Genomic DNA, 72,089 nt, shown 5'->3' on the forward strand with positions numbered 1-72,089 from the left:
CAAAAAGACCACTCGACAACTTGATGACCAAAAGAGCATCTTTATCTGGGACGGCAAATGATATTTACAATACAGAGGCTTCCAGGTACCTCGTGCGGCATGGGTGGAGGAACGATATACAATGCATACTGGGAGTAAAAGAGCGGAAGTAAAGACCCGGACAAACCCGGATCCCGCCTCTTGCTACCAACAGCTTCCTGATTAGTATTAACTTACTTTTAATAATACTCACATTACAACAATCAGGCTTGACTTCCAAACTTTTGATTGATCTTTCAGCTTCGATCTTTGGTATCGACCCCAGGACTTCGTGATGACATTGAATAAAGACCCTGGATGAAGGCTCCGAACACTAGGCCTCAAACGGCAAACTCCCCAATGACTGGAACCCAGAACACCAGGCCTCAAATGCCAAACTGTCCAATAACTAGTACCCAAAACATTAGGCATTGAACATCAAATTCTGTGATGTCCGTGTTCTCAAACACTAGGCCTTGAATTTCTGTCTCACAGATTTACATACGTTAGCGGTCACCAGCCCCTTGGGACTCCTGCCTGCACAGAACACAATCCCAGAAACTGCCGACTCACGGACTTGCTATAACTTTCACAGTATATAAAACTTAAATAGACTATTCTCAGATATCGCCAGCAAAGATATTTTTTCTTCTTGTCCCTTGATTAATTTTTTATCGAGGTAGTTCTGATCAGTGTTAATGAAAGTAATGTGATCTCCCCAAAAGAGTCGGTCATGATGCTCTCAAGAATATTAATGAAATGTCAGTCAAATTTCAGCCTAGGGTACAGTGCAAAGACATAAAATGATTGTAAATTACAAAAATAAATAGTGCATTAAAAAGAAATAATGAGATAGTGTTCATGTGTTCATGGCACATTCATAAATCTGCTGGCAGAGAGGAAATGCTGATCCTGAATCAATGAGTGTGGGTTTTCAGTCTCCTGTACTCCCTCCTGAAGGTAGTTACAAGAAAAGGCCATATCCTGGATGTTATGTTTTGTAAATTCAAAACATTAATGTAACTCAAAGAAAGACAAAGGCATCCAAAATGTATGTCTTAGTATGTGGTTACTTTAAGCGAGGTGCGCACATACCACATGGAAGTGTCACGTATTTTTACATTTAACCAGTCATGAATAATTTAAACAAATAAAGAATGTTTAGTCACAAACATATTTACAGTATTATTGAAATATTAAATACGCAACACCGAGGGTCCTTAGAAATAGAAGCTGCCTTCTTGGTATGCTGCCATTTGAAAATGTTCCTGATGATGGGAATGGTTGTGCTCTAGTTGGGTCTGTCTAAGTTACAACCCTTTGCAGCTTCCTGTAATCCAGTGCATTGGAACCTTCATACCAGGCTGTGATGCAACCAGCTAGAATCCTCTCCATCATACATCTATCTACAAGGACAACTCTAACCACAACCTCAGTGTAACAACACTATCACCACTTTGATCACTTTGCATTAAATAACTTCTTTTTGTTCAAAACGTATCCTTTCTTGTAATAAGTGTGTCCTTGTGGATGCTGCTCATCTCTCTGCCTGTGATGCTACTGTGAGTAAGTTTTTCAATGCACTTATGTCTACACACACTTGTGAATATGACATCAAACTTCATTTGTCTTTCATCTGCCTACCAGCAGATAGGCAGTCTGAAGCCTGAAGCCTGTCACGTTGATGCCCTTCTCCATGTCTTCTGGAGCTGAAATAGTGAGGAGCATTTCCCTCTGATTTGCGTCTGCTGTTTCATGATGTACAATTTCTCCTGGCCATGATTGTACATTTATTATTGGCAGATGGGTTGCAAGCAAAAGATTAAATATATGATGTTTAATAATTTATTGCAGAGAAACTGCAGAGAGTTGTGGACACAACTCTGCACTTCACAGAAACTAGCTTCCCTCCATTCTCTTTTCCCCCTTCCATTGGGCAGAAGATGCAACAGCCTGAAAGCATGTACCGTCAGGCTCAAAGACAGCTCCAGTCTCCCTGTTACAAGACTATTGAAGGGGTCGTTTAGTCCAATAGGAGGCACTCTTGACCTCACAATCTACCTCATTATGACCTTCCACCTCCATTCACTAACCCACCCCACTATTAGTACTTCATCAATTCCTGATGGAGTCACTTTATGTGCTGACGTTACTGAACTTGGTGTCACTTTATCTGCATGTAATCAATCAATGTATATAGAGTAAGCTATCTTATGTATTTATATTTATTGTGTTTTTTATTATTGTGCTTTTAATATTATTGGGTATTTTTTGTGCTGCATTGGATCCAGAGTATAAATTATATTGATCTCCTTTACACTTGTGTACTGGAACTAACATTAAGTAATCTTGAACCTTGAACCGCTGCCTCAGTAACGCATACAGCAAACTCAATGACCCCTCCCAAACCGGATATTCTCTCTTTTCCCCGTCTCATTGGGTAGAAGGTAAGAAACTCTGAAAGCACAAACCACCAGCCTCAAGGACAGCTTCTGTCCTGCTGCTGTTGAGCCGTTCAGTCATGCGATACTCACAACACAACCTAACCTGTTATGACCTTGCACCTTACTGTCTACCTACACAGCTCTTTCTATGTAGCTGCAGCATTTTACTCTGCATTCTGTTATTGTTTTACCTTGCACTACCTCAAGGCACCATTGTAATGAATTGATCTGTATGGATAGTATGCGGGACAAGTTTTGCCACTGTACTTCGGTACGTGACAATAATATACCAATTTACCAGTTTTATTTATTTTTATTTAGAACAGACCCTGCTGGTCAAATGAGCCATGCTGCCCAGCAGCCCATCCACTTAACTCAACATCAATTGAAGTTCAAATTTCAAAATACATTTATTATCAACGCATGTATACATTATACAACCTTGAGGTTTGTCTTCTTACAGGCAGCCACAAAACAAGGAAACCCAAATGAAACCATATAAGACCAAAAAATACCAAATGTGCAGAGAGAGAAAAGAATGAATTGTGCAAACAATAAATCAAATCAAGTTTAACTGTCATTCGAACCATATGTGGATACAACTAAATGAGACAGTGATTTTTGGGGCCAAGATGCAAAAACATAAATGCACATTCAAAATAATGAGAAAGATAAAAACAAGAACATAGTCATGTAAGAAAATATGTTTTTAGTCCAAGAGCCTGAGCAACAAGTCCTGCAAATTGATGGTTCCTGGCAGGCTAGCCTGTAATTCCACCGATCCAACATTGGAGGGGCAGCATTGAGGGGAGAGGCTACCCCCAATCAAGATTGGATGCCATACTATAATGCAAGCCTAAGGATTGAGGCCTAGTTCTTACTACAACCAAGGCAACACTGCTGCCTCACCACCTGTCTCATCACCAAACAAGGGAAGTAGGCCTACAGCAATCAATGTCCAACAGGGTCTTGTGGAAAGAAACATCAATGACATTCACTCACTGTTTCATTACACACCGCCTTCGTGCCAACTCAAAGGCACCAACTCTGGTCCCTCTGAGTAGCAGGCAGCAGTATGTTCATCACCCAGGTCAGCTCTTCTGAACCCAATCCAGCTTCTCCTGTGACCTGAGAGCTCAACACAAATCTCCTGGCCTGACTTGAATCCCCAGGCCTGACGGCCTGACTCAAATTCCCCAGCCCAACAGCCTGACTTGAATCCCTTGGCTGGATGGCCCACCTCAACTTCCCTGGCCCAATGGTCTGACTCAGATTTCCCAGCCCAGTGGACCAACTTGACTCTTTCGGTCCAGTGGGCCAACTTGCCTTCTCTGAACCACCACCTACGCCAAACAATGAGCAGCTCACTGATGCAATGGATCTGCTGTACACATAGTTATTGGGTTTAGGTGCAGTCTTATTATATATAAAAGCACATTTAACAAAGAAAAAAGCACCTTTGGTTAGCCCCTGAGAGGCCACTGCATGTATACACACTGTGATCTTACCAAAACAAATCAAAAGTAAGCAAATAGCATTTAGAACGAACGTTTGACCTCAAATGCAAAGCCTAGAGCAGCCAGAGCAGGCCACAGTCTCAGCTTCAGTGCAGCACAGAGCATACGTCTCCATAAACATCATGGAGCTGCAAGCAGAAACCTCCCAACCCTCGCCTCTGGTCCCAGCACTATGCTTTTTCAATCCATCTGGCCCGACGTTGAAATCATCCGAACATCGGGTCATTCCATGCACCAGAACCCTGCCACCACATTTCTCCCTAAATCTGACCTTTCCAAATTGGCCTGGTGCTTACATTGATCAAACCTTGTTCTCGGTTTAGGCGGACTGGCCTCAAATCTACCTCTCCTCTGCTCTGCTCAGCTTGACTTTACCTTGAATATACCTTGACCTCACTTTTACTTTGCTTCGACCGTGCCTCAGCCTTGCCTTTTCCTTTGCCTCACACAGGAAAATTTATAATGACCAAGTAACCTACTAATCTGTACATCTTTGGACTGTGGGAGGATACTGGAGCACCTGAAGGAAATCCTCGGTCATGTACAAACTCCTGGATTTGAACTCTGAACTCCAATACTCTGAGCTGTAATAGCATCTCACTAATTGCTATGATACCATGGTGCCCTAGTGCCCCTTGCTCATCCCTTACCAAAGTGTAAGGGGCGTGAGAGTCATTGGAAGATAATGTACTAAGTATTCTGAATCACATTTCATACTCAATTTTAGCTGTCAGATTTGCTTATCTTTTGAAATAAAAGGACAGAAAGGTTAAGAAAACCTATTTGTGATTTCATTATAACAGAGCATCAGTGATGTTTGTGTTACAATATTTTCTTTGTAGGTTCAGGGCAACATTCAGTACCCTAGTTAAAGGTTGGTGACACTAACAAACACAAAGGGTTATTTTTACAAACTTGTGGCAATATGCCTACAACATTCCAGAGCAGGTTATGATTCCTCTGAGAACCCTTGAGGGTTCAATATTTTCCCGCTAACCACGATTCAGTGCACTTTACAATTTCCTGCGTGTCTCTCTGAAATAAAAGGTGTAAATATCGTAGTGCTGTTAAGTTTGAAAGCATAAGACAACATCATTTCAGTGGAGATAGATGACAGCTATATAAGTAAGGTTAACAGAGTCTTTGCAGTGGTGCAAGACTGCATATTCCAATTTCAAAGTTAGCTGATGTTAAAACTAAAACAAGTAATGCCAGACTGAGAGGCTCCTGATATGGTCTGATGGAAGTAGTTAAAAAGAAAACAGAATAAACCACAAACTGGCTAAAGCATATTTCTTGCCTTTTCTCCTCATCTGCCTATCACCTCCCCTTGGTGTCCCCTTCCCTTTCTCCCATGATCCACTTTCCTCTCCTATCCAATTCCCTTTACATTTTCCATCTATCACCTCCCAGCTTCTTACTTCATCCCCCTCACACAGACATCTGGCTTCAACTATCACAAACAAGAGAAAATCTGCAGATGCTGGAAATCCAAGCAACAGACACAAAACGCTGGAGGAACACAGCAGGCCGGGCAGCATCTATACAAAAAAGTACAGTCGTGATTTTGGCCCAAAACGTCAACTGTACTTTTTTCTATAGATGCTGCCTGGCCTGTTGAGTTCCTCCAGCATTTTGTGTTTGTGGCTTCACCTATCACCTGCCCGCATCCTTCGTTCCCTCCCCTGCTTCTTACTCTGGCATCTTTTCCAGTCCTGATGAATGGTTTCAGCCCTAAACGTTGACATAATTTCCATAAATATTCCCTGACCTGCTGAATTCCTTCAGCAGTTTGTATGTTAAGCATATAATGCCATAGAAGAGTACTCAAAAATGAATTAAAGCAAAGCAATATTACATTTTAATTTCATTTTGGTCTTCTATCTTTTTACAATCAATAACAAGAAATAATTTGAAATTTCGGCTCTATTCGTTGGGGATAATTAGCTTAATGAAAGTTATATCAAATATACGTATCCTTGTCATGCAATAAACTAAAGTTGACCATTTGGACATACCAGTGGTGAAAATAAACATTCCTGGTAGGGAGACCAATAAATAAACACAAATATTCTTTATTTTCATTGGTGAATCTCTCTGCATATCTTACTTTCAGAAAGGATATGAAGACATAATAGACTGTAGAACAATTCCCTTGTATGTAAAGATAGATTTTTTACCTCACAATCTTTATGGCCTTGCACTTTATTGTTTACCTGCACTGCACTTTCTTTGTAATTGTAACACTTTATTCTGCACACTTGCTCTAGTTTTAACGTACTACCTTTAAATACATCCTTCTACATTGTAACTACATGCTGGTAGTTATGCACTTAATGCACATGTTATTCATATTTATACATTAAATTCCAGCTTTATTGTATAGAATAGTTGAATGTTCTTGTTGCAAATTGTACCAATAGACCAAAACAAATCCCTAATACATGTAAATGTATATGGCAAGAAAAGTTGATCCTTGATTATTGATCCTCAGTGGACTGCTGTGATGAATTCATTAGTATGAAGACAGTTTTTTAAAAAATGTACTTTCGTACATAGGGTGCTACAGTAGTGCATCGGTTAGCATGACACTATTATATTGGAATTTGGAATTCAATTCCAATGTCGTCTGTAGGGAGTTTAAAAATTCTTTCCTGTAAATGCATCAGCTTCCTTCAGAAGCTCCAGTTTCCTCCCACATTCCAAAGATGTAGGTTAATCAGACATTAATCATTCTCCTGTGATTCGGCTAGGGTTCAATAGGTGGGTTGCTAGGCAGCTCAGTTCACTGGGCTGGAAGAGCCTGTTCCAAGCTGGATCTATAAATAAATAAATACAAAAATAAATACCAACATGACAAAAAAAATCGATGCACTAACTTAGAGCTACAAAAAATGTTGCTGGAGAAATTCAAAGTTCAAAGTAAATTTTTTTTATCATAGTACAGATACAGTATGTCATCATATATAATACTGAGATTAATTTTCTTGCAGACATTCACAGTAAATACAAGAAATAGAACAGAATTAATGAAAGACTGCACCCAACAGGATGGACTAACAACCAATGTTCAAAAGACAACAAACTATGCAAATACTAAAAGAAAAAAAAGTAATTAAATGGACAGATAGATAAATTGATATATAGATAGACAAGTAAATAAATAAATAAGCAATACATATAGAAAATATGAGATGAAGAGTCCTGCAAAGTGAGTCCATAGGTCGTAGGAGCATTTCAATAATGGGACAAGTGAAGTTATACCCTCTGCTTCAAGAGCCTTGTGGTTCAGGGGTAATAACTGTTCCTAAGCCTGCTTGTATCATTCCTGAAGGTTCCTGTACCTTCTCACTGATGACAGCAGTGAGAAGAGAACTTAGCCTAGATGGTCCTTGATGATGGATGATACTTCTCTGTAGGGGGTAAGACATTCTACACTTTACCCTCTGCCCCTTCCCCACTAGGCTCAGCCTGTCCATCATCATTCACCCTTTCTCAGTCCACCAATCACCTCAGACCCCTGATCCACCACTTCCCTTGACCTCTCTACACTGGCCATCTTTTCTCTTCCCTCTTAGACATGACATGACAACAAATACTGCTCGACCCAATGAGTTCTTTCAGAAGGTTGTTCCTTGCTTCAGAAAAAAATATGCAAATATATATTCACCAATATGAAAAGAATGGAATTCCATAATCCTTTTCCCATTTTTAATTACCTGTGCAGTAATCCATTTAGGTCCCTTAATGTTGTTGTAGCTGGGGTGGGAGTGTCATGGGGATAAGCTCCCATTATATATTAAATGCTACCAATGGCAGGAATCTCAAATCGCCTCTGACAACTCAGTCCAGCTCTTGGCCGTCACATGTGGCTTAGCCTCTAAGCCCAGCAAAACTGTTTCTACCGAGAAGAAGGGGTAAAAGTGCTTTAGTAGCCCCTTAGAACCAGTTGTTCAGGGTAGGTCAGATACATCAGCCATGGTTGGCAGCTCATCCAGGAGAGGAAAATTCTGATCTCAAGCCTCTGTTGCCTTGTAATTATATTCACACATTGGGAAGACTTCAGGGGTAAAGTCTGGATCTGGAGTTCCTATGCTGAATTCAACGCTGACTGGCAACTCACGTGACACCACTGATGCAAAACTGTTTCAGTCTCTGCTGCTACAGCTGCGTGAAGAGTGGAAGCTTGCTGAATGGGCAACAGTTTGCTTTCTATATCGTACTGTCCTGACTTGTATATTGGCTTATATATGACCTTCAATAGAAACATTGAAACATAAAAAACCTACAACACAATGCAGGCCCTTTGGCCCACAAAGTTGTGCCGAACATGTCCCTACCCTAGAAATTACTAGACTTTCCCATAGCCCTCTATTTTTCTAAGCTCCATGTACCTATCCAAAAGTCTCTTAAAAGCCCTATCGTATCCACCTCCACCACCATTGCCGGCAGCCCATTCCACGCGCTCACCACTCTCTGAGTAAAAAACTTATCTCTGACATCTCCTCTGTACCTACTCCCCAGCACCTTAAACCTGTGCCCTCTTGTGGCAACCATTTCAGCACTGGGAAAATGCCTCTGACTATCCACATGATCAATGCCTTTCATCATCTTATACACCTCTATCAGGTCACCTCTCATCCTCTGTCGCTCCAAGGAGAAAAGGCCGAGTTCACTCAACCTGTTTTCATAAGGCATGTTCCCCAATCCAGGCAACATCCTTGTAAATCTCCTCTGCACCCTTTCTATGGATTTCACATCCTTCCTGTAGTGAGGCGACCAGAACTGAGCACAGTTCTCCAAGTGGGGTCTGACTAGGGTCCTATATAGCTGCCACATTACCTCTTGGCTCTTGAACGCAATCCCACAATTGATGAAGGCCAATACACCGTATGCCTTCTTAACCACAGAGTCAACCTGTGCAGCTACCTTGAGCATCCTATGGATTCGGACTCCAAGATCCTTCTGATCCTCCACACTGCCAAGAGTCTTACCATTAACACTATATTCTGTCATCATATTTGACCTACCAAAATGAACCACCTCACACTTATCTGGGTTGAACTCCATCTCCCTCTTCTCAGCCCAGTTTTGCATCCTATCAATGTCCCGCTGTAACCTCTGACAGCCCTCCACACTATCCACAACAACCCCACCCTTTGTGTCATCAGCAAACTTACTAACCCATCCCTCCACTTCCTCATCCAGGTCATTTATAAAAATCACGAAGAGCAAGGGTCCCAGAACAGAATAGCTAGGACAACACATCCGTGGTCAACCACAACAAATGGAGGTCATAAAATAACCATTTATAAGATAAACTGTTCCATTCTAATCTTGTTCCCTCCCTCCATCCCAGCGACTCACTTTGATTAGAAAATAACATTGATCACTGTATTCAATTTTTGGAATTTACTTTGCTACAATTTAAGAGAAAATAGGATGTTATAACCATGTCTTCTGATCTGTGATCCCAATTAACATGGTCTGATATTAAATTCATTTGTTTAAAGAGGTGGCAGAACAATTTTGTCTATGAAGTGTTCATTGTAACAGTGAAGAATTGACCTGGACCACAGCATCTTGTCCGTGATGAGATTACATTTAGTGAAGAATTGAATCTGCTTTTTCAATACCCCTTTGTTATCTGGGAAGGCTGAAGGATTGTACTATCAAAGCACTTATGTTGGATGAAAACTCCATTTAATAAGCTACTAAAAATATTTCACTGTACTCTCATGAAGAGGAGATCACAGATGGCCAATCCAATTTAGGAACCTGCAAATAGTCATTGTCTTGAATACAGTCTCATTGTTTATAATATTTATTGAAAAATATGTTTTCACTTACTACACTCTTAAGGATAAGAGAGGAACAAGAGGAAGTTCTAATTCTGCATATAAAGATAAAGGGCACACTTTCATTTTGAAAAAAGAATTCATTCAGTAGGGGGGCTTCTATTTAAACCATCCTCAATGACTGAAGTCATTTGCTAACATGTTTCTCCCAGAGAAGAAATTGGATTGAGAAAATTAGGTCTGTACTGGACCTCAAGAGAGAATTTGTAGAATGTCTAAGGGATGGCTTTTTAGAACAACTTGCTGTTCAGCCCACTAGGGGATCGGCTGTGCTGGATTGGGTGTTGTGCAATGATCCAGAGGTGATAAGAGAGCTTAAGGTTAAGTAACCCTGAGGGAACAGTGATTACAATATGATCAAGTTCACTTTGAAATTTGAGAGGGAGAAACTAAATGCTAATGTGCTGGTATTTCAGTGGAATAAAGGAAATTACAATGGCATGAGAGGGGAGCTAGCCACAGTTAACTGGAAAGGGACACTAGCAGGAAGGACAGCAGAGCAGCAATGGCTGGAGTTTCTGCAAAAAAATTGCGGGAAGTGCAAGACTGATATATTCCAAATAAGAATAAATTTTTGAATGGAAGAAGTTCACTACCATGGCTGACAAGTGTAGTCAGAGTCAAAGTAAAAGCAAAAGAAGGAGCATACAAGAAAGCCAAAGTGAGAAGATAGAGGATTGGGAAGCTTTGAAAAACTTTCAGAAGGAAACTAACAAGGTCATTAGGAAGGAAAAGATGAATTATAAAAGGAAGCTGGCGACTAATACCAAAAGCTTTTTTAAGTATATAAAGGGTAAAAGAGAGTCGAGGGTAGATATAGGACCAATAGAAAATGACGTTGGAGACATTGTAATGAGAGACACAGAGATGGCAGAGGAACTGAATGCGTATTTTACATCAGTCTTCACAGTGGAAGATATCTGCAGTATACTGGACATTTCAAGAGCGTCAGGGAAGTGAAATATGTGCAGTGAAAGTTACAACTGAGAAGGTGATCAGGAAGCTTAATGGTCTGAGGGTGGATAAATCTCCTGGACCTGATGCTAAGCACCCTTGGGTTCTGAAGGAAGTAGCTGGAGAGAATGTGGAGGCATTACCAACAATCTTTCAAGAATCAATAGATTCTGGCATTGTACCGGATGACTGGGAAATTGCAAATGTTACTCCACTATTTAAGAAGAGTGGGAGGCATCAGAAAAGAAACTATAGACCTATTAGCCTGACATCAGTGGTTGGGAAGCTGTTGGACTCGATGGTTAGGGATGAGATTGCAGAGTACCTGGAAGCACATGACAAAATAGGCCAAAGCCAGCATGGTTTCCAGAAAGGAAAATCCTGCCTGACTAACCTACTGCAATCTTTTGAGGAAGTTACAAGCAGGGTAGATAAGGGAGATGCAGTGGATGTGGTGTACTTGGATTTTCAGAAGACCTTTGACAAGGTACACATGAAGCTGCTTAGCAAGATAAGAGCCCGTGGAATTACAGGGAAGTTACTAGCATGGGTGGAGCATTGGCTGGTCGGCAGAAAACAGAGAGTGGGAATAAAGGGATCCTATTCTGGCTGGCTGCCAGTTACCAGTGGAGTTCCACAGGGATCAGTGTTGGGACCACTGCTTTTTACGATGTATGTCAATGATTTGGACTATGGTATTAATGGTTTTATGGCTAAATTTGCTGATGATACAAAGATAGGAGCAGGAGCGGGTAGTGTTGAGGAAACAGAGAGCCTGCAGAGAGACTTAGATAATTTAGGGGAATAGGCAAAGAAGTGGCAAATGAAATACAATGTTGGAAAGTGTATGGTCATGCACTTTGGTGGAAGAAATAAACGTGCAGACTATTATTTAGATGGGGAGAGAATTCAAAATGCAGAGATGCAAAGAGACTTGGGAGTCCTTGTGCAGGATACTCTAAAGGTTAACCTCCAGGTTGAGTTGGTGGTGAAGAAGGCAAATGTAATGTTGGTATCATTTCTAGAGGTATAGATTATAAAGGCAGAGATGTGATGTTGAGGTTCTATAAGGCACTTGTGAGACCACACTTGGAGTATTGTGCACAGTTTTTGCCTCCTTATTTTAGAAAGGATATACTGACATTGGGTAGGGTTCAGAGGAGATTCACGAGAATGATTCCAGGAATGAAAGGGTTACCGTATGAGGAATGCTTTGGGCTGTATTCCCTGGAGTCCAGGAGAATGGGGGGGTGGGGGGGAGGGTGGATCTCCAAACATTCCAAATGTTAAAAGACCTGAACAGATTAAATATGACGAAGTTATTTCCTGTGGTAGGGGAGTGTTAGGACAAGAGGGCATGACTTCAGGGTTGTAGGATGTCCTTTTAGAACAGAGATGCAGAGAAATTACTTTAGTCAGAGGGTGGTAAATCTGTGGAATTTGTTGCCACAAGCAGCTGTGGAGGCCAAGCCATTGGGTGTATTTAAGGCAGAGATAGGTTATTGATTATCCAGGGCATCTAAGGGTATGGAGAGAAGGTAGGGGAGTGTGAATGACTGGAAGAATTATATCAGCCCATGATTCAATTGCAAACTGACTTGATGGGCCAAATAGCCTACTTCTGCTCCTATATCTTATGTTCTCATGGTCTTATATACTCTTCTCATAGCTACCTTCAAGGAGGAGGCACAGGAGCCTGAAGACACACACTCAATGTTTTATGAATGCTTCTTCCCCTCTGTTGTCAGATTTTTGAACAAGTAATGAACTCAGAAACATGAGCTCACCAATTTTGGATTACTTCTTTTAGGACAATATAACTCTTGTCAAAAATAGTCCTCTGTTCAACCTCCTCTACTTCACTGTGTGCCCAAAAATGCAACAAGGGTAGGAAGTTGGGAGAACTTAGTGCTTTGATGTGCTAATAATTCTTAGAGAAAGGATGCCCTATGTTCACTGTGTGGGAAGATCATAAATATGCTCATAAAGATTTCAGTACTTTATGTGAAATCATAAAGGTGCTATTTCTTCATGCATTGCATCAGTTTTAATGGGGTCACCAGAAAAGGGAGCAGGCAAAATTTTAAATGCATGCAATTGAATTGATGATTGACATGCAATGTTGACAATTCTTTTCCTTCCATAGACATTGCTCAATTCATTCTGATCAGATTTCAAAGTAAATTTATTATCAAAGTATATATATGTCACCATATATTACTCTGATATTCATTTCCTTGTGGGGTTCCACAGTAAGTACAAAGAAACATAATAGAACCAATGTAAGACCACACCCAACCAAACAAACACCAATGTGCAAAAGTCAATAATGTACACAAAACAAAAGTATGAAAAAGAAAAAAATACTAATAAATAAACAATAAACCTAAAGAACATGAGATGAAGGGTCTTTGTAAATGATCCATAGGTCATGGGAACTTTAGTGATTTAGTGAATAATATTGAGTGTAGTTATCCCCTTTGGTTCAAGAACCCCTTGGTTGAGCGGTAATAACTGTTCTTGAACCTGGTGGTGTTAGTCGTTAGGCTCCTGTATCTTCTCCTGATGGTAGCAGTGAGAAGAGAGTATGGCCTGGATGGTGTGGGTCCTTGATGATCGATGCTGCTTTCCTGCAACAAAGCTCCATGTAGATTTGCTCAGTGGTGAGGAGTACTTTACCCATGATGGACTGGGCTGTACCCATTACTTTTTGTAGGCTTTTCCATTCAAGGTCATTGGTGTTCCCCTATCAGGCTGTGATGCAACCAGTTAATCTACCCTCCATTGCACATCTATAGAAGTTTGTCAAAGTTTTAGATGACATACTGAATCTTTGCACACTTCTAAGAAAGGAGAGGTGCCTTGTTTTGTAATGGCATTACATGTGGTGCCCAGAACAGATTCCCTGAAATTATAACACCAAATAATTTAAAGTTTCATCCAGCCAGTTTTTTGTATCACCACAGCTGTGCTGATCCTCAAATCAAGCATCCTCTCTGAATCATTTCTCTGCATGTGCCACATAATTTCCAGGATCATTTTCCACACAGCAAATTCTCTTTGTTTTTCTATCTTCTATTATTAGCTTCAGTAGCTTGCAAACCAATCTCCCTTCAAGACCATTATTAGTGCTCTTCATGGAGATATAAACCCATGCAAGACAGAAGCAGCCTCTTCAACCCTTCATCAAATCCACGGTGACTATCCAATACCCAACTCTGCTATTCCCATTTCCGAGTGTTTGGTTCCTAGTCTTCTCAATCTTCACAATTCATTGCCTTGTCTAGATGTTTCTTAGATGGTGAGAGAATAGCTGCCTCCATCACCTTCTCGTTTAGTGTGCTCCAGGTTCTAATTACCTTCTGGGTGACAAAGGTTCTTCCCACTTCATCTCAGAGCTACACCTTCTGGATTTACTTCACTCTGTTACGGAGCAGATTCACAGTCTCTACCTTGTCTATGTCGCTCATAAATTTTTCATAAATCAAGTGCCCCAATCAGTCTTGTTGGATTCTAATATTTTTGATCCAAGATTTTTTCGGAAGTCAAGAAAGAGGCACACAGCTTGTTCTTCATAATCGTTTTATTAAGTGCTAATAGAACAAATAGAATCAGAAATGCAGATTTGCAGAAGCCCAGTATCTAATAACAAAGAACAGAATAGGAGTAAAAAGAAAGGAAAAGAAATAAAAAAGCAAGCTTACATGTTCAGCTTGTCTTATACCCATAGATAGCAGTCATTCCAATAAAATATATAGGCCAAGAGTTAACCAATTAGACAGCCTGCATTCAAATAAGAGGATATCAAGAGAAGCTTCTAGAATCATACAAAGAACTGTAACCATTTGGGGACACACTGAACAATTGCAGATACATACTGTGACTACTAGGAAATATACTTAACAGTTACATGTATATAGATAGTTATACAGTATAAAATACAAGCAGGGATACAAGTTAAGCTGCAAAGAAAATAACAATTATACAATCTAATCTAATAGCCTATTCTATTTCAAGGAGAATGGAACAGCCTAGTCTCTCCTCATAACTGAAATTCAATTTCCTTTCATAATATGTAAAATAACGAGGATCAGAGGACACAGCCTCAGAATAGACAGAGGTCCATTTAGAACAGAGAAGAGGAGGAATTTCTTTAGCCAGAGGGTGGTGAATCTGTGGAATTGATTGCCACAGATGGCTGTAAAGGCCAAGTCATCGGGTATATTTAAAAGGGAGGTTGATCATTTCTTGATTAGTCAGGATGTCAAAGGATACAGGGAGAAGGCAGGAGAATTGGGTTGAGAGGAATAATAAATTAGCCATGATGGAATGGCGGAGCAGACTGCAATGGCCAATGGCCTAATTCTGCTTCTATGTCTGATGGTCTTATTCAGTGCTATATGTTACATGGTGCTGCTCCCTTGACAAAATTACTTTTCTCTTTGTAGCTAACAATCTCTTTAATTTATATCTAACTGACATATTTAAAGCAGGTGTAGCTGGCTTGAATATACATCTAAATCAAATCAAGAATCAGTGTTATTAAGGATGAAGGATCAACCTTATTCATCATATATGTTTACATGTACTAAAGATTTGCTATAGTGTATTGGCAAGGCATACAAAAATTATAAGAATAAAGAATCATATAAAAATAAGCTAGAGATTAGAGTATGGACTATGGAATGAAATTCAAGATTCAAGATTGTTTAATGTCATTCTCAGTACAGAAGTGTAAAAAGCAAAATTGTTGTTACTCTAGATGCAATGTAGCACAAAAAAATCACATTATGATAAAGAACAATATAATAATAAAAACACAATAATGGTCAGTACATAAGATAGCTTTTATCTTTACATAGATTTACATAGATCTCCATAAAGTGATGCTAGGCACAGCAGTGTCTGTAGATAAGGTGACTTTGACAGTGAATGATAAAGTAGTGGTGGTTGGTGGTGTGGAGGAGTAGGTTAGTGGTTGGAGGTGTTAATCATTCTTACTGCTTGGGGAAAGCAACTGTTTTTTAGTCTTATGGTCCTAGCATGGATGTTGTGTAGCCTCTTCTCTGATGGGAGTGGGACAAACAGTCCATGAGCAATGTGGGTGGGATCTTTCATGATGCTACTGACCCTTTTCTGGGACCACTGTGATTATATTTCCTTGACTGCATGTGGCTGGTACTGGTGAAGCGTAGGGCAGTTTGCATAAATACATAATATAAATTGCTTGGTAGCTGCTACTCATGCAAAAAATTGTTATCATAGTTGAGTCCTGGATAAGCATTTACTATTGGGACTTTATGGGGATTAGCTGTGTTTGCAAACAACACCAAGAAATCCAAGCAATAAAACACAATCTGTTTTAAAGATGTTCCCAAATATACTTTAATAATGGGAGACCAACACATCATCGTCAAGAGCCTACAGGCTAATCAACACTTCCAATTATTAACCCACCCCTCCACCACATACATATCATCTAGTGTCACTTTATATATACACAATTAGTCATGTATATAGCAGTTACTTGTATATCGTGTTTTTTAGAATTGATTTTCTTTTTTTTCTTTTTCCGTTTTTGTGTTCTTTATGCTTATTGTATTTTTTAATACTGCATTGGATCTGGAGTAACTACCATTTTGTTCTTTTTTACAGGTAATATTTTGCTGCACCTCTTGCATCCTTACCTTTCAAAGTTCAAACTAAATTTATTATCAAAGTATTTATAAGTCACCATATACTACTCTGAGATTCATTTTCTTGTGGGCATTATCAGTAAACACATAGAAACACAATAGAATCAATGAAAATTCTGCACACAAGACAATCAACCAATCAATGGACAAAAAAAACAAACTGTAAATATTGCCTCCTTACTCACCTGACTCCCATCCTACCACAGACATTCCCTTTTGGTCTTTCCTCTTCCCAAACTCAGCTCTTCTTTATCGTCTCAAAACAGTCTTGCAAACCTAGTTGCCCGAAAACCCTGAAACACACACAAAATGCTGGTGGAACGCAGCAGGCCAGGCAACAACTATAGGGAGAAGCACTGTCGCTGTTTCAGGCTGAGACCCTTCGTCAGGACTAACTGAAAGGGAAGATAGTAAGACCCTGACTCTTTTGTCCCTTTATAGATTCTCCCTGACTTGCTCAGTGCTTCTAAGAACTTCTGCATATTTTGAAGAAATACAGCACGGTGCCAGTACCGTAGTGCTCAAATACACCAATTAACTTACTAATGTGTACGTCTTTGGACTAAGGGAGGAAACTGAAACCCATGCAATCATTGGGAGAGCAATAATACAGAGAGCGGAAGAACTGACCCTGGATCGCTGGTGCTGCAGTGACTTCATGTTAAGCTACCATGCTGTGCCCTGAAGATTTTATCATCAAAATAGAGTACTAAAGTCTTTTTAAATCCAATTACAGTTCCAAACTCAAATAATGTTGGTAATCCAGCACTTCAGAGTCTAAAGTAATTTTATTATTGAAGTATGTATATGTCACCATATACTACCCTGAAATTCTTTGGTTCTATTTCTTTCAACCTACTGTGAATGCCCACAGGAAAATGAATTCCCTGCACACAAACAAAGCTGGACAAGCAACCAATGTGTAAAAGGAGAAAATCTGTGCAAATACAATAAGATAATAAATAATACTGAGAATGATTTGTGGTGTCCTTGAAAGTGAGTCTGTAAGTTGTGTTCAGTAATTGGTTCAGTGTTGAGGTGAGTGAAGTTTCCATGCTGGTTCAGGTGTAAGGTAGAATGATTAAATACAATAAACATTTTAACGCTTTTTTTCATCTTTTCCTCTGGTATACTCTCCAGACCCTCTAGATGGATCCAGAGGTTTAAAAATTTCCGCTCACCTTGCTGGCAGAAATGTAAAAATAACTGTCTTTAAAGTATCAGCTTCTCCTTAAAAAAATGTTTTAAGCCAACCCTAAGGTTGGTAAATTAGATATGGCAAAAACTATGATCACCTTTAGATCAACATTTATGGTTTCAAAGAGGCTTTGTCAGGGGTGCAGATTTGTTTTGAAACAGGCATTCAATTCAAGGTAATATTGATGATAGTTGGTCTTTAGCTCAGCAATAAACATGATGTTGCACATTAGAATACCAAAGGAAAACCATGTTGGTACTCTACATTCACTCGCTGTTTTCCACAACTCTCTTGTCCATTCGTCCTTCCCCACTAATCTCCTACATGGCACAAGTGAAACAAGCCACTTCACCTCCTTCTTCACCTCCATTCAGGGCCCCAAATAGTCCTTCCAGGTGAGGCTGCATTGGTGATATCCAACATAGAATGGGACTGCTTTGTAAAGTACCTGCAATAAGCAGGTTTTCCCAGTGGCCAGCCATTTTAATTCCAATCCTCATTCCCATTCTGACATGTTAGTTCATGGCCCCCTCTACTGCCATGAGGAAGCCACTTTCAAGTTTGAAGAGCAACACCTCATATCCCATCTCCAACCTGATGGCATGAACAGTGAAATCTCCACCTTCCAGTGATTTCTTCCCTCCCCTTCTCTGTTTTCCATTCCACATTCAGGCTCTCCATTTAACACTTCTCTTCACTTGCCTATCATCTCCCCTTGATGCCCTCTGTGGTAACTTCTACTTTACAAAAAGACCATTCGACAACTTGATGACCAAAAGAGCATCTTTATCTGGGATGGCAAATGATATTTACAATACAGAGGCTTCCAGGTGCCTCGTGCGGCATGGGTGGAGGAACAATATACAATGCACACTGGGAGTAAAAAGAGCGGAAGTAAAGACCCCACATCCTGCCTCTTGCTACCAGCAAATTCCCGATTTGTATTAGCTTACTTTTAATAATACTCACATTACAACACTTCTCCCCCTTTAAAATCCAACATTCCCCAAATATAGAAGAACTGGGAAATAAAAACAGTGCTGTCATTAGCAACAGGTTACCAATACAAAAACACCTAAAAAAATGGCAAATTCAACATTCAATCTAACAACAAAAGAAACTATCCAATCAAAGATTCAGTCTGTCAGGATGTTTGCGAGGGCGCTACGATCTACGCACTACCCCCGGTGACCCAGCAGGCATCGCTGGTGAGGATGTTTTGGGTGGATCGAGTGTTGGGGACACGAGAGGGGTCTGTGTGTCCATGTGAGAATGTCCATCCTCTTCAGGGGACTCTGCCCCCTCTGCCAGTGTCTCTCCATCTAGCAAAGTCACTGGTGGACATGCTTTCCTGGTTTGCATTAAGTGGTCATTGCTACTTAACTGTTTTGGACTACTGAGCTTCTTTGAAATTGGTGGCAAGCTATTCTCAGCATTATTGGGATAAACGGCATCTGCAGGTTTGCCACCCGGCTTGGAACGCACTGAAGAAGGAACTTTGGTTTTGACCGTGGCTCAGAATAGACCCAATTGCAAATTTTTCATAGAGTTCCTTGTTATAACTTGGGACTATCTGGAGTTCAACAGCAGGAAATCGCAATGCGTTTTGGAAAACCTGTTGTGCTTGATCAAAGGTCCTGTCTGTTAAATCACAGTCATTGATTTTGATGATACATTCATTCTCCTGGAGCAGGTTCTCTTTTCTTGAATGGCTGTTCTCTTCAATACCACGAATACACAGGCCAAGGAATCTTCCACTCAGCGTAGAGTTAAAAGAACATCTGTATTGGGGACGTCAAATGATATTTACAATACAGAGGCTTCCAGGCACCTCGTGCGGCCTGGGTGGAGGAACGATATACAATGCATACTGGAAGTAAAAAGAGCGGAAGTAAAGATCCCACCAACCCTGGATCCCGCCTCTTGCTACCAACAGCTTCCTGATTAGTATTAACTTACTTTTAATAATACTCACATTACACCACCCTCTTCCTTCCATTTCTCCCATAGTCCACTCCCCCCTCCTATCAGATTCCTTCTTCAGCACTTTAACTTTTCCACCTGTCACCTGCCAGATACTTACTTTATCCCTCTTCCCAACATACTTCTCTTTACCTATTACCTTCTGCTCTCCCTCCATCTTCCTATTCTGGCTTCTTCCATCTTCTTTTCAGTGCTAAAGAAGGGTCTTTGCTGAAATATTGGCTGTTTATTCTTCTTCATAGATGCTGCCTGAACCGTTGAGTTCCTCCAGCATTTTGTATATATTGCTCTGGATTTTCACCATCTGCAGAATCTCTTCTGTTTACGGATAGTATAGTATTGCTTACAGAAAATTAATATTTGCACCAAACCCATTTGTAGAAACAAATGCTTTAATTTGGGATTCATTTCCCCGTGATTAAATTGGCTATGAATACACTTCACAAGAAGTCATCCAAACTTTGGAACTTTGCTATTGCCAATGCTGCTTTCTGAAGGTGTTATATTTCAGCTAAAGCAGTGGAACACACTGCCTAATTACACAGCTTTCAGAAATGGCAGTGTACTCTAATGCAGAGAATCTCACTTAAAACACAGCCAAAGGGATGGTACAATTTCTAGAGATCAGATAAGATGTTAGTAGTTAATGCAACTATCAGAACATAAGCGAGTCAACTGAGTCAGTTCAGATTTCATTCTTTTTATGTAATTCCTATATGATAGTCAAATTGAAATAAAATAAAAATACTATACTACTGAGGGTTTCAGACCTCAGCCTGACTTCTGCATCCCTAATCCTTTGTATTTTCTGAGGTATTTTCAGGAGGTGATATTTCAAGAACTTGTCATCTATCACCATTCTAAGTCCAAAGAAAATTGACTACCAAAGTACATACTGTATATGTCACCATATACCACTTTGAGATTCATTTTCTGCAGTCATTATCAGTAAATCAAAGAAAAAGAATAGAATCAATGAAAAACAATACACATGCCATGCATCCATGACATACCCTCTTCTCATTGTGGAGAAGGCACAGGAGCCTGAAGACACACAGTTAGCGATTCAGGAACAGCGTTTTCTCCTCCACCAATAGATTTCTGAACTGTCCATGAACCCATGAACAATAACACATTATTATCTTATTGTATTATTTATTTATGTATTTCAGTAATTTACAGTGATTTTATATCTTGGCACTGTACGGATGTCAGAATGCATCAAAACTCATGTGATATACTGTAAGTCAGGGATGAAAAAATAAGTTAGGCTGTTTGATGTAACTATTTTTTATTCTTTCTAATTCTCTTCTAATATTTATATAGCTGTGCACATGTAAAGCTACTGTGACACTGTAATTTCCTTTGGGATCAATAAAGTATCTATATATTTGTCTAGAAACTTGATTCCGATTCTGAATTCAAGCTTCTAATAATAACCAAGTGATGAAACTTTAGGTAAAATTGTCATTTCAAACATTGAATGTTGAACAGTACAGCACAGAAATAGGCACTTTGGCCCACAATGTTGTGTCGAATCAATTAAATTAGAAATCATATGGTTAACTAAACTGATCTCTCCTGCCTGCATAGTCCCCATATCTTTCCATTTCACTTACTTTCAAGTGCCTTTTTAAATGTCTCTTAAAAAATCCCAAATGTTTCTGCCTCTAGCACCAACCCAGACCCTCGCTTTTCTCAGTGAAAAAAAACTTGTTCATCACATCTCTTTTCAACTTATCCTCCTCTCACCTTATTTAGAATTTGTGAAATAATAGCATTTTCAACTTGAAATAATATCTAAATGCACTAGGTAAAATTGGATAACAAGAAAGTGAATTAATCTGGGTGTACTTGATGTGAAAATATCTAATGTTCAATAACATCAGCAAGAGAATAAGGAAAAAAAACTAATTAAAGATTCTTTTTAAACCAAGGATGTCACCAACCATGGAATAACTGAGCTAGAAATAATGAAAGCAGGTTTGCAAGAGCTTAGAAATTCTGCAAAGAAGCAAATACATATGCCAGGAATACAGCCAATTGAATCATCGATGAAGTTAAACAAACATGTACCTCAAATATGTCCTATAAACTTTTAATTAAAGAGAAATGCCAAGAAAGCGTTTACAGCAATTGTAAAGAACAGTGATGAGAAGCGATGACTGCATCACAGAGAGTCAATTTTAATGTGCTCCTGTAATGGTGTACATCACAATTTTTTCACCACTGTTCATCTGCAGAGAGCATTTTATACAAAAACAGAATTGCTGGAAGAGAAATCAGTCAACATTTTGGCTTCCTTATATTGTCTTAATAAAGTTTATAATTTGAACTAGTAAATTATGACATCAACAAGAGACACTGAAGATGGATAGGAAGGATATTTTACAGGAGCTCTGCACTTCAACCACAATTAATTCCCCTTTGCAACACATACAAAATGCTGGCGGACCTGAACAAATCAGGCAGCATCTATGGCGGGGAATAAACAGTCGATGCTTTGGGCTAAGACCCTTCATCAGGACTGGAAAATGAGAGTTAACAAGCCAGAATAAGAAGGTGGGGAAGGAGTACAGGCTGGCAGGTAATGGTTGAGACCAAATGAGGGGGAAGGTGGGTAAGTGGGGGAGGGAGGAGGTTGAAATAAGAAGCCAGGAGGGGATATGTGGAAGAGGTAAAGGGCTAAAGAAGAAGAAATCTGATGCAAGGAGAGATGACCATACGAGAAAAGGGAGGAAGAGGGGCACCAAGGAGAAGTGATGGGCTCCCCTCTTGCCCCATCTCTTCTCTTCACCTGCCCATCACTTCCCTGTGATGCCCCTCCTTCTTCCTGCTCCCCCTTCCTTTCCAGTCCTGATGAAGGCCACTGTCTATTCCCTTCCAGTATTTTGTGTGTGTTGCTCTGAATTTTGAGCATCTGCACAATCTCTTGTGTTCATTAATTCCCCTCGCATTGTTTTCTAAATGTGTACAAAGTTATGAGATGCAAAGGTGGAGTGGACAAACAGTGTCTTTTCCCCCAGGGCATCAATGGCCAGTCCCAGAGAATATCCATTTAAGGGGACTGGAGGAAAGTTCAGTAGAATGATGGGTACCTGGAATGCACTGCCAGGGATGGTATGAGAGACTGATACAATATGGACTCATAGATAGGCACATGGATGAAAGAAAAATAGAGCATTATGGGCTGTGTAGGAGGGAAGGGTTGGGGTGAATGTAGCATCCAGGGAGGAGTAGCACTTCTAAGGAAAGGGCTTGTCCATAAGACATAGGAGCAGAATTAGGCCATTCGGCCTATCGGGTCTGCTCTGCCATTTAATCTTGGCTGATCCTTTTTTATCCCTCCTCAGCCCCTTCCCGTAACCTTTCATGCCAAGTTCAATCAAGAACCTGTCAAGCTCTGCCTTAAATATACCTTACAACCTGGCCTTCACAGCTGTCTGTGGTAATAAATTCCACAAATTCACCACCCTCTGGCTAAAGAAGTTTCTCCACATCTCTGTTTTAAATGGATGACCCTCTATCCTGAGGCTGTGCCCTCTTGTCTTAGACTCCCCCACCATGGGAAATCCTTTCCACAACTACTCTGTCCAGGCCTTTCAACGTTGTCGTGTCTACCTGGGGAAGCTCTCTCGTCTTTGGGCCCCACTGAACACTCAGCTCCCACCTGTGGCTCCAAGTAGCTGTTTGGCATGTGACAGTAACTATACTGCGGTACACCGGTTCAACAGGCGGACTAAACTAGGTGAGGGTAGCCAGTGGGCCTTGTACCCAGGTGAGATATGGACATGCCTGTGCCAGCATGTGAAGATGGCTCCAGCAGATTGGCCTGATGAGATGAACAGAAAGATCCAATGTCCAGGACAATGGTTCTTCAATGCCCTCCTGCTGAATTCAAATTCAGAATAAAGAATTATAGTTACAGAAAAAGTGAAGGGCAGGCAAACAACATGGTACAAGATCTTATTGAAGTAGATTGTGATGTCAAGAAGTCCATTCAATAGTCTTAAAACAGCGGGGTAGAAGCAGTCCCTGAGCCTGGTGGTACTTGTGTTCAGCTCAAGATGCAGACTACAAGAGTTAGGATGTCATAGCTGGAATTGCTTTATTATTGTCACCGATACTGAGATAACAGTGCTTCGTGTACTGTTCACAGAGATCGTATCATTATGTAGTGCACTGAGACAGAACAAGGTAAAAGAATAACAGAATGCAGAATAAAGCACAGCATCACAGCTTCATGAGCATGTGTTTGGCCTGATGTTGGGAACCTCCTGTGTGAAGTTCTCTCCATGGGTTTTCTAGGCTACTCTGATTTCCACCTACATCCCAAGGATGTCCTATTGGAATTGGAAATGGAACTGGTTTATGATTGGCACCTGTACTGATATGCAGTGAAAAGTTTATCTTGCACACCATCCCTACCAATCAAATCATTACACAGTGTACTGAGGTAGTACGAGATAAAACAGCAAAGGAATAAAGAATAAATTGTCACAGTTACAGAGAAAGTGCAGTGCAGCAGATACTAAGGAGCAAGGTCAAAATGAGATGCAATATAAGGACAAGAGTCCATCTTATCATAGCAGGGAATCATTCAATAGGCTTAGAACAGTTGGATAGAAGCTGTCTGTGAGCTTTAGATGGGGTGGGGGGAAGAGAGTATGACTGGAGTAAGTGGGGACTTTGATTATGCTGGCTGCTTTACTGAGGTAGTGAGAATTATAGACAGAATCCATAGAAAGGAGGCTGGTTCCTGTTTAGTGTTAAGCTGTATTATACTTTGTAGTATTATTGCGGAATTATAGTACGTGAGGTGGAGCCATAGTCAATAAATAATAGACTAACATTGCTAATAGAGCTCTTTAATATAATTAATAGAAACATAGAAACATAGAAAACCTACAGCACAATACATGCCCTTTGGCCCAAAAAGCTGTGCCTAACATGTCCCTACCTTAGAACTACCTAGGCTATACCCATAGCCCTCTATTTTTCTAAGCTCAATGTAACCATCCAGGAGTCTCTTAAAAGACCCTATCTTATACGCCTCCACCACCGTTGCCGGCAGCCCATCCATGCACTCACCACTCTCTGCGTAAAAAACTTACCCCTGACATCTCCTCAGACCTACTTCCAAGCACCTTAAAATTATGCCCTCTTGTGCTAGCCATTTCAGCCCTGGGGAAAAGCCTCTGACTATCCACATGATCAACGCCTCTCATTATCTTGAAAACCTCTATCAGGTCACCTCTCATCCTCCATCGCTCCAAGGAGAAAAGGTCGAGTTCACTCAACCTATTCTCATCAGGCATGCTCCCTAATCCAGGCAACATCCTTGTAAGTCTCCTCTGCACTGTTCCTACATTTTCCACGTCCTTCCTGTAAATGAGGTGACCAGACCTGAGTACAGTACTCCAAGCAGGGTCTGACCAGGGTCCTATATAGCTGCCACATTACCTCTTGGCTCTTGAACTCAATCCCACAATTGATGAAGTCCAATGCACCGTATGGCTTCTTAACCACAGAGTCAACCTACGTAGCAGCATTCAATGTCCTATGGACTTGGACCCCAAGATCCCTCTGATCCTCCACACTGCCAAGAGTCTTACCACTAATGCTACATTCTGCCATCATATTTGACCTACCAAAATGAACCACCTCACACTTACCTGGTTTAAACTTCATCTGCCACTTCTCAGCCCAGTTTTGCATCCTATCAATGTCCCGCTGTAACCTTTGACAGCCCTCCACAATATCCACAACACCCTCAACCTTTGTGTCATCAGCAAATTTACTAACCCATCCCTCCACTTCCTCATCCAGGTTATTTATAAAAATCACAAAGAGTAGGGGTCCTAGAACAGATCCCTGAGGCACACCACTGGTCACCGACCTCCATGCAGAATATGACCCTTCTACAACCACTCTTTGCTTTCTGTGGGCAAGCCAGTTCTGGATCCACAAAGCAATGTCCGCTTGGATCCCATGCCTCCTTACTTTCTCAATAAGTCTTGCATGTGGTACCTTATCAAATGCCTTGCTGAAATCCATATATACTATATCTACGGCTCTACCTTCATCAACGTATTTAGTCACATCCTCAAAAAAAATTAAGTAACAAAAAGAAATAAAAGAGATGTTGATGGATATGTGAGAGAGAACAGTTGAAAGGTTCAAGGGAAAAGTGAGAAAAGGAATATGGGACTAACGAGAATCAATGAGGACCTTTGGTGTCACAATCGGTAAATCAGTACCAGGCTTAGATTGCTGACTTTTTCCACTGAGGTTTGGTGAATTAGAACTAGAGGTCATGGGTTAAGGGCAAAAGGTAAAATATTTGAGAGGAAAGTGAGAGGGATTTTCTTCATTCAGAGGATGGTGAGAGGGTGGAATGAGCTGCCAGTGGAAGTGGTGGATGTAGGTTTGATTTCACCAATTAAGAGAAATTTAGATAGGTAAATGGATAGGAGGGTTATGGAGGGCTATGGTCTGGGTGCAGGTCAATGGGACTAGGCAGATGAATAGCTATGATTTGGCATTGACTAGATGGGCCAAAGGGCCTGCTTCTGTGCTGTAGTTTTATGACTGTGTGAAATATGTCATGTAACTTGTTGTTTTGTGGCAGTTGCACAGTGCAATACATAAAAAATTAAAGTTCCAATAATAAATATACAAAAAATAACTAGATAGTACAAGAAGAGAGGAAATAGTGAGTAGTCTTCATGAGTTCATAACAATCAGTTGCAGCGAAGCTGGAGAGTAGCAAATACTTGCAAAAAGGTTTTGCATATCTTGGCTGTAAGGTATAATGAAGCAGAACGTATTCAATACAACACATTTCTGTATTGTGTTACCAGGACTTCATTATTGAGTATTGGAAACTCAAGTGCGCTGGCAGGGAATTAGCAGGATCTCTGGGTTACTTTGAGCCACAACAAGAGAGAGAATAATTATTCTACAAATATAACTTAAGTAGCAGACAGTATAATGATGTCAGTTATTCTGGTCTTAGGCAAGAAGAAAGCACTAAAGAGAGAAGCATCTTAGTCCACCAATAAGTCATAAGATACAACAGCATAGAAGCAGGTCCTTTGGCCCATCTAGTCCATGCCAAACTATTATTCAGCCAAGTCCTATCCACTTGCACATGGATTATAAACTTCCATACCCCTCTCATCCATGTACTTACCCAAACTTCTCTTAAATGCTAAAATGAAACCCGTTGGCAGCTTGTTCCACATTAGCAAACAGCTCGTTGCTCTGAATGCAGCCCTGTTTTCTTTCTCCTTTGAAATATATCAGCTAGAAATTCAAAATTCAAAGTTTAAATTAAATTTATTCTCTACATACATATATGTCACCCTATATAACCCTGACAATCATTTTCTTATGGCCATTCATATTAAGTACAAGAAAAAGAGCACAGCAATATCTATGTAAATCTTCAAAAAGCCGCAAAGCTAACACCACTAGAATAGTCTGAAAATTCCTAGCAATTCAGAAATTGAATATGCTTGGCTATCCCTGTACCTCAGGTTTTACCATCTTGAGTTGAGAAAAAAATGAATAAGCATCTAGAACATGGCAATAAATTAAATATATTAGCAAACTAAATGAAAATAAAATAACAATAAATTAATATCTAGATTATGAGATGAAGAGTCCTTGAAAGTAAATTCATAGATGTGGAAACAGTTTAGTGAAGTTGAGTGAATGTGGTTCAAGAACCTGATGGTTGAGAGGTAATAACAGTTCCTGAACCTGGTGGTATGTGTCCTGAGGTTCCTGTACCTTCTTCCTGATAGCAGCAGTTGGAAGAAGGCATGACCTAGATGGTTGGAGTCATTTAGCAATCTGAAAGATAAAGATGAGAAAATCTGCAGATGCTGGAAATCCAAGCAACACACGCAAAGTGCCAGAGGAACTCAGCAGACCAGGGGTGGCATTTATCTGAAAGATAAACTCACTTCTGTTAAACCATTTACTTTCTTGGGTGTGTCATCAACATAGTTAGACCAATATAGGTTATTGGTGATGTTTATATCTCAGAAGTTAAAGCTCTCAACCATCTCAACACTGTTGATGTAGACAGGAGCATGTGCATCGTCCCACTTCCTGAAGACAATGACCAGCTCTTCAATTCTGTAACCCCTGTCTCTTTGCTTCATGTTACATTTTCTTCGGTATATACAGTGATTCAAATCCTGAATAACCCCATTGTGTATTGGAATCCACCATCCAGTTCAATTGGCCCCACTGCTTAAAGTACTTAGTTTATTAATTTCTCTTTACACAAAATTATATCTCTTTGGTGAGACCTTACTGAAATAAATCTTCTGAATGTTTTTCCTTTGTTTTGGGTTAAAAACCTTAGAATGGGTAGTCTACCACAGGTCACCGAACAATAGCAGTGAACTTTTGAAAGAACCCTGTGTGTAGACTCAGCTGGTTTACACTACCTACTTATCACAATTGCATCCGGACTGTCTTATACCCTCATATAATCTTTGTAAACACAATTAACAATTATTTTAAGAATTTATATGACCTAAGTTTATTTTTTGCATATTAACTTCAAGAACAGCATCACACTTTCTTCTTTAACTATCATGGCAAAAATTATGATTATTATATTTCTTTGTAATATTCTTATTAATTATGTTGGAATCATGGAATGACATGTGTAGAATTCCTAATAAATTCTCTCCTCTTCCCAAGATTAATAGGAATGAAATGAAAGTATGAATTTTTAATGCATTTAAATTTTTAATGTCACCGAAAGGCACTGATTTCCTAAGTCTTTTTCTCCTGAAAGCAATAATGAAATATGTGACAAAGTATTCATAACTGACTGAGCAAAAGTGAAGATAATAATGATGGGGAACCTGATTTCAATTGAATTAGCAACTTCAGTTAAAATTGTGTTTACTTGCTACATGTTAATTCCTCTCTAAACTCCTAGACCTGGAGCTCAACACCTACATTTGCAAATTAATTACTGACTTCATGATAAACAGACCTCAATCAGAGGTGCAAAGGGACTTGGAAGTTCTCGTGCAGAATTCCCTAAAGGTTAACATATAGGCTGAGTCAGTGGTAAGGAAGGCAAATGCAATGTTGGCATTCATTTCAAGAGGAATAGAATATAAAAGCAAGGATGTGATGTAGAGGCTTATAAGATGTTGGTCAGACCACAGCTGGAATATAGTGAGCTATTTTGGGCACCTTATCTAAGAAAAGATGTGCTGGCATTGGAGAGGGTCCAGAGGAGGCTTGTGACAATGATTCTGGGAATGAAAGGGTTAACATATCAGGAGTGTTTGAATGCTCTGGGCTTGTACTTGCTGGAGTTTAGAAGAATGAGGGGAGATCACATTGAAACCTATTGATTATTGAAAGGTCTAGAAAGAGTGGACATGGAGGATATTTCCTACAGGGGGAAGTCAAGGACCAAAGGACATAGCCTCAGAATAATGGAGTATCCTATTGGAATAGAGATGGGGAGGAATTTCTTTAGCCAGAGGATGGTGAATCTGTAGAATTCATTGCCAGAGTTGACTGAGGAGGCCATGTCATTGGACATAATTAAAGTGGAGGTTGATTGGTTCTTGATTACTAACAGTGTCAAAGGTTATGGAAAGAAGGCAAGAGAATGTGGTTGAGGAAGATAATAAATCACCCATGACTTTCCCCAAGCAGCCAGGCTGATCAACACCTCCACCTACCATCTCCACCACTATATTTTTTCCTGTCACATTATTAACAGACACTGTTCTGCATGGCATCACTTTGTGGACATACAATCAATCTATGTATGTAAGGTATCTTACATATTTATACTTATTCTGTTTTTATTATTATTCTGTTCTTTATCTTTTGTTTTTTTGCATGGATTGTAACACAGACTGACTGGTTGCTTCATGGCCTGGTATGGAATCACCAATGCCCACATATGAAAAATGCATAAGTATTCACCCTCTTTAATATGACATACCCAATCATTACTGGTGCAGCCAATTAGTTTTATACTTAACATAATTAGTTAAATGGAGATCTGTTTTTGGAGAGCTGTCTGCAGTCAAAGTGCTTCAATTGATTGTGGTAAAAATACACCTGTGTCTGGAAGCTCCAACTGCTGGTGAGTCAGTATCCTGGCAAAAACTACATCATGAAGACAAAAGAACACTCCAAGCAACTCTGTGAAAAGGCTATTGAAAAGCACAAGTCAGGAGATGGACACAAAAACATTTCCCAGTCGCTGAATATTACTTGGAGTACAGTTAAGTCAATCATCAAGAAATGGAAAGATTACGGCACAGCTGTAAATCTACCTAGAACAGGCCATCCTCAAAAACTGAGTTACCATGCAAGAAAGGGATGACAACTCTGGAGGGGTTACAAGCTTCAGTGGCTGAGATGGGAGAGTCTGTGCAAACAACAACTTTTGCCCACATGCTTCACCAGTCGCAGCTTCATGGGAAAGTGGCAAAGAGAAGGCTACTGTTGAAAACACATCACATGAAATCTCAGCTAGAGTTGGACAGAATGTGGGAGACTCTGAAGTCAATTGAAAGAAGGTTCTATATTCCAATGAAACCAAAATTGAGTTTTTTGGCATCAGACCAAATGTTATGTGCACATATCAAAGACACACCATCCCTATCCTGAAGCATGGTGGTGGCTGCATCATGCTGTGGAGATGCTTCACTGCAGCAGGTCTTGGAAGGCTTGTGAAGGTAGAGGGTAAAATAAATGCAGCAAAATACAGGGAAATACTGGAGGGTAATCTGATGCAGTGTGCAAGAGAACTGCAATTTGGGAGAAGATTTGATTTTCAGCAAGACAATGACCCCCGAACATAAAACCAAAGCTGCTCAGTCCAACTGAGAATTTGTAGCTGGACTTGAAAAGGGCTGTTCACTCACAATCCCCATGCAATCTGACAGATCCTGAGCAGTTTTATAAAGAAGAATGCAAAAAAATTGCAGTGTCCAGATGTGCAAAGCTGCTAGAGACCTTTCCACACAGACTCAAGGCTGTAATTACTGCCAAAGGTGCATCAACCAAATACTGACTTGATGGGGGCTGAATAGATAGATGGATCGATAGATAGATACTTTCGAGATCCCGAAGGAAATTATATTGTCACAATAGCATTACAAGTGCAGAGATATTTAAATATTAGAAGAGAAGTAAGAAAAGAATAAAAAAATAAGTTACCTCAACCAGTCTAACAAGACAGGGTCATCACTTCCCCGGCTATAGGTTGACTCATTAGAGAGCCTAATGGTGGAGATTAAGAATGACCTCATACAGCACTCTTTGAAGCAGCCCAGCTATCTTAGTCTATTACTAAAAGAGTTCCTCTGTTCAGCCAAGGTGGCATGCAGAGGGTGAGAAAAATTGTCTAGGATTGCCAAAATTTTCCTTGGGGTCCTTTGTTCTACCACAGTCTCCAGTCTGTCCAGTTTGAATCCTATAACAGAGCCAATCTTTCTAATCAGTTTATTCAGCCTGTTGATATCATTGTCCCTGCACACCATTGCATAGAGGATTGTACTGCAACAACAGACTGGTAGAACATGTGAAGGAGAGGCCTGCATACTCCAAAAGACCTCGGTCTCCTCAGTAAGTTGAAGTGACTCTGGCCCTTCTTGTACACAGCCTCTGTGTTCGTGCTTCAGTAAAGTCAGTTATCCAGGTGCATCTCCAGGTACTTGTATGTCCTACCCACATCCACTTCCTCACCATCAGTAGTAACAGAGAGCAGTGCAGGCTTAGTCTTCATAAAGTCCATCACCATCTCCTTTGCCGTACTGATATTGAGCTGCAGATGATTCAGCTTGAACCATTTGATGAAGTCCTCCAACAGGGCTCTGCATTCATCCTCCCCTCTTCCCTTTATACACCCAACTACTGATGAGTAATCAGAGAATTTCTGAAGATGACATGACTCAGTGATGTATCTAAAGTCCGAGGTATACAGGATAAGGAAGGAAGCAAATACAATCCCCTGTGGGGCTCCAGTGCAGCTTATTGCCACGTCTGACGCACAGCTCTGATGCTGCACAAACCGTGATCTGCCAGTCAGATTGTACATTACCAAGGAAGTGCCAATCTCCATTGAACAGAGCCCATCAATGAAAGCTGAATGGTATTGAAGGCACTAGAGAAATCAAAAAACATGATTTTCACAGTGCTGCCCTGCTGATCCAAATGGGAGTAGTCTCTGTTCAGCAGGTAGATGACAGCATTGTCAACTCCAGTGTGCTTCTGGTAGGCAAACTGCAGGGGATTGAGGGCTGATCTGACAAGGGGTCTGAAGTAATCCAGGACTAGTCTCCCTAATACTTATGCAATCAATTATTTTGTGTTTAAATTTGTAATTAAGTTAGATCACTTTGTAGAGATGTTTTCACTTTGACATGCAAGAGTTTCTCTGTTGATCAGTCTCAAAAAAAGCCAAATTAAATCCACTGGTGATTCAATGTTGTAAACGATAAAACATAAAAATTTCCAGGGGGGTTGGGTGGGAGAATATTTTTTATAGGCACTGTACCTGCAAGGAATTGAATATGAAGGTTGCATATGGTGACTTATACATACTTCAATAATAAATTTACTTTGAATTTTGAGATTAAATAAAGTGACAAATCTTGTGCCAAAGTAGACAGATGATACAGTTCACAGAGCAATCACATTGAGCTATTCAATATCTGCATCTAAAGTAAATCTTTATCTAAGAAGTGGCACAAAAATGAAGCAGCTAATGTAATGCAATACAGAGCCAATGATCTCGGTTCAATTCAAACCGCCATCGCTAAGGAATTTGTATCTTCTCTCTGTGATCACATGGGTTTCCTCCGACTGCTCTGGTTTCCTTTTACATTCCAAAGACATAAGTATTAGTAAGTTGTGGGAATACTATGCTGGCACTGGAAGCATGGCAACATTTGTGGGCTACTCAGACTGTGTTGGTCGTTGATGCAAATGATGCACTGTATGTTTCAATATTTTAATGACATGTGAAAACTAATGCTTTTCTTTCTTTCATTCATTCATTCCTTCTTTCTTTCTGGTTTGAAATAGAGTGAAAAACTTGTCTTGCATACTGTTTAATTCAGGCAAGTGGCACAAAGGGATATGGAATTAATTAGGAAAGTGGGATTATTGTCAATAGTTATGATAGTTGACATAGATGTGGAGGGCTAAAGGGACTGTTGCAATGTTATACAACTATATGACTATAAATAGAGAGTATGCTGAGAAAAACTGAAAAAGCACATTAGGGAAAACAAAGAACACGGAATGATAAGCAAGTAATATAAAAGGGAACCTCAAAGTCTATAAATATTTCAACATTTAAAGTAATGATGGAAACAATTAGAGATAAAAGAGAAAGCAGAAGTGATGGCTGAGGACTTAATGAATGCTTTGACTTTGCAGAAGAAGATGTTTAACTCAGTATTATATTAGAATAGAGTGGGACTGGAGAAATTAGTTGGAAAAACGTGAAAGAAAAAAAATAAAGAATCGCAAATAGAGTGACCTTCTCAAAGTCAAATTTAAGTTATATCAAAGAACATATATGTCGCATTGAGATTCATTTTCTTGCAGACTTTTACAGGAAAATAAAGAAATACTATAGAATATATGAAAATCTACATAAACGAAGACTGCCAAACAACCAATGTGCAAAAGAAGACAAATAGTACAAATAAATAAATAATATTAAAAACATGAGTTGTGGAGTCCTTGAAATTGAGTCTGTAGGTTGTATGATCAGTTTGGAGTTGCGGTGAGTGAAGTTATCCATGCTGGTTCAAGAGAGTGATGTTTGTATGGCATTAACTGCTCCTGAACCTGGTGGCATGGGGCCTAAGGCTCCTGTACCTCCTGCCCAATGGTAGAAGTGGGAAGAGAGAATGGGGTGGATGGTGGGGTTCTTTGATGATGGATATTGCTTTCTTGCAGCAATGCTCTATGTAAATATGCTCAGTGATGTGGAGGGCTTTTCCTGTGATGGACTGAGCTGTATCCATCACTTCTGGTAGAACAACGTATTAACCTAGTAATCATTAGCATATGCTTATTGATCACTTTACACCTGTACACCTGCTTATTAATACAAATATCTAATCAGCCAATTGTGGCAGCAACTCTGTGTATAAAAGCATTCAGACATGTTCAAGAGGGTCAGTTCTTGTTTAGACCAAACATCAGAATGGGAAAGAAATGTGACCTAAATGACCTTTACCATGGAATGATTGTTGGTAGCCTATGAGGTCATTTGAGTATCTCGGAAACTGCTGATATCCTTGGGTTTTCAATCCTGGAATTTGCAGAGAATGGTGCGATAAACAAAAATAAACATCCAGGGAGAAGCAGTTCTGTGGGTAAAAGTACCTTGTTAATGAGAGAGGTCAGAGGAGAATAACAATGTTCATGGTGACAGAAAGGCAACTGTAACTCAAATAACCAACAGTGGTGTGTAGAAGAACATCTCTGAATGCACAAAATGTCATACCTTGAAGGGAATGGGCTACAGCAGCAAAAGACTATGAACATGCAATCAGTAGCCACTTTATTAGGTACAGGAGGTATACTGAGTGTAGGTTACTGAAAGTCAATTCAACAATGAGTTCCTTAATGAAATGGCAGAGATTGTTAAGGAAGATGTTGGGTTAATGTTAATCTAATGAACTTTCATAAAGAACTGGTAAAGTATTGTATCAGAGAATTACTTGGAATGTGGGTGCACACACTGTGAAAGAGATGTTCAAATTTCAAAGTAAATTTATTGTCGAAGTAGGATATGTCACCATATACAACCCCAAAATTCATTTTCTTGTGGGCATTCAAAGTAAACGAAAGAAACAAAACGGGATCAATGAAAGACCGCATAAAACAAAATGGACAAACAATCAACGTGCAAGAGACAACAAACTGTGCAAATACAAAAGAAAAAAATACTATTAAATAAGTAAGCAGTACATATCGAGAACATGAAATGAAGAGTATTGTCAGGATACAGGTACCTCTAACAAGAGAATCAGAAGTTAGTCATGAGTGGATGTATTCCTGACCAAAGTAAAATATTCAGTGAATATCTCCAGTAAATTATAATAGGATAATTGCATCAAGAAGGCAGAATCCATCAGATTCAGATTCATATTTAGGTTCAGATTTATTTATCACATGTACATTGAAACATAGAGTGAAATATGTCAAACAACACACCCATGGATATAGTGGGAGCTGCCTGCAAGCATCACATATTTTGGTGCCAATATAGCATGCTCACTATGCTCGGCAGAAACAACAAAACAGAACATATCAAACAACAACTGCGAAACAAGAGCTGTTCCTCCCTCTCTCCCACCCATGCACTCAGCCGTGTGAGTCCTCTAACCCCAAGACAGACCATCTTCAGCTTCCAGTCTCCAGTGCCTGTTGATTTGCAGACATTAGGGCCCGACTTCTTATGGACCCTCACCATCTGGTTTATGCCCCCTTCTCATTATTACCATCGGGAGGAGATGCAGGAGCCTGAAGGCCCATACTCAATGTTTTAGCAGCAGCTTCTTTCCCTCTGCCATCAGACCATGAACACAGTCTTGTTATTCCACTCTTTATGCTATTTATTTATTCATTTTTAAAATTTAAAGTAATTTTATGCCTTTGCACCGTACTGCTGTCACAAATCCCAAAACATTCCGCATCAGTGGCCACTTTATTAGGTACACCTGTACACCTGCTTTTTAATACAAATATCTAATCAGACATGCGGTAGCAACTCAGTGTATGAAAGCATGCAGACGTGGTCAAGAGGTTCAGTTGTTGTTCAAACCAAACATCAGAAAGGGGAAGAAATGTGATCTAAGTGACTTTAACCATGGAATGAGTGCTGATGCCACACAAGGTGCTTTGAATACCTCAGAAGTTTCACACATAACAGTCTCTCGAATTTACAGAGAATGGTGCAAAAAACAAAAAACTCCAAGTGAGTGGCAGTTCTGTAGGTGAAAAAGAGAGAGGTCAGAGGAGAATGGCCAGACTGGTTCAAGCTGACAGGAAGACATAAGTAACTCAAATAACTACACATTCAACAGTGGTATGCAGGAGCATCTCTAAGTGCACAGGGTGAAGCTTGAAGTAGATGGGCTCCAGTAGCAGAAGATCACAAGCATACACTCAGTGGCCATTTTACTAGGTGCAGGAGGTACATAATAAGGTGGTAACTGATTTTGATATTTTTCTCCCAATCACTTGTTTCTCCTTTAAATAGGATGCTAATACAGATCAATAACAATCCACTTGATCTATGGAAAGAGGAGACAGCTCATTGTTATGCATGGTAGACAGCTTACAACAAATAACATTGGAATCATGAGTTTAGCTTCTGCTTTCACAATAGTTTCTCCAATAATTTGCAGTATGAATGTATTTTGCCGTTAAAAGGATGAATCGATGTTTGTTCAAAATCAGAGTTCTCTTTCCCAAATTCTGAGAATGCTAATTCATGTTAATTAAAGAACATAAAAGCACTTTCCCACTTTAAATTAATTTCTAGCATTAGCAAATTCAAATTCTGTAGTAACAGCATTGAAAAGGCAATTGTCAATATGTGAAACAGATTTGAGAATTTTACAGCTAAACAACACTTTAAATCTGGAAGGAGAAGTTTAAGTTTAATTAGTTTTGTATGCATTGTGGTCAGTGAATATTGGAGCTTTCAACAAAGCAGAAAGTATTGACTATATAGATAATAAAGAAAGGCCAAAAACTTGGAGAATTTTATTTTTATGATATACAGCTGAAAGACATTGTAAAAAATACGTTCTTGTCCTTTTAACACACATAGTGAGTCATGTTAATTACACGCAGATCTGTGCCTGCTTTAAAAACATGCTTTTATCTGCAGTTTAACTCAGTTAACATACATTCAGTGGCCACTTTATTAAGTTCACCTGTACACCTGCTCTTTAATACAAATATCTAATCAGCCAATCATGTGGCACAACTCATTGTATAAAACCACGCAGACATCGTCAAGAAGTACCGTTATGCAGGTTACAGCTAGCAATCGTTCATTGGGTTGACATAAAATTGTTCATCCAACATAGGCAACATTAGTAAAGTGTTGGGAGCACTTCATTCATAAGGTCTTCAGTTTATAGTGGGTGGGCACTAATCTCAGGTTATTTAAGGTGGAATATGGCCTTTATGTACAATTCTGCTACTCTTGCACGTTTTGTTCCCTTTGCCTGTGGTTGATTAAAACCTTCAAAGACAGATCAAGGCGAAGATTGATTGCATATCAGTGGCACAGGTAGTGAAACAATATATACAAGGCAGATGTTAAGGTTTTGTACATATCTACACAGATGGTTCAAAAGATCCAGTGACAGGTCATTTAGGTGTTTCTGTTTATTTTTCAAAGTTTTGGGTGGCTATTAAGAAAAGTTATCAGCCAAAGTATCAGCATTCACATCTGAGATGGTTGTTACCATTTTAGCCTTGGAATCAGTGAAATAATTATGCCCTGATTATGTGCTTCTGTGCTCTGATCCATTCTATTTGACATCTATTAAAAGAAGTATTTCAAATTGCCGGCCAGATATTCATCCTGAGATTGGACAACATCTGTTGAGTCTGCAAGGTCTAGGCTTTGTGTCCATTTCTTATGGGTCTCTGCATATATTGGGGTTGAATGAAATGAGGTGGCAGACATTCGAGCCAAGCAATCACTTAAAATCAAGAATGTAAATGCAGAGGTTCCTTTGAAGAAAGGGGAGGTGAAAGTCACCTTGAGCTACCTGTCAGCCCCGTCATCACATGGGAGCCCAAGCATGGGAAGATGAACCCTGGGCGCCCTCCCAAGACTACGGTTAACACGCTCCTAGAAGATAGCAGCGTGGCTAATGTAGATGAATTGAACACACTGACGAGGGAGAGGGAGGAGTGGAGAGTCCATCATCATGCCCTAGGCTTGAGTCGACGTAGTAGTTGTAGTAGTAGAACGTCAGAATTAAAAAGTCTATTTGATCACTGTGGCAACAAGTTGGGATAAAGAAAAAGAAAGAACAGCATTTATATAAAGTTCAGAGAACGGTGGAAATTTAACTGAGAGATAGGTATGGCAAGAGAGAAGTTATACTGACACATTTACAAAATTGAACAAACTAGGCTGAATAATTCCTTACTCGGAACTAATATACATGATACGGCATTTGTAGGGAATGCACTTGTCAAGAAATAGTGTGGCATATAATGTTTGAGTGCAGATCCTATGAGGTGTAAAGGAAACCCCTAATTGTTAAATTGAGATCTTTGGGACAGACTCAGTTTAACATGGAAAATTTGTTAGGATATCACTATTAGGAAAGAGATCAGAGGAGAATGGCCATTGTAATGTATGTACTGTAAATGTGTATTTGACTTTTCGAAAAGTATTAGACTTTTGATATTATCTGAGTTTTAAGGTTTTTTTTTGGGGGGAGGGGGTAAGAATTAAAGTGGATGTACTTCCTGTCTCTTTGCTCCACACTCCAGCTCAGTAAGTGGTGGTAATACAACTTAAATTGGGCTGCTAACTGCCAATAAACATTATGAGAAGAACTAGAGCAAGAGGTTCAGTTGTTGTTCAGAGTAAACAATAGAATGAGGAAGAAATGTGATCTAAGTGACCTTGACCTTGATTGTTGGTGCCAGATGGTGCCAGTTTGATTATCACAGAAGCTGCTGATTACCTGGGATTTTCACGTACAACAGTTTTTACAATTTACTGAGAGTTGTGTGAGGAACAAAAACATTGAGTGGCAGTACTGTGGAAGAAAATGGCTCATTAATGAGAGAGTTCAGAGAAGAATGGCCAATTGGTTTAAGCGGATAGGAATGTGACAGTACAGTATGTGTTGCAACTGTGGTGTGTAGAAGAGTATTTCTGAATGCACCTTGAAGCTGTAGCAGCAGAAGATCACAAGCATATATGCATTGGCCACTTTATTAGGTACAGTACATTAGGTATTTGATCACAAAAAATTGAATCAAAATAAGAATTAGGTTTATTTTCACTAATTATATGTCACGAAATTTGTAGTTTTGTGGCAGAGGTAGAATCTGAATGAAGTGTAACAGCAACAGAGAAAGTGCAGTGCAGGTAAACAATAAAGTGCAAGATCGTAACAGGTAAATTGTGAGGTAGTGAGTCCATCGTATCGTACTAGGGAAATATACAATAATCTTATAACAGTCAAATGGATGCTGTCCTTGGGCCTGATGGTATACGTTTTTTTGCTTTTTTATCATCTACCTGAAGGGAAAGGGGATAAGAGAGAATGTCTGTTGTAAGTGAGGTTTTGATTATGTTGGCTGTTTTACTGGGGTAGCGACAAGTGTAGACAGAGTCCATGGAGGAGAAGTTAGTTTCTGTGAGCTCTGCCAAGCTGTGTCTACAACTTCTGCAGTGTGAATGGAAACTCCCCAAAACCAGAGTAAAACTTTCTGACTTTTGAACTCCAGCTCCTTTGCAGTGATAACCAATGTGGACTATATGTGAATGAGTTATCCCAAAGGTGCCAGAGATTCATGTGGTATACAATCACCATTGAAGATGCTCCCACATTGCTGATGGGGAGGGATTCCAGGATAGGAAGTGGTTTACTGTTGTCACATGTACCAAGAAAAAGTGACGAGCTTATCTTGCATACCATTCATACAGATCCAATCATGCGGAATATTGAGGTACATCAAGGTATAACAATAACAGCATGCAGAATAAAAAGCTGCAGAGAAGGTGCAGTACAGTTAAGTGAAGATCACAACGAGGTAGATTGACAGATTTATTAATATGCCTGATTGATGAATTATAGGAGATCCTGATGAAGGGTCGCAGCCTCATCCGTTGGCTCTTTATTCCTCTCTTGAGATGCCTTGACTTTCTGAGGTCCTGATATGCCCTGCTCTTCCGTAGATTCCTTTGAAGAGCAATATTCATATTGCTTAACTTATGATTTGATGCTTCTTGTGCCTCGAAATACTGTCCTCTTTTCTCACTGCAGAATTCCTTTTAACTATTTTAACAAGAGGCCTTGTTCAATTATGATATTCAAGCAGTAGTGAGTAATGGGTCTATCATTAAAATCCCGTTACTACTTTCAACTAACGTGACTTTCTTTTTCAACCCTCTGATGATTTATTCTTAGGCTTAAGTATTATTAATGATGATCCGCTGTGAATGCTGGTTAGACCTGAACAACAGACGGAGGTGCAAGCGATTGTACTCAAATTGGAGATGTCTATCCTAAAAAGCCTTTTAAGAGAGCCTCATGAATCTTTAAAATGTGATTTCTACATGTTGAACATAGAATTTGAATCTAGAGTTTTATTGTCTAATGCTAAATGCTATTCCATACAGCAGAATTTAAAACTATCATTTAAATAAAATGGTTCAATAGTAAAATATGACCACCATATAATTTGCATCACCTTGCACTAAAAAATTCTCAATTTAAATGGAAATGAGTTTTCACATTCAGATGCTTATGAGCACATTGTTCAGATGCTGGAATTAGACTTAACACCAACAAGGTCTACTTACCATGTATTACTCCTAATAGAAGTGAAAAATAAAAACAGTTCCAAGTACAACAGAGAATAAATCCTTACATGGAGAAAGTTTAATTGTTTTATACTGCTGTTCTTTTATCTCATGGTGTGGCGGACTTCAAAGTCAAAGTAAATTTATTATCAGATTATGTATATGTCACCATACTCTACCCTGGGATGCATTGCCTTGTGAGCATTCACAGCAGAACAAAGAAACAGTGTAGAATTAATGGAAAACTACACACGAAGATAGACAAAGAATCAATGTGTCCAAAAGACATCAAATTGTGCAAATACAAAATTAAAATAATTAATAAATAAAATAATAAATGTATAAATACATAGACAAATGTATTTATTTATTTGAGAACATGGGTTGTAAGAGTCTGAGTCTGAAACGTTGACTATTTATTCCCCTGTATAGATGTTGCCTGACCTGCTGAGTTCCTCCAGAATTTTGTATGTTGTGCTCTTGATTTCCAGCAGCTGCAGAGTCTATTGTGTTGATGTCCCTCCCATCCTGAAATTGGTGTCCATGACTAAAGTGTAAATCAAAATGACTGAATCCTAACACACTCATGCCAGCAATATACAAGCACTTGCACAAACTTATCCATCCCCAATCTTGCTCAGCAGATTCATGTTCAAGTTTAATTATTATTCAACCATGCATGAACATAGCCAAACAAAACAGTGTTCCTCCGGGGCCAAGGTGCAAAACACATTAACAACAGCACGTTGTGCATAGCACATATCGTTACAATTTTGGAAAAACATAGTCTCACAAAGAACAAAATAAAGTACCCCAAGTTCCTGAGTGGCATGATTGTAGAATTGATGGTAGGTTGTCCTGTTCTTCCACCAAGTGAACACTAGAGGGCAGCACCAATGGGAGGGGCCAGTCTCTAGCTCAGATATGGATTCCAGCACTCCCAGAGATGTTTCCCACACTGCCTTGACATCTCCTCCCATCCCATGGTCAACTACAACAGGTGACCCCTATGGTCTCAATCTAGTCCTCACCCACCGAGGCAACACATCTCCTCTGCCAGCAGTCTCACCGAGAACCAGCAAATTGGACAAGCAGTATTTTACATTACCAATGTCCAACAGGGACACTGTTGGACATCATCCAAGAGTACACCTCAGGGAGATCAAAATTGTTCCATTCATAGAGCCCATTCTGAGTCCCTGGTTAGGAATAGATACCAGTGCACATACAGCAGAATCTGAAGGACTAAGATGGTGAGGATGCTCACCACGGTGAGGAACTTTACCAAATGCTGGAAGTACATTCTCTGGGGAACCTTTTGGTTAATGGAAGAGAGAAGCTTCTCCCACATGAGGTCCTGTGAAACATTGATGTCCAGGAACCTGAATGTTGAAACAGTGCTAACTGTGGAGTTGATGATGAGTGGGTAGAGAGGAGACACATCTCTCCTGAAGTCCATATGCAACCACATGGTTTTGAGAGCAAGTCAATATACATCTACAAGGATCAACAAGGGTAAATGTATAGAGTGTGGATGATAGAAAGAGCCTGGAATTATATCAGAGGAAGAAAAATAGAAGAAATAAATTGGTTTTTACACAAGGCTCCAGTTCAAAACTGTTTACTTCCATCCATAGATTCTGCCTGCCTTGCTGAGTTCCTTCAGCATTTTATTTATTTATTTAGAGATACAGCACGGAACAGGCCCTTCTGGCCCTTTGAAACACACTGCCAGCAACCCACTGATTTAATCAAAGGACAGTTTACAATGACCAAGTCAAGTCACTTTTATTGTCATTTCAACCATAACTGCTGGTACAGTACATAGTAAAAATGAGACAACATTTTTCAGGACCATGGTGTTACATGACACAGTACAAAAACTAGACTGAACTACATAAAAAAACAACACGGAGAAAGCTACATTAGACTACAGACCTACACTGGACTGCATAAAGTGCACAAAAACAGTGCAGGCATTACAATAAATAATAGACAGGACAATAGGGCAATAGGTGTCAGTTCAGGCTGTGGGTATTGAGGAGTCTGATAGCTTGGGGGAAGAAACTGTTACATAGTCTGGTCGTGAGAGCCAGAATGCTTTGGTGCCTTTTCCCAGACGGCAGGAGGGAGAAGAGATTGTATGAGGGTTGCATGGGGTCCTTCATAATGCTGTTTCCTTTGCGGATGCAGCGTGTAGTGTAAATGTCTGTGATGGCGGGAAGAGAGACCCCGACGATCTTCTCAGCTGACCTCACTATCCGCTTCAGGGTCTTGCGATCCGAGATGGTGCAATTTCCGAACCAGGCAGTGATATAGCTGCTCAGGATGCTCTCAATACAACCCCTGTAGAATGTGATGAGGATGAGAGGTGGGAGATGGACTTTCCTCAGCCTTCGCAGAAAGTAGAGACGCTGCTGGGCTTTCTTTGCTATGGAGCTGGTGTTGAGGGACCAGGTGAGATTCTCCGCCAGGTGAACACCAAGAAATTTGGTGCTCTTAAAGATCTCTACCGAGGAGCCATTGATGTTCAGCGGGGAGCAGTCGCTCCGTGCCCTCCTGAAGTCAACAACCATCTCTTTTGTTTTGTTCACATCAAGAGACCAATTAAATTACTAACTGGTATGTCTTTGGGCTATGGAAGGAAACTAGAGCACCCAGAGGAAACCAATTCATTCCATGGGCAGGATGTTCAAACATCTTACAGAGGATGCCAGGATTGAACTTCCAGCTCCAATGCCCCAAGCTGTAATATTATTGTGCTAACCGCTATGCTAACATGGCCAATGACAGGTACTTCTTGTGTGTGTATTGCTCAAGAACAATTGTGGAATCTCTTGTGTTTAAAAAATTGTTTATGAGCTTGTGGATTTGCTAGAAAAACTGTTGCGTTGTTAAAATAAAATATGTTTTATGTAAGTAGCCCTTGGAGACCATTGATGCAGAGTATTGATTCAGCATATCTGCCTTTACTTTGTTTACTGTTATTAATTCCATTTATTTGTTGGGACGAGTATACTGTCCTCTAACTGTTCTATATCCATAGAAGCCCTTGATGTTTGTTTCAATATTGCTTGCTATTTCTTACTTATAATCATTCTTCTCCTTCTTTATTAGCATTTTGGTGACTTGCTGCTAGTTTACCAAAGTCAAAATTGAATTAATTGTCATTTGCACAAGTACATGTATGCTTAGATGTAATAAAAAAACTCATTTGCTACAGAATCACAGGCACAGAGTATCAGGTGAGCTGCATTCACATGAAAACACATAAATTACACACTTTTTTTAAATGAGAAAGAACACTAAATAGAGAAATGTCAATTTTTCTTGGAACACATGGACCAGCCCAGCCACAATACTATTCTATGTTCAATGTGGAAATTACCACTCTGCAGAGAATCCTTAACCATAACAACTTTGACTTAGCAACACCCACAAAATTCAGGAGGAATTTGGCCTGAAACATCGACTGTATTCTTCCGCATAGATGCTGCCTGGCCTGCTGAGTTCCTTCAGAATTTTGTGTGTGTTGCTTGGGATTCCCTGGTGATGGAAGGTGCAATTAGAATTTTAAAAAAAATTTTGATAGGAAAAGTTGAAAGCTGGGGTTCACATGCTAGGTTCCATGGACCCCTTGCTTAATGGCATTGGTCCATGGCGTAAAAAACGATGGGATGCCCTGGTTGAAAGGGACATGAGTCAAATACATGAAAATGGCACTGGCTCAGTTTTGGCTGAGGAGCCTGTTCCTTGTATTGTATTAGGGACAAGAAACATAGAAAACCTACAGAACAATACAGGCCCTTCAACCCACAATGCTGTGCCAAACATGTACTTCAAAGGTTCAAAGGCTCAAAGACACAATTTAGTGTCAGAGAAATGTATACAATATGAATCCTGAAATGCTTTTTCTATGCAAACATCCACGAAAACAGAGAAGAGCCCCAAAGAATGAACGACAGTAAAATGTTAGAACCCCTCACGTGCCTTAGTGGCAGCAAATAACAATTCCCCCTCCCTCCACCAGCAAAAAAGAAGCAAGCATCAGCACCACCACCGAGCACTCAAACATGAGCAAAGCAATAGCAAAGACACAGGCTTGCAGTTACCCCAGAGACTTCATGTTTCACCCGGTATTCGACATAATAAGGGAGAAAGAGGGGTTTCCATTTTCCCAGCAAGTTAGGGAGACATAACAAACAACTCGCTGGTTTAAGATGTTATAATTTTGTTACGTCACTTTTTTTGAGCTCTGTGCCTGAAGGTCGCAAAGATCCCGGATCTCCAGGTATTCAGCAGATATCCCGACTCCCCCAGTGACACATGAGTCTCCTGTTGTGACACCGATCTTCAATCCGCCAGTCTCCAGAGCCCTGAGATCCAAGGCTTCTGAATTTGACCTGGACTCTTAGGCCGAGCCTTTGGTGTGTCGAACAATGGCCAGTTATGGAACCCCAAGAGCGGGTCCCATTCCCGCAAAGAACCGTAGTCAGCATGTAACTGCAAGTCAGGGTCTTCAAAACAACCCTGAAAGGGAAAAATAGAGATATTAAAGATGGAAATGGAGCTGTTTCTGAAGATGCAAGCAAAGGAGTCGCCTGCAGGTGCCATTAACCCTCCTAAGCTCTTTATTTTTCTAAACTCCATGTACCTATCCAGAAGTCTTTTAAAAGACCTTATCATATCCACCCCCACCACCATCACAGGCAGCTCATTCTATGCACTCACCACTCTCTGCATAAAAAGCATACCCCTGACATCTCCTCTATGCCTACTTCCAAGCACCTTAAAACTGTGCCCTCTCATGTTAGCCATTTCTGCCCTGGGAAAAAGCCTCTGACTATCCACACGATTAATGCCTCTCATCATTGTATACACCTCTGCTGCTGCAAGGAGAAAAGACCGAGTTCACTCAACTTGTTCTCACAAGGCATGCTCCCCAATCCAGGCAACATCCTTGTAAATCTCCTCTGCACCCTTTTTATAGTTTCTACATCCTTCCTGTTGTGAGGTGAACAGAACTGAGCACAGTACTCCAAGTGCGTTCTGACCGGGATCCTATATAGCTGCAACTTTACCTCTCGGCTTAAACTCAATCCCACGATTGTATCGTTTTCTCATTTGTCTGAAATGGGTTGTCGTCTGGTAGTACTAACTGAGATATTGTAATTAGATATTAAATACTAAAATTTAGAATTAAAAATGAGCTTTATTTGTCAAATGTACTTTGAAATATACAGAGAAATATGTCCTATTCATATTCTTCCTGTAGGTAGGTGACCAGAACTGCACAAAATGTTCCAGATCTGGCCCCATCAACGTCTGAAACAACAGAAAATTCTAACTCTTATACTAAATACTCTAATTTAAGAAGTACAATAGGCCGGAAGTTCACTTTACAACATTATCTACCTGTGATGTCATTTTTGTGATGGTAGTGTCATGGTTAGCACAATGCTATTACAGCTGAGGGAGTCGGAGTTCAGAGTTTTGTAGGGAGTTGGTATGTTCTCCTCCAGGTGCTCCGGTTTCCTTCCACAATCCAAAGACGTACCAGTTAGTAGGTTAAATTGGTCATTGTATATTGTCCTGTGGTTAGGCTAGTGTTAAATAAATGGGTTGCTGTGAGGCATGGTTCATTAGACTGTTCTGTGCTGTATCTCTAAATAACTAAATATAAAGCTTCAACTTTGCATCCCAAAGGCGTCACGAGTTTCATCTGGAAGTGATGCTGTCCCCTAGAAATTGGTCAGTGTCTTTCTAATCTAGAAACCCTGGATCAACAGTTCCATGCCAGCAGCACTTACTGCACGACACAGATGTTATGCTGCCAGTAATTTGCAGGAGCTCAAGAAATGCATAGAGAGAAGATTCAGACTCAACTTTCCACCAACAACACTTGCAGCTTATGGCAAGGTTTGCACACCACTGCAGACTTCGAATCAGTGGAGTTTCCAACATTGATGCCTCTCTCCTAGACAAGCTAAATCTTTTTTACGCTGGATTCAATGTCACCAATACTGAGCCCCTGAGGAGACCTGAAAATGATGTGACCGGCAGCTTGGTCACCTCTGAGGTCAAAGTATGCAGGTGTTTCCAACGAGTGGACAGTCGCAAGGCCGCGGGACCGGACAGCGTTTCAGGGCGAGTACTCAGATTGTGCATGGCACAACTGGCAGTTGTGTTTACAGACATTTTTAATCTCCCCTCTCCCAGTGTAGAGTGCCCTCCTGCTTCAAAACATCCACCATTGACCCTGTACCTGAAAAGACCAAGGTAACATGTCTGAATAACTGGCATCCTGTAGCACTCACTTCAATAATAAGCAAATGCTTTGAGAGGCTGGTCAAGGATTACATCTGCAGGAGGCTGCCACCCACACTGGACCCCTTACAATTCGCCTACCGACACAACTGATCAATAGACGACGCAATAGTGACTGTTCTATGTACCGTCCTTAAACATCTGGAGAAGAAGAATGCTTATGTGAGAATGCTCTTCTTGGACTACAGTTCAGCATTCAACACCATAATTCCATCCAGGCTCAACAAGAAGCTCAGAGACCTCGGCCTTCACCTTGCCTTGTGTAGTTGGAGCCTGGACTTCCTGTCAGATCGCCGGCAGGATGGTAAGAGTGGGTTCCCTCACCTCTGCCCCTCTGACCCTCAATGCACGTGCCTCTCGGGGCTGTGAACTAAGCCCCCTTCTTCACTCTCTATATACTCACGACTGTGTCACAACCCACTGCTCCATTCTGCTAATTAAATTTGCTGATGACACTACACTGATTGGCCTAATCTCAAATAATAATGAGGCAGCCTACAGAGAAGAAGTCATCACCCTGACACAGTGATGTCAAGAAAACATCTCATTCTAAAACAGGTGATGAACTGAGAGCTTGGATATATGGAATTATGATGTAGTGGCCATTACGGAGACTTGGCTGGCACCAGGGCAGGAATGGATTCTCAATATTCCTGGATTTCAGTGCTTTAAAAGGGATAGAGAGGTGGGGAAAAGGGGAGGAGGGATGGCATTACTGGTCAGGGATACTATTACAGCTACAGAAAGGGTGGGTAATGTAGCAGGATCCTCTTTTGAGTCAGTATGGGTAGAAGTCAGGAACAGGAAAGGAGCAGTTACTCTACTGGGGGTATTCTATAGGCCCCCTAGTAGCAGCAGAGATACTGAGGAGCAGATTGGGAGGCAGATTTTGGAAAGGTGCAAAAATAACAGGGTTGTTATCATGGGTGACTTTAACTTCCCTAATATTGATTGGCACTTGTTTAGTTCCAAGGGTTTAGATGGGGCAGAGTTTGTTAAGTGTGTCCAGGATGGATTCCTGTCACAGTATGTTGACAGACCGACTAGGGGGAATGCCATACTAGATCTAGTATTATGTAATGAACCGGGTCAGGTCACAGATCTGTCAGTGGGTGAGCATCTGGGGGACAGTGATCACCGCTCCCTGACCTTTAGCATTATCATGGAAAAGGATAGAATCAGAGAGGACAGGAAAATCTTTTAATTGAGTAAGGGCAAATTATGAGGCTATAAGGCTGGAACTTGCAGGTGTGAATTGGGATGATGTTTTCGCAGGGAAATGTACTATGGACATGTGGTCGTTGTTTAAGGATCTCTTGCAGGACGTTAGGGATAGATTTGTCCCAGTGAGGAAGATAAAGAATGGTAGGGTGAAGGAACCATAGGTGACAAGTGAAGTGGAAAATCTAGTCAGGTGGAAGAAGGCAGCATACATGAGGTTTAGGAAGCAAGGATCAGATTAGTCTATTGAGGAACATAGGGTAGCAAGAAAGGAGCTTAAGAAGGGGCTGAGAAGAGCAAGAAGGGGGCATGAGAAGGCCTTGGCGAGTAGGGTAAAGGAAAACCCCAAGTCATTCTTCAATTATGTGAAGAACAAAAGGATGACAGGAGTGAAGGTAGGACCGATTAGAGATAAAAGTGGGAAGATGTGTCTGGAGGCTGAGGAAGTGAGCGAGGTCCTCAATGAATACTTCTCTTCGGTATTTACCAATGAGAGGGAACTTGATGACGGTGAGGACAATATGAGTGAGGTTGATGTTCTGGAGCATGTTGATATTAAGGGAGAGGAGGTGTTGGAGTTGTTAAAATACATTAGGACGGATAAGTCCCTGGGCCCTGATGGAATATTCCCCAGGCTGCTCCACGAGGCGAGGGAAGAGATTGCTGAGCCTCTGGCTAGGATCTTTATGTCCTCGTTATCCACAGGAATGGTACCGGAGGATTGGAGGGAGGCGAATGTTGTCCCCTTGTTCAAAAAAGGTAGTAGGGATAGTCCAGGTAATTATAGACCGGTGAGCCTTACGTCTGTGGTGGGAAAGCTGTTAGAAAAGATTCTTAGAGATAGGATCTATGGGCATTTAGAGAATCATGGTCTGATCAGGGACGGTCAGCATGGCTTTGTGAAGGGCAGATTGTGCCTAACAAGCCTGATAGAGTTCTTTGAGGAGGTGACCAGGCATATAGATGAGGGTAGTGCAGTGGATGTGATCTACTTGGATTTTAGTAATGCATTTGACAAGGTTCCACATGGTAGGCTTATTCAGAAAGTCAGAAGGCATGGGATCCAGGGAAGTTTGGCCAGGTGGATTCAGAATTGGCTTGTCTGCAGTAGGCAGAGGGTTGTGGTGGAGGGAGTACATTCAGATTGGAGGGTTGTGTTCTTGGACCTCTACTTTTCATGATTTTTATTAACGACCTGGATGTGGGGGTAAAAGGGTGGGTTGTCAAGTTTGCAGGTGACACAAAGATAGGTGGTGTTGTAGATAGTGTAGAGGATTATCAAAGATTGCAGAGAGACATTGATAGGATGCAGAAGTGGGCTGAGAAGTGGCAGATGGAGTTCAACCTGGAGAAGTGAGAGGTGGTACACTTTGGAAGGACAACCTCCGAGGCAGAGTACAAAGTAAATGGCAGGATACTTGATAGTGTGGAGGAGCAGAAGGATCTGGGGGTACATGTCCACAGATCCCTGAAAGTTGCTTCGCAGGTAGATAGGGTAGTTAAGAAAGCTTATGGGATGTTAGCTTTCATAAGTCGAGGGATAGAGTTTAAGAGTAATGATGCAGCTCTATAAAACTCTAGTTGGGCCACACTTGGAGTACTGGGTCCAGTTCTGGTCACCTCAGTATAGGAAGGATGTGGAAGCATTGGAAAGGGTACAGAGGAGATTTACCAGGATGCTGCTTGGTTTAGAGAGTATGGATTATGATAAGAGATTAAGGGAGCTAGGGCTTTAGTCTTTGGAGAGAAGGAGGATGAAAGGAGACATGATAGAGGTTTACAAGATATTAAGAGGAATAGACAGAGTTGACAGCCAGTGCCTCTGGCCAGGAGCCAGGGCATCACTGCTCAGTACAAGAGGACATGGCTTTAAGGTAAGGGGAGGGAAGTTCAAGGGGGATATTAGAGAAAGGTTTTTCACTCAGAGAGTGGCTGGTGCGTGGAATGCACTGCCTGAGTCAGTGGTGAAGGCAGACACACTAGTGAAATTTAAGAGACTACTAGACAGGTATATGGAAGAATTTAATGTGGGGGGGTTATATGTGACACAGAGTTTGAGGGTCAGCACAACATTGTGGGCCAAAGGGCCTGTAATGTGCTGTACTATTCTATGTTCTATGTAAAACAAAGGAGCTGGTTGTGGATTACAGGATGAATGGAGACAGGCTAGCCCCTGTTGACATCAATGGATCTGGGGCTGAGAGGGTGAACAGCTAAGTTCCTCGGCATAAACATCACTGGGGATCTCCCGTGGTCTGTACATACCGGCTGTGTGGTGAAAAATGCAACAGCGCCTCTTACACCTTAGACGATTGAAGAGGTTTGGTATTGGCCCCCCAAATTCTATGAACGTTCTGTAGGGACACTATTGAGAGCATCCTGACTGACTGCATCACTGCCTGGTATGAGAACTATCTCTCTCAATCTTAGGACTGTGCAGAGAGTGGTGCAGACAGCCCAGCGCATCTGTAGATGTGAACTTGCTGCTACTCAGGACATTTACAAAGACAGGTGTGTAAAAAAGACCCAAAGGGTCAATGAAGGCCCAAGTCACCCCAACCTCTAACTGTTCCAGCTGCTACCATCTGGGAAACAGTACCGTACCACAGCATAATAGCCAGGATAGCTTCTTCCATCCGGCATTCAGGCTGTTTAATTCATGCTGATACAGCTGTATTTCTATGTTATATTGACAATCCTTCTGTACATAATACATAATATTTATTATAAATTACTATAATTGCACATTGTACATTTAGATGGAGATGTAACGTAAAGAATTTTACTCCTTATTTTTATGAATGATGTAAGTAATAATGTCAATTCAATTCCTGTACTCAATACTTTGAGTTATGAAGACCAACGTGCCAAGTTTCCCATGTGCTAAAGGAGGATACTCCTTTAGCACATGAGAAAAAAGTTTATTGTTGCCCTTTTGGTCAGCATCATATTGAACATATTGTGATTTTAAATCCAAATATTGCAAATGCAAAATGATCAAAGCTTCATGACTGCTAAACATTATGCAATGCTTTCATACTTGTCAAGTTTAATCAAATACAGCCGTTCCATAGTTAATAATTTACTCAAAGCTTCAAGGTCTCTTGTCAAATGAATTTCAACTCAATTTCATGAGCTCAATTGAGGGGCAAGAACATTAGCAAATAAAGTGAGTGGCCTTTTTATTAGGTACTCCTGTACTCCTGCTCATTAGTACAAATATCTAATCAGCCATCCATGTGCCAGTAACTCAATGAAAAAAAGCATGCACACCTAGTTCAGACCAAACATCAGATTGGGGAAGAAATGTGACCTAAGTGACTTTGACCATGGAATGATTGTTGGTGCCAGATGTGGGGTTTTGAATATCTCAGAAACTGCTGATTTCCTTGGATTTTCACAGACCACAGTCTCTAAACTTTGAAGAGAAGGGAGCAAAAAAAAAAATTAAAAAACATCCGGAGAGCAGCAGCTCTGTGGGTGAAAATGTCTTGTTAATAAGAGAGGTCAAAGGAGAATGGCTAGACTGGTTCAAGCTGACAAGAAGGCAACAGTAACTCAAATTATTATGTGTTACAACAGATACAACTCTCTGCAAATGACAAGGTATCTAAGAACCAGTCCGTTCTCGGGCTTGAAGGTCAAACCCATGATTGACAAATCCTGCGGCCTATACCCAGAGGTTGGGGAAGTCCAGAGGGCAAAGTCAAAGGTGAAAATCAAGAGCAAGATAAATCTGGAGGAAGTAGACGCAAGGTCAAATCTCCTAGGTCAGCTTGTCTAGAGGCCAGAGGATTGGAGATTGGAGGCCCAATGTCTGTGAGTCTGAAAGTCCGGGACCAAGGCTGGAGGCTCGGAAGCCTGTCTGTTTTTGTGAATGGATAGTGAAAAGGATCAATGTCTATGTGTGGATGTTGCCCCACCTTACAGCTTCTCTCTCTCTCTCTCTCTCTCTCTCTCTCTCACACACACACACACACACACACACACACACACACACACACACACACACACACACACACACACACACACACACACACACACACACACACACACACACACACTCACTCCATCTCAGGAAATCAGTATTATGGAATTACCTATAATTTATCATGAAATGCTTTATGATGGGGATTTTTCTCTTGAAAGTTAATAAAATAATTAGATCTGACATTAAGATTTAAATTCAGTTAATTAGGAAATGAGTTTGAAGTGTTCATTAAAAAGAAAATGACGCTGAATGGCATTAGGAATAAAGGGTTTATTAGGAATAAATTAGGTTTAAAAATTAACACAAAAAATTAACCTGCAAATGTTTGTACATCACTTATATATCTACAGATAATTTTAATAATTTTTCATTTGTATTTTTGTTAAGTGGAACATGCTTTCCCAAATCAAAACAGAAGGGTTTGTTTACCATATCTGTCATGTGTCAATCAAACATGTATGATTCATGCCATTAGATATCCACAAACATCATCACTCTGGCCTTATCATGAATTATTGACTAAATTGGCAGAAGATGTAACCATACAGAAAAGTAAATCATGTATCACTTTCCATTGGGTAGACTATATCAGAGGACATAGAAGGATTGAATTTAGGAGCAGGAGGTTATGCTGCAACTATACTAGATACTGGCAAGGTCACTCCTGGAGTTCTGGTCAACCTGCTTGAGAAAAGATCCACTGGCTTTGGACACAGTGCAGAGGAGATTCACCAGGTTGATTCTGAGGCTGAAGGGTTTAGCCTATGAAGAGTGATTGAGTCGCCTGGGACTATACTCACTGCAATGCAGAAGAACTGATAGATGATCTTGTAGAATAATGAAAAGGATAGATAATATAGAGGAAGAAATCTTTTTACACAGATAGGTGAGACTAGAACTAGAGGATGTAACCTCAAGATTTTGAGAATGGAGGTGACAAGATATCTTTTTCCAGACAGCAGTGAATTTGTGGAATTCTAAGGCTAGGGATGCAGAAAGGCTACCTTATTACAGTTAGATAGATTTTTGCATAGCAGGGTAATTAAGGATTGTGAAGAAAATCCAGGCAGCTGGAGATGTGTCCATAGCTAGATCAACTAGCCATAACCTTATTGATTAATAATCTTATTAATCTTATCATAAACATTGAAGCTTAGGAGACAATGGCACCTAACAGCGACTCCTTTGGTTTCATCTTCGGAAACAGCTCTATTTCTATCTTTAGTATCTCTATTTTTCCCTTTCAGGGTTCTTTTGAAGACCCTGACCTGGAGTTACATGTTGACTTTGGTTCTTTGCAGGAAAGGGGCCTGCTCTCAGAGTCTCACGACTGGCCCTTATTTGAAATACAAAGGACATGGCCTTAAACATTAGCTTGACTTCTGAGTTTTGTGACTTTGTGGCTCTGGAGATTGGTGCCTCTGCAGGAGATGGTGTCATGGGAGATGGAAGATCTCTGGCTGTGTGCCCATAGACCCGAGTTCTTTGGGCACAGTGCTTGGGAAAAATGAAGCAACGGACTTCTAACATTGTAAATTAGCGAGTTGTTTGTTATGTCTCCCCTCTCTCTGTGAAACGGAAACACTTCTTTTTCCCTTATTACACGCGGAGGGAGTCTGTGCTATGTTGAATTACCAGGTGAACGAGTGGTCTCTGGGGTACAGCAAGTCTGTGTCTTTGCTGATGCTTTGCTGAACACTGAGTGCTTGGTGTGGGGGTGCCGATGCTTTTTTTTGCTGGTGGGAGGGGGGATCGTTGCTGTGCTGCTGCTTACACGTGGGAGCTGGAAAATGGGGGAGCTTCAGGGTTCTAAAATTTAACTATCATCTATTCTTGGGGGCACACGTGTTGTGCGAAGAAAAAGAATTTCAAGATGTATATTGTATACATTTCTCTGACATTAAATGTACCTTTGAAACCTTTGAATGGCAGAGCTGGCTCATCAGGTCTAATGGCCTATTCCTGTACCTAGTTGCGATGTTGTTACATTCTTAAACATAGCCGAAGTCAAAACTTCTCTAAAGTTGTTTAGTCTTGATCAACCAAATGAGGCTGAGTGATCATATTTGCATTTGCACAGTTCGTTGTCTTCTGGTAGATCTTTCATTTATCTTGTTTTATATCTTATTTATATATTTGGTGAGTATGCCTGCAGGAAAATGAATCTCAAGGTTGTATGTGGTGATATATAAGTACTCTGGTAATAAAATTTACTTTGAACTTTAAACTTTTGAGAAAGTAAAAGGTTGCCATAACATTATGGGCCCACGAACTTGTACTGAGCTGTACTGCTCTACAGTATGTTTTAAATTCTCTGTTCAAACAAGTTCTCAATGGATCAAAAATGCTCAAAGGATTGAGTAATGACTCACCAGTTTTGAAAAGAGCTTTCCAACTTCAGACAAGCTGTTTTTTAGTCCATTGATTGTAGCTCAAATGCACTTAAAAATTTTGAGATTATCTTTCTTGATATTGATATTAAGAGTAGGGAACATTTTGAACAGTGTCATCAGTGCTGTCTGGATAAGGCATTCACTGTAAAACGCAATGCTAGTGTAGTGGTTAGTGTGATACTATTGCAACTCAGAGTCTGGAGTTCAATTCCGGTGTATTCTTTATGCAAATTTGTACGTTCCTTCCCATGTGTGCATGGGTTTCCTCCTAGTGCTCCGTTTTCCTCCCACAGTCCAAAGGTGTACGGTTAGCAGGTTAATTTGTTATTGTAAATTGTCCTGTGATCAGGATTGTATATAGAGAGAGAGAGTTCAAAAGAAGAGAACGGGGGCAGTCGACACACATTGTGTGCCATAGCACCTGAGGGGACATCTGATAGCGTAGAGGGAAAAAGATTTAAAAGAAGTGCGTGGGGGTAGTCAGAATACTTTGCATGCAACAGTTTCTGAGAAGACAGGATTGCATGAAGGGAGAGACAATTTAAAACAAGTGAGTGAGGCAGTCAGCACACTTTGCCGGTCATACTTCCCAAGGCAATATCAGATTGCTTAGAAGGAAAGTTTAACAGAAGCAAACGGGTAGACAGCACATTTTTGCATGCCACAGTTCCTGAGGAAACATTGGATGGTTTGACATGGACTGAATGGGCCAAAAGGCCTATTTCTCCTGCCTGAGAACTGACTTGGGTTTGCTCCAATTGGTCTACTGGCAACGTGACCACAGTACATGCCATTTCATTGAGCTTTTTCTCAACCCTAATATATCTACACACAAATGATGCATACATCAGGATGTTCTTCATTGACTACAGCTCAGCATTCAATACCATTATCCCGTCAAAACTTATCAATAAGATCCAAGACCCAATACTTCCTTGTGCAATTTGATCCTCATTTTTCTCACTTGAAGTCCTCAGTCAGTTTGGATTGGTAACAACACCTCTTCCGCAATCTCCATCAACACAGATACACAACGAAGCTGTATGCTTAGCCCCTGCTCTACCTGCCTTACATTTATGACTGTGGCTAACCACAGCTCCAATGTAATATTTAAGTTTTCTGACAACGCCACTGTCATAGGCCAAATCAAATGCGGTGACGAATCATCATAGAGGACGAGATTGAAAATATGTCTGAGTGGTACCACAACAACAACCTCTTACTCAATGTCAGCAAGATCAAGGAGCTGATTATTGTCTTCAGAAGGAGGAGGAAACTGGAGGCCAATGGCCCAGTCTTCATCGGGGGATCAGAGTTGGAGAGGGTCAGCAACTTTAAAATCCTTAGTGTTATCATTTCAGAGGACCTGTCCTTGGCCCAGCACGTCAGTGCAATTACAAAGAAAGCATGGCAGTGCCTCCACTTCCTTAAGAGTTTGCGAAGATTAGGTATGACATTTAAAACATTGATAAACTTCTGCAGATTTGTGGTGGAGAGCATTTGGATTGGATGCTTCACAGCTTGGTATGGAAACACCAATGCCCTTGCATGGAAAATCCCACAAAATGTAATGAATATGGTCCAGTCCATCACGAGTAAAGATCTCACCACCATTGAGCACTTCTACATGAAGTGTTGTACAGGAAAGCAGCATCAAGGACCTCTACCACCCAGGTCATGCTCTCTTCTCATTGCTGCCATCAAGAAGAAGGTACAGGAGCCTCAGGACTCACACCAGCAGGTTTAAGAACAGCTATTATCCCTCAACCATCAGGTCTTTGAACTAGAGGGATAGCTGTACAGCTTCTCTTGACTCAACACCTCCTTAGGCAATTGTTCATCCCTGTCCCATCACTGAACTGATCCCACAACCTATGGACTCACTTTCAAAGACTCTTTATCTCACGTTCTCGATATTTATTGGTTATTTATTTATTATTTTTGTTATTTATTTTTTAACTTCTGTGTTTACATAGTTTGTGGCCTTTGCACACTGGTTGTCCATTCTGTTGGTGTGGTCTTTTATTGGTATACTATGGGTATTTAACTTACTGAATTTACCCACAAAAACAAATCTCAGGATTGTATATGGTGACATTTACAGTACATACTTCGATAATAAATTTTCTTTGAAATTTGAACTATGACTGTAGGCTAGTTTTAATAGATGGATTTCTGAGCATTTAAAGACCCTCACCACACAGACAATGCTCCTTTCTTACTGCTGCCATCAGACAGAAGGTACAAGTGCTTCAGGACTCGCTCCACCAGGTTCAAGAACAGTTACTACCCCTCGACCATCAGGCTCTTGAACAAAAGGGGATAACTGCACTCATTTAAGGACTCTTTTAACTTGTTATTTCATGCTCATTATTTATTGTTATTTATTTATTATCTGCACTTGCACAATTTGTTTACAGTTTACAGATCCTTTTTACAGTTACTGTTCTATAGATTTGCTAAGTATGCCTGCAGAAAGAGGCTCTCAGGGTTGCATGTGGTGACATGTGTTTTCTCTAATAATAAATTTTCCTTTGAACTTTGAAGATTTGGAGGGGCTAGTTTGGGGCAATATTTCTAATTTAAAAAATGAAACACATACAAGCAATAATCAATAGCCATTGAAGCATTGTGGAAAATTTTCTCGTGATCAATAAGCTATACATCAATTGTGAATCACTGAAGCTAATTGACAAAGTTATGCATTTCTCCTAGTGTTTTTGGCTGTTAATTAAAAACAGCCATTAATTACCAATGGAATTGGTTATTATAAGAATTTATTATTGAACAGAATAGATGTGGAAATCTTTTATTTCTTATGATAGTGTATGAATAAAAAATTGCAAACATCATCTGCACTAATTAATGAAGGAAGCATTACGAGTGAATGGGACTGGGACTATTTATTACTTCTGAGGCTTTATAGGGCAATAGTGGGGCTACATTTGGAGTATTGTAGGCAGTTTTGGGCCTCTTATCTAAGAAAGAATGTGCTGGTATTGGAGAGAGTTCAGAGGAGATTCACAAGAGGGATCCTGGGAATCAAAGGTTGAACGTATGAGGAGTGTTTAATGGCTCTGGGACTGTACTCACTGGAGCTTAGAAGAATGTGAGAGGGGACATGCCATTGAAACTGATCGAATATTCATAGGCCAAGAGAGAGTGGATTTGAAGAGGCTGTTTCATATAGTTAGGGAGTCTAGGCCTAGAGGATACAGACTGAAGAGAGAGATCTCTCTTCAGAACAGAGATGAGGAGAAATATCTATTGCCACTGGGTGGTATATCTGTGGAATTCTTTACCACAGAAGGCTGTATGGGGCTAGTCATTGGATAGTTTTAATGAGGACGTTGACAGATTCTTGATTAGTATGTCTATCCAAGGTTACGGAGAGAAAGTAGGAGAATGAAGTTGAGAGGGATAATAAATCATCTATGATGGAGCAGACTCAATGGCCGAGTGTCTGAATTCTGCTCCTATGTCTTGTGGTCTTATGGTCTTGTTGTACTAATTGGGTTAGACAAAAGAATATTGCTCAAATTATCGTGCATACTAGTTGTTGGGCACTGAAAAGACAACAATGCCGTTGCATGAACCAGAGAAGTTGTTAAATGCAAAGAGCTAAAAGAAAGGATAAAATGGTAATCTAGAGTGGGGGTTGGCATTGTAGTTTAATGGTTAGTGTAATGCTCCAGAGACCCTATTTTCAATTTTGCTGCTGTCTGTACAGAATGTTTGTTCTCCCCCATGACCACCTGGGTTTCCTCTGGGTGCACAGGCTTCCTTCCGCATTCCATTAGCAGCTTATTTGATTGCATTGGTGCAATTGGCAGTGCAGGCTTGTTGGGCCAGCAGGGCCTATTACCAAGAGAAAATAAAGCTGTAAATGTTTATGAGTTCATGAGTGTGTATATGTGGACTAACTCTAAATCTGATAACTTCATAAATAACAGAATATAGATATTCCAACAGGATAACTTTGAAAGCACTAACAAAAACATGATCTTAATGAGATTTTTCCATTTACATCTCAATTAAATTTAGTTAATTAAACATTATAGCATTTTTCATCACCCAAGCATACACAAGAGAGCATGGGAAATGCATATAGTAATGAGAAGAGTCATTTATTATTTCCAGTGTGGAAGTGCTTTCTATTGATTCTGCACTTGCTATTTACTCTCTGAGTTATGCCCTGGGACTAATTTATTATATTCTGGCCCCAAGCATGAAATAAAACGAGTTGGGACTCACTGAGAATTGCATTTTTTACTGTATGGTAAGACATGGTTTGATTACCAGTAGAGTTGGAGTGGGCTTCAGCAGTATCACATACAGATGAGGTGTTTTATCCCAAAGTACTAGTGCAAAAAAGTTTTCCAGCTAAACGACCATGGTTCCAAATTTTATCTGACCTGCTAAATGCTTCTGACATCTACTGCTTTTAGTTGTAGTATTTCAGCATTTTAAGACCAGAATGAGTCGAGTAGAGTAATTCTGCTCCTATGTCTTATGGTTTTATGGTCTTTACAACTTCCTTGAATTTCAATGATCTGCTTCAAAGTAATTTCTTTTGTTGGGTCAATACATCCAATTATCTCCTTTACAAGCATTCAATTAGTTTAGTAAGCTTCTCTATTCTTTCTTAACCAATCATTCTAGTTATTGATCATGTTATTGTCTGTTCTTCCATAAAACACAGTGTTTCTGCCATTTACAAGTAATTTTGACTTTTTGCTTCACATTATCCAGTTCAGCTCTATAAAATTTTAATACATTCTGATATCATAATTTGATGCAGCTGAAGTGTCTTCATAAGTAACCTGAAAGTGTTTGTTTCCTTTCATGAACCATGGTTATTTAATGTCATTTCCTGTACAGAATTGTAAAGGAGTCCAAAATAATGTTACTCTGGATCTGTTTTCTTTTTCAGAACATTCTGTGAAAGCTCCTCACAATGCAGAACATGCCTTTCTCTTGCTACTATGGCTGGAGAGGCAGTACAAAAGCTTGAGGAATCACAGAATGATTCAGGAACAGCTCCTTCCCCTCCACTATCAGATTTCAAGACAGTCTATGAGCAGACAAACACTAATGACTTATTTTTCTATTTGTACTAGTTATCTACACTCAGAGACCATTTTATTAGGTACAGCTGAACCTGCTCTAATATCTAATCAGCCAAATATCTGGCAGCAACTCATTGCATAAAATCATGTAGACATGGTCAAGAGATTCAGTTGTTGTCCAGACCAGAATCAGAATCAGAATCAGGTGTCATGAAATTTGTTAACTTAGCAGCAGCAGTTCAATGCAATACATAATATAGAAGAAGAAAAAATGAAATAAAAATTTTAAATAATAAATAAATCACTGTATACATATTATGAGTAGATTAAAAATCATACAAAATTAAATAATATTTAATAATATTTATTTTAAAAATGAAGCAGTTTTCACGGGATCAATGTCCATTTAGGAATCGGATGGCAGAGGGGAAGAAGCTGTTTCCGAATGGCTGAGTGTGTGCCTTCAAGCTTCCGTACATCCTGCCTGATGTAACAATGAGAAAGGAAATGCCCTGGGTGCTGGGGGTCCTTAGTAATAGATGCCACTTTCCTGAGACACCACCCCTTGAAGATGTTCTGTGTACTTTGTAGGCTAGTACCCAAGATGGACCCAACTAAATTTGTGACTCTCTGAAGCTCTTTTCAGTCCTGTGCAGTAGTTTCCCATACCAAACAGAGATCCAGCCTGTCAGAATACTCTCCACAAAACATCTACAGTAGTTCTTGAGTGTTGTTGCTGACATACCAAATCTCTTCAAACTCCTAACAAAGTATAGACACTGTCTTGCCTTCATTGTAGCTTCATCGATATGTTGGGACCAGGTTAGACCCTCAGAGATCTTGACACCAGGAACTTGAAACTGCTTATTCTCTCCACTTCTGATCCCTCTATGAAGATTGGTATGTGTTCCTTTGTCTTACCCTTCCTGAAGTCCACAATCAGCTCTTTCATCTTACTGACATTGAGTGCGAGGTTGTTGCTGCAACACCACTCCACTAGTTGGCATATCTTTCTACTGTATGTCCTCTCATCACCATCTGAGATTCTACCAACAACAGTTGTGTCATCAGCAAATTTAGAGATGGTATTTGAGCTATGCCTTGCCACACAGTCATGGGTATGGAGAGAATAGAGCAGTGGGATAAGCACACACCTCTGAGGTGCACAACTGTTGATTGTCACTGAGAAGGAGATACTGTCGCCAATCTGCAGAGATTGTAGTCTTCCAGTTAGGAAGTCAAGGATCCAATTGCAGAGGGAGGTACACATGCCCAGGTTCTGTAACTTCTCAATCAGGGTTGTGGGAATGATGGTATTAAATGCTGAGCTACAGTCGATGAACAGCATCCTGATGTAGGTGTTTGTGTTGTCCAGCTGCTCCAAGGTCGTGTGAAGGGCCACTGAGATTGCATCTGCTGTTGACCTATTATGGTGATAGGCAGATTGCAGACCAAACATCAGAATGGGGAAGAAATGTGATTCAAAGATTCAAAAGATTCAAAGTACATTTATAATCAAAATGTATTTACAGAATATAACTCTGATGAGTTGTTCTCCCACAGGCAGCACAAAACAAAGAATCACCATAGAACTCATTCAAGAAAACATCAAACACTCAATGAACGGAAAAAAGAACAAATCGTGAAAGTGTCAAAAAGCAAGCAAGCAACGCATAGAATAGCAAACATCAAACCAGTGGTATTCAGTTTAGTTCAATTCAGGCCATTCTACTAACCAAACATCAAACCAGTAGTATTCAGTTTAGTTCAATTCAGTGCTATGATGCTGGTCAATGCAGGTTGCAGTGCCATTCTCCGCTGAAGTGCCCCAGTCCACATTGATCACCCCAATCAAACCACTCAAAAACATCAAAAACTAAGTAACTAGAAACAAGCAGTGCATGCAACATGATTATTTCTGGCACTGTGGATCCCAAGATTCCTGCACTTTTCTACAACAGAAGCAAGTGGGAGTGAGAGGAAGACTGGTTAAATGCAGGCAGACAGCACCAAACACCTACCCTTTCTCTGCCTTTGTCCTCGTTGACTTCAACCTTGCTTGATGCCTCCATTGGAAAGAAGCAACAGAGTCAATCATAAGCTTGCACCCAATGACCAGACTACCAGATCTGCAGGCTGCACACTAAGTGTCTTTGACCGGGGGATGATTGTTGGTATCAGACGGAATGGTTTGAGTATCTCAGAAATTTATTTACATAAATCTTCAGAAAGCTACACTACTAAACGCCATTAGTTTAGTCCCAAAGTTACACACAATTGAGAAATGAGTGTGCTTGGCTATGCCTGTACCTCAGGTTTTACCAGCTTGACCTGAGATAAAATAAAACTAGTAATGATAAATACTGAAGAAACAAATAAATCTGCAATAAATATTGAGAACATGATATGAAGTGTTCTTGAAAGTGAGCCTACACGTTGTGGGAATTGTTCACTGATGAGGTGGGTGAAGTTATCCTCTTTGGTTCGAGAGCTTGATGATTGAGGGGTGACAGTTGTTCCTGAACCTGGTGATGTGAATCCTGATACTCCTATACTTTCTTCCTGATGGTAGCAGTGAGAATAGAGCATGGCCTGTGTGGTGGGAGTCCTTGATGATTCATACTGCTTTCCTGGAATTGCGCTTAATGTAGATAGATAGATAGATAGATAGATAGATAGATAGATAGATAGATAGATAGATAGATAGATGATAGATAGATAGATAGATAGATAGATAGATGATAGATACTTCATTGATCCAAAAATAAATTACAGTGTCACAGTCTCATTACAAGTGTACAAATATACAAATACTGTATTAGAAAACCATAATGTCATTAGACATAAGAGCAGAATTAGGCCATTCAGTCCATCGAGCCTGCTCTGCCATTCCATCATGGGGGATCCCTGATCCCACTCAACCACGTACACCTGCATCCTCACCATATTCCTTGATGCCCTGACTGATCATGAAACTATCAATTTCCGCCTTAAATATACCCATGGACTTGGCCTCCACTGCAGTTTGTGACAGAACATTCCAGAGATTCACTTTTTTCTGGCTAAAAGAACTCCTCCTTACCTCTGTTGTAAAAGGTCACCCTTCAATTTTGAGGCTGTGCCCTCTACTTCTGGATACCCCCACCATAGGAAACATCCTTTCCACATCCATCCAATTTAGTCCTTTCAAAATTTGGTAGGTTTCAATGAGGTCCCACCACACCCCCCCCCCCCCATATTTTTCTAAATTTCAATGAGTACAGGCCCAAAGCTGCCAAATGTTCCTCATATGTTAATCCCTTCATTCCCAGAATCCTCCAAGTTAACCTCCTCTAGACTCACACCAATAACACATCCTTTCTGAAATATGGGGCCCAAAACTTTGACAATAGTCCAAGTGCAGCCTGACTAGTGTCTTATAAAGCTTCAGCATTATCTCCTTGCTTTTGTATTCTATTCCCCTTGAAATAAATGCCAACATTGCATTTGCCTTCTTTACCACAGACTCAGCCTGTAAATTAGCCTCTGAGAATCTTGCAAGAGGATTCCTAAGTCCCTCTGCACCTCTGATGTTTGAACTTTCTCCTCATTTAGATAATAGTCTGCACTATTGTTCCTTTTATCAAATTACATTATCATACATTTGTCACAACCACGGATTCGACAGTGCAGCAGATATGGCAATTGCGCTCATGAATGTGCACATGTCAGCTAATTATTATTTCATTGTGATAGTACTTAACTCCATTAATTCCGTCATAGTTGTTGTCAAGACGTGAACACAGCAATGCTTCGCTGCCTGCTTGCATTCCGCCTTGCCTGAAAAATAGGACTGTCGAGTCAACTGACTCTGAAGACTCGTGGTATTCGTTTTACTCTTAGTTGTTCTTTCCAGCTGCAGTGTAGGTTTCGTTTTCAATTTGAGGGTTTTAGTTAACGGTTCTGTTTGGCCTAGCATTTATTGTTTTCTTTCCCCTCTAACACTGTTCACATTAAAGTTTGTGAACTATTGACCTGCTTCAGTGTCTCTGAGTCCGCACATGGTCCATATCCACACCGGCTGACAACATTTCCCAACATTGTACTCCATCTGCCACTTATTTGCCCATCTTCCAATTTATCGATATGCTGCTGCAAAAGCATTGCTTCCTCAGCACTACCTAACTCTCCATCTATCTTCATATCATCTGCAAACTTTGCCACCAAGCCATGAATTCCATTATCCAAATCATTGACAAACAAATTGAAAAGTAGCAGACCCAATACTGACCCCTGAGGAACACCACTAGTTACTGGCAACCACCCAGAAAAGACCCCCATTATTCCTACTCACTGCCTCCTGCCTGTCAGCCATTCCTCTATCCATGCCAGTATCTTTCCTGTAACACCATAGGATTTTATCTTGTTAAGCAGCCTTATGTGTGGAATCTTATCAAATACCTTCTGAAAATCCAAGTAAATGGCATTAACTGTCTTTCCTTTGTCCGCCCTGTTTTTTATTTCCTTGAAGAACTCTAACAGATTTGTCTGGCAAGATTTCCCTTTCCAGAAAGCATGCTCATTTTGATGTATTTTATCATTAGTCTCCAAGTACCCTTAATAATAGGTTCCAGCACCTTCCTAACCACTGAGATTAGGCTAACTGCCCAATAATATCCTTTCTTTTGTCTTCCTCCCTTCTTAAAGTGTGGAGTGACATTTGCAATCTTCCAGTTCTCCGGGACCATGCCATAACACTGGACAACAAATTTTTTTCAAAAGTGTTGCTTCCTCAGAATTTTTTTTGTTTATGATAGACTGCTTGAAGATGAACACAAATATAATTTCAGAATACTTGTATCACGTAGGAATTTGGAGAAAAACAAATTAACTTTTATTGAATATAATGTGTTTAATTGCATAATGATGCTGATGCTTTGCAATAGTTCAACTAAGTTAAAAATATTTTGTTAATGATTTTCATTTGTACTCAGTGTCTGTGGCTTCTCGCTTAAGTGTCCAACAATAATTCACCAGCATTAATGAATTCCAGTTGCCCTGGTTTCATTTCTCCATGACCGCAATATCCTGGTGAAACCTTTCACCGTGCTCATCACTAACAGCACCAAGATTTGCAGGGAAGAAGTCTAAATGGGAATGCAGAAAATGAATCTTCAGTGACATGTTGCATTTCATGGTTTTATATGCTTGAAGCATGCTTTCAACCAGCTGCATGTAGTTTGGTGCTCTGTAGATGCCGAGAAAAATTTCAACAACTTCTTTGAATGCCTTCCATGTGATTTTCTCCGGTCCCACTACAAATTCTTCAAATTGCCTGTCATTGATGACCTGTTTGATTTGTGGACCAACAAAAAAGCTTTTCTTAATCTTGGCATCAGTTATTCTGGGAAGCATCTGTCTCAAATATCAAAACCCTTCATAGATATGTTTGTGCCTGGTGATAGCAAATTTCATCCTTACAGTCCTGAACCCAATAATTATTACTAAAACCTGTCCTGCCATGCAGCAGCCGTGCTGCCTAAGCATGCCCAAGCATGCCTGGACAAGATAGGAAACTTTCCAGCTTACATTGTAGGCAACATTTTAATTGACTTGAATTATGAATTGAAATAATAAACACGTTTATTTTAAAAAATGGTGTGTGATAGGGAAATTTCATGGTGATTTTCATGATCAGTAACCCAAAATTCACAAGATATACCTAAAGGTATTCAGGATACAATATCTTTGTTGTCCATTGAATCAAGTGATTCTTGAAAGATCATGATCAAGCATCTATTATCCCTTCAGCAGCCTCTCTCAAGGCTCTAGGATGTAGTCCATCTGAGCCAGGTGACTTATCTACCTTAAGACCTTTCAGTTTTCCTAGCACTTTTTCCTTTGTAATAGCAATGGCACTAACTCCAGCTCCCTGACACTCATAGACCTCTGGCAGACTGCTAGTGTCTTCCACAGTGAAGACTGAGTAAAGTACCCATTAAGTTCATCTGCTATTTCTTTGTCCCCATTACTAACTCCCCCGCATCATTTTCTAGTGGTTCAATATTAGCTCTTATCTCCCTTTTAACTCTTTACATTACTAAACAAAACTTTTAGTATCCTGTTTTATATTATTGGCTAGTTTGCCCTCATATTTCATCTTTTCCATTCTCATACCTTTTTATTCTCAGAAAATAAGTTTTATTCTTATAGAAGAGAAGTAAGAAAGAACAAAAAATAAGTTATATGGCAAAAAACTAAACAATGCTTAAACAGAGCCCTGGTAAACAGAGGTTAATAAGTCTAACATGAGGGGTCACTTCCCCAGCAATAGGTAGACTCATTACAGAGCTTAATGGCCAAGGGTAAGAATTATCTCATATAGTGATGTTTGGAGCAGCACATTTGTCTTATCTGCTACTGAAAGTGCTCATCTGATCAGCCAAGGTGGCAGGCAGATGTTGAGAAACCTTGTCAAAAATTGTCAGGAGTTTCCAGAGGATCCTTTGTTCTACCACAGCCTCCAGTTTGTGCTCAACGGTGGGGAGGGCTTTCCCTGTGAACTTTATTATTCAGGTGCACCATGACACTGATAAAGCCACAGCTGCATTAGGAATAAAACAGTTTTTCTAACTCTGCAGTTAATCATTGTAATGCTTCTATGATCATAATAGAGGGAAGGTCATAAAAAAGGAAGCTGTAGGAATGTACTGTTCAAACCTCACTGCTTGCTTAGCATTTACTGTATGTCTCTGTACAGAATTAATTTTGTCAACTTTCAAAAACTAAATTAGTCCAAAGCCCTCCCTTTGCTAATCTGATGAAAAATGCACTCATTAATTACAGTATATTAGGACATATTTATAATCATCGTTTCATGAATTTGCATAGCGACTTAATGTCACGTCATAATGCTGCAAGTTATATAGTGTTAGTGTTGCAAATCATTTATAAAAACAGTGCATTAGTCAAAGAATAATTGTCTAAAGTGCCTCTGTAATTATTAAATCAAAATGATATGGCCAGTTACCTTTGCATTAGTTGGGAAATTGTGCATTATCTCATTAAGCATTAGATTGAGCTTGCTAAATATTTCAGGGGGCTGTGTTTCTTCTTAGGTGCTATGCATTTATATGTATTTGTTTCAGGCTTTAGAAGCTCAAAGTTGGGTCTGATCTCTGATGAGTGATGAGTAAGGCTGGTCAACACCTCCTTTCAATAACCAACCTCTCCACATCCCCAATAACCACTTTATCATTTCCTGTCAGAGTCACCTTATGTGTAGACTGTGCCAGGTGTCACTTTATGGACATACAATCAATCTATGTATATAAGCTATCTTATGTATGTATTTATATTTATTGTGTTTTCTATTATTATTATGTTCTTTATCTTACTATGTTTTTGCGCTGTATCAGATCGGTGTAACAATTATTTCATTCCTGTTTACACTTGTGGACTGGAAATAACATAAAATAATCTTGAATCTTGAACCTGCTCTCAAAGCCCAGTTGGGTGGATCATAATCTCTAGAGATTCGACAGAAGCTGGAAATACAGAGTAACACATACAAAATGCAGGTCAATCTCAGCAAGTCAGGCAGCATCCATGGAGGGGAATAAAAGTCACCATTCATCAATGCTCATAGTTAAAATCTGCCATGAGATTTGAAATGGACTCTGTCATCATCTCTCAAAGCTAAAAGCAAGACTCATAAGTGTATGGTAACTCCAACACTGAAGTAATATATTCTGAAGATATTGGAAATCTTGAGCAACACACACAAAATGCTGAAAGAATTCAACGTCAGGGTGCATATTTAAGAGGAATAGACTGTTAACGTTTTGAGTGAGACACTTCATCTGGGTTCCTGATGCTGTTCTACGCTGTACATGACTTTCTAAAAGGGAAATAGAACTCAAAAAATTAGAGTTCTTTGAGAATTTAATGTACATGGTGAACAAAAAGAAACTAATACACACCACGGGTTTGGATTTCCTGGAGACATTCAATGCAATTATGGCTGCCCATGTGACTAGTCAGTCATTTGCCCTGCAAACTGAATTGAAGAAGGACCAATTGGGCCCTCTATGGCAGAGTCTACTGAACTCTCCTTGGCCTCATAAGATACAAATTTTGACCCTGATGGACCTGCCTAAGAAGAAGACACCTGGAGAAAGTATCTCTGTACAGCAAGTGTACATGATCTGGGACTGTGTGCCTTGAAGTTGGAGTAGGATTTAGTAGAATGTAATTGATGGAGTGTCCTTGCTGAAAGTGAGTTCAATGGCTTTAATTTACAACCACAGTTATTGTACCAACTTGATGAATTCTGGTTTATTTTTGTGTTCCGTGTTGTTCTGCTGATCATTGTACACATACAATGTTGGTGCCAGCATGTGTGGTGACTTCTGCAAGCTGCCCCTACACATCCTTGGGTGTGTTGATTGTTAACTCAAGTGGGCCATTTCACTGTACATGTGGCAAATCAATCTGAATCGGAATCTGAATGAGGTGCCATTTAAAATGATGACATTTAAGAATTGGCAGATGAAATAATGACAAGGATAGGGGACTGGCTCATCAATGATTGACAGTAACTAATTGGCTTCCTCAGGACTCAGCTGGGGTAATGGCTTAGATGAGCCTTGGGCAAATTTGCTGTCAAAGCCATTCTGTAAGTGCAACCATTTGACTCCATTAGGCTAGATTGTCCTAATAGATTCTAATCAGCTAGGTCATTCAACTTTGCATTGCAGTGTAGCAGTTAGCGTAATGCTTTTCGCACCAGCGATTGGGATTCAATTACTGCTGCTATTTGTAAGGAGTTGAACATTATCCCTCCAACAGCATGGATTTCCTCCAGATGCTCTAGTTTCCTCCCCCATTCCAAAGACATATGGGTTAGTAAGTTGTGGGCATGCTATTTTGGCATTGGAAGCATGGCAATGTTTGCAAACTGTCCCCAGCATATCTCAGACTGTGAAGATCATTGAAGCAAAATTCATATGTCACTGTATGTTTTGATGTAATGTATATGTGACAAATAAAGCTAATCTCTCACCAGGTTTGTTTTTTAATGTTAAAAAAAAATTAAAAATCCCTTCAATATCAAAGCTACCAAAAGGGAAAAAAAAAGAAAGCAGTAATGTAGCTGGAAGAGGAATTAGCTCTGTTCTCACCACTTGACATCCAATAACTCAAGAGTTGGTATCAAACTATTTTTTGTGTATAATATAATACATATTAATATGTCACAAGGCAGCAATGCAAATGGAAACTTGGAGAATGTTTGCAGTCAGCTTGAGATTCACTTTAATGGTTTCTGACACTGAACCCTCCATATATCACGGATTTGCAACAGACTCCTAAATATCAGTTATCCATATGCTGGGATACTTTATTATAATATACATAGCACTTCTTGTGACAGATTAATCAGAGATGACAAGTGATTTAAGCAGCTCGAGTTTTACTGCCTGAAGTCCTTATTCACTGTATCTCACACCAATTTATCTGTGAATAGTTTTGTCATTGAAGACAGTGATGTGCCTCTGCTGTACTGTAGATGAATACATGAATATCTCAACATTCAAGAACTATTCCCTCCTTGAAGATTGAACTATTATATAAAAGTACAGTAAGTTCCGCTACAGATTTTCAGAATCTGAGAAGGTTCATTATCACTGACATACGTCATGAAATGTGTTGTTTTGCAGCAGCAGTATAGTGCATATTCTATAAGTTACAATAAAAAATTGCATTGAAGTAAATAAAAAAGCACAACAAGAGAACAAGATTGTGTGGTAGTATTCATGGGTTCATGGACCATTCAGAAATCTGATGGTGGAGAAGTTGTTCCTAAAATAATGAACGTGCATCTCAGGCTGCTGTAACTCCTTACTGGTGTAGTAATGACAAGAGGACATGTCCTGGATGGTGAGGGTTCTTAAAGATAGGTGACACCTTTTTGAAGCATTGCCTCTTGAAGATGTCCTCAATGCAATCAAGGCTAGTGCCCATGATAGAGCTGGCTAAGTTTACAGACCTCTGCTGCTGTTTTTAAAACTATAAGTTACTGTACAATAAGAAATACATAAAAGTTCAAATTGCAAAGTTCATAGTAAATTTATTATCACAAAATAAATTTATGATATACAATCCTGAGATTCATTTTCTTATGGGCATATTCAATAAATCCAAGGAATATAATAGAATGAATGAAAGACCATACCCAGCAGGACAGACGAACACCGATGTGGAAAAGACAACAAATTTTTCAAATAGAAAAGACAAAAAAAGAAATACTGATAATAAATAAGCAATAAATATGGGGAACATGAGATGAAGAGGCCTTGAAAATGAGTCTACAGGTTTTGGGAGTAGTTCAGTGATGGGATGAATGAAGTTGAGTGAAGTTATCCCCTCTGGTTCAAGAGCCTGAAGGTTAAGGGGCAATAACCGTTCTTGAACCTGGTGGGTTGGGTCCTGAGGCTCCAGTACCTTCTTCCTCATAGCAGCAGTGAGAAGAGACTATGTTCCGGTCTTTGATAATGGATACTACTTTCCTGCAACAGCGCTTTGTGTAGATGTGCTCAATAGTGGGAAGGGCTTTACCTGTGATGGACTGGCCCATATACATTACCTTTTGTACACTTCAGCAAAGTGGAATTTGCTAATGTCTACCTAAAGATGGAAATGGAAGGAGGGTCATAGAAACAGAGAAAACCTACAGTACAATACAGGCCCTTCGGCACACAAAGCTGTGCCGAACTTGTCCTTACCTAAGAAATTACCCACAGTTACCCATAGACCTCTTATATGGTGCCAACAAATCAGCATAATGGAGGAAGATTGAAAATTTGACTAAATGATGCCACAGCAACATTCCCTCACTCAATGCCAGCAGCTCTGAGCACATCTACATGGAGCTACTAAAAAGTCTTTAAGAAGGTAAAGATGGAATACAAAAGTAAACGGGCCAATAATATTAAGACATAGGAGCAGGATTAGGCCATCTGGCCCATTGAGTCTGCTCTGCCAGTCAATCATGGCTGATACTTTTTTTTCTCCTCCTATTTCCACAAATTCGCCACCCTTTGGCTAAACAAAAATTCTCCACATCTCTGTTTGAAAGGGCACCCCTCTATCCTAAGGCTGTGCCCTCTTGTCCTAGACTCTTCCACTGTGGGAAACATCCTTTCCACATCTACTCTGCCTCGGCCTTTCAACATTCAAAAGGTTTCAATCAGTTCTGCACAAGGACTCCTAAGTCCCTTTGTATCTCAGACTTTTGGATTTTCTCTCCATTTAGAAATTAGTCCACACATTTATTTCTACCACCAAAGTGCATGACCATGAACATTAAAATAGTTTTTTCAATACATTAAGTGTAAAAGAGAATTAAAAGTGGATATTGGGCCATTGGAAAATGATGCTGGAGAGGTAGTAATGTGGGCCAACAAAATGTTGGATGAATTGAATAATATTTTGCTTCAGCTTCACTGTGGAAGGCACTAGCAGTAGTCAGAAAGTTCCAGGTGTCAAGGGTCATGAAGTGTGTGAAGTTACCATAACTAGAGAGAAGGTTCTTGGGAAACTGAAATGTCTGGAGGTCAATAAGTTACCTGGTCCAGATGGAGAGATTGTGGAGGCATTAGTAACAATCTTTCAAGAATCATTAGATTCTGGAATGGTTCTGGAAGACTGGAAAATTGCAAATGTCACTCCACACTTCAAGAAGAGAGAGAGGCAGAAGAAAAGGAGACTATAGGCCAGTTAGCCTGATCCAATGGTTGGGAAGATGTCAGAGTCAATTATTAAGGAAAAGGTCTCAGAGTACTTGGAGGCACATGAACAAAATAGGCAGTAGTTACTGTCACTTCCTCAAGGCTAAAATTGCCTGACAAATCTGTTGGAATACTTTGAAAAAGTAACAAGCATAGACAAAGGAGAATCGGTTGATGTTGTGTACTTGAATTTTTAGAAGGACTTTGACAAAGTGCCACACATGAAGCTGCTTAACAAGCTACGAGCCAATGGTATTACAGGCAAGATTCTAGCATGGATAAAACAGTGGCTGGTTGGCAGGAGGTAAAGGGTGGGAATAAATGGAACTTTTCTGGCTTGCTGCCAGTGACTGGTAGTGTTCCAGAGGGGTCTGTGTTGAGACTAATTCTTTTTAAGTTATATGTCAAAGATTTGGATGATGGAATTGATATATGTGTTGCAAATTGTGCAGATGATATGAAAATAGGTGGAGGGGCAGGGACTTTTAGGATGTAGAGAGTCTCCAGAAGGACTTAGAAAGATTAGGAGAATGGGTAAAGTAATGGCAGATGGAATACATTGTTGGGAAGTGTGTGGTTATGTACTTTGGTAGAGGAAATGAAAGGGTTGACTACTTTATAAATGGAGTGAAAATACAAAAAATCTGAGGTGCAAAGTGTCTTGGGAGTCATTGTGCAGGATTCCTGAAGGTTAATTTGCAGGCAGAGTATGTGGTGAGGAAGGCAAATACAATGTTCACATTCATTTCCTGAGGACTAGAATATAAAAGCAAAGATATAATATTGAGACTTTATATAGCTCTGGTGAGGCCTCACTGGTGAGCAGGTATGAGCCCCTTATCTTAGAAAGGATGTGCTTAAACTGGAGAGGGTTCAAAGGAGTGCTAAAACTGAAGATGTTTCAAAGGAAGTTCATGTAAATGCTTCCCAGATTGAATAGTTTGTCATATGAAGAGCACTTGATGGCTCTGGGTCTGTATTTACCGGAATTCAGAAGAGTGAGATGTGACTTCATTGAAATCTATTGATAGAATGGATGTGGAG

This window comes from Hemitrygon akajei, chromosome 9 (genome assembly GCF_048418815.1).
Source record: "Hemitrygon akajei chromosome 9, sHemAka1.3, whole genome shotgun sequence".
Classification (NCBI taxonomy): Eukaryota; Metazoa; Chordata; class Chondrichthyes; order Myliobatiformes; family Dasyatidae; genus Hemitrygon; species Hemitrygon akajei.